The sequence below is a fragment of the Bos javanicus genome, chromosome 29 (genome assembly GCF_032452875.1).
Source record: "Bos javanicus breed banteng chromosome 29, ARS-OSU_banteng_1.0, whole genome shotgun sequence".
Classification (NCBI taxonomy): Eukaryota; Metazoa; Chordata; class Mammalia; order Artiodactyla; family Bovidae; genus Bos; species Bos javanicus.
In genome coordinates, this window is record NC_083896.1 from 27521440 (window position 1) to 27593528 (window position 72089).

Consider the following 72089-nt stretch of genomic DNA (forward strand, 5'->3'; position numbering starts at 1 on the left):
TAATTCAGACATGGCCTAAATAAAATTCCTTATGATTATACAGTGGAAGTGAGAAATAGATTTAAGGGACTAGATCTGATAGACAGAGTGCCTGATGAACTATGGATCGAGGTTCATGACATTGTACCAGAGACAGGGATCAAAACCACCCCCATGGATAGAAATGCAAAAAAGCAAAATTCCTGTCTGGGGAGGCCTTACAAATAGCTGTGAAAAGAGGAGAAGTCAAAATCAAAGGAGAAAAGGAAAGATATAAGCATCTGAATGCAGAGTTCCAAGGAATGGCAAGGAGAGATAAGAAAGTCTTCTTCAGTGATCAATGCAAAGAAATAGAGGAAAACAACAGAATGGGAAAGACTAGAGATATCTTCAAGAAAATTGGAGATAGCAAGGGAACATTTCATGCAAAGATGAGCTCGATAAAGGACAGAAATGGTATGGACCTAACAGAAGCAGAAGATATCAAGAAGAGATGGCAAGAATACACAAGAGAACTGTACAAAAAAGATCTTCATGACCCAGATAATCACGATGTTGTGATCACTCACCTAGAGCCAGACATCCTGGAATGTGAAGTCAAGTGGGCCTTAGAAAGCATCACTAAGAACAAAGCTAGTGGAGGTGATGGAATTCCAGTTGAGCTATTTCAAATCCTGGAAGATAATGCTGTGAAAATGCTGCACTCGATATGCCAGTAAATTTGGAAAACTCAGCAGTGGCCACAGGACTGGAAAAGGTCAGTTTCATTCCAATCCCAAAGAAAGGCAATGCCAAAGAATGCTCAAACTACAGCACAATTGCACTCATCTCACAAACTAGTAAAGTAATGCTCAAAATTCTCCAAGCCAGGCTTCAGCAATATGTGAACCGTGAACTTCCTGATGTTCAAGCTGGTTTTAGAAAAGGCAGAGGAACCAGAGATCAAATTTCCACCATCTGCTGTTCGTGGGAAAAGCAAAGGAGTTCCATAAAAACATCTACTTCTGCTTTATTGACTATGCCAAAGCCTTTGACTGTGTGGATCACAATAAACTGTGGAAAATTGGGGAAAAGATGGTAATACCAGACCACCTGACCTGCCTCTTAAGAAACCTATATGCAGGTCAAGAAGCAACAGTTAGAACTGGACATGGAACAACAGACTGGTTCCAAATAGGAAAAGGAGTATGTCAAGGCTGTATATTGTCACCCTGCTTATTTAGCTTATAGGCAGAGTACATCATGAGAAACACTGAGCTGGAGGAAGCATAAGCTGGAATCAAGATTGCTGAGAGAAATTTCAATAACCTCAGATATGCAGATGACACCACCCTTATGACAGAAAGTGAAGAGGAACTAAATATCCTCTTGATGATAGTGAAAGGGGAGAGTGAAAAAGTTGGCTTAAAGCTCAACATTCAGAAAACTAAGATCATGGCATCTGGTCCCATCACTTCATGGGAAATAAATGGGGAAACAGTGGAAACAGTGTCAGACTTTATTTTTGCGGGGCTCTGAAATCACTGCACATGGTGATTGCAGCCATGAAATTACAAGTTGCTTACTCCTTGGAAGAAAAGTTATGACCAACCTAGATAGCATATTCAAAAACAGAGACATTACTTTGCCAACAAAGGTTCATCTAGTCAAGGCTATGGTTTTCCCAGTGGTCATGTATGGATGTGAGAGTTGGACTGTGAAGAAAACTGAGCACCGAAAAATTGATGCTTTGGAATTGTGGTGTTGGAGAAGACTCTTGAGAGTCCCTTGGACTGCAAGGAGATCCAATCAGTCCATTCTAAAGGAGATCAGTCCTGGGTGTTCTTTAGAAGGAATGATGCTAAAGCTGAAACTCCAGTACTTTGGCCACCTCATGCGAAGAGTTGACTCATTGGAAAAGACTCTGATGCTGGGAGGGATTGGGGGCAGAAGGAGAAAGGGACAACAGAGGATGAGATGGCTGGATGGCATCACCGACTCCATGGACATGCGTTTGAGTGAACTCCGAGAGTTGGTGATTGACAGGGAGGCCTGGCGTGCTGCAGTTCATGGGGTCGCAGAGAGTTGGACACGACTGAGAGACTGAACTAAACTGAACTGAGCATGACCCCACCCATCAGAATAAGACCCAGTTTCCCCCTCAGTCAGTTTCTCCCATCAAGAAGCTTCCATAAGCCTCTTATCCTTATCCATCAGAGGGCATAGAGAATGAAAACCACAATCACAGAAAACTAATCAACTGATCCATGGACCACAGCTTTTCTAACTCAATGAAACTATGAGCTATGCCACGTCAGGCCACCCAAGATGCACAGGTCATGGTGGGTAATTTTGACAAAACATGGTCCACTGGAGAAGGTAATAGCAAACCACTTCACTATTTTTTCCTTGAGAATCCTATGAACAGTTTGAAAAGGCAAAGAGATAGGACACTGAAAGATGAACTTCTGAGGTTTGTAGGTGTCCAGTATGCTACTGGAGAATAATATGTTTCTCCAGAAAGCATGAAGAGATGGAGTCAAAGCAAAAATGCCACCCAGTTGTGGATGTGACTGGTATTGGAAGTAAAGTCCCATGCTGTAAAGAACAATATTGCATAGTAACTTGGAATATTAGGTCCATGAATCAAGATAAATTAGAAGTGGAAGATGTTTACTACTTGATTACCAAGAGCACACAGCCCTAGATCTCTTGCAGACTAAAGACTGATTTAAATTAACCTCTGTGACACCATGCTGTTCCTTCACTTTCAGCCAGAGAACTGTGCAGGAGCTGATCACATACCCTGTGACCCATCTCCCCCATCTGCTTTTTAAGAGTGCTTTGCTGAGCTCTTTTGGGGGAGTTATGGGCTTTTAAGGTCATGAATCAACTATCTTCTTGCATGATACTACAATAAAACTTTATCTGCTACGAACTCCTAACATTTCAGTTGACTTAGCCTCCCTGTGCACACGAACAGTCATTAACAGTCATTAGCACTCATTTCATTTTTAAGAAGATGACTTAAGCTGTTCTCATGGTTTTGTGTGTCCCTCAGTCATGTCTGACTCTTTGCTACCCCATGGACTATAGTCCACCAGGCTCCTCTGCCCATGGATTTTTCAGGCAAGGATACTGGAGTGGGTTGCCATTTCCTACTCCAGGGGATTGCCCTAAACCAGGGATCCAACCCAAGTCTTTTGCATCTCCTGTACTGGCAGGCAGATTCTTTACTACCACACCACCTAGAAGCCTTCTTTCATGATTATCAGAGGAATTTACAAGATATAGCTTAAATTTAGTCTCGCTTAAGTTCATGAAATAAGCTAGAATTAGTTTTACTTACTTACATGGATTAAATAGTTTTGGCTTTTCAGAAAATTCTCAAGTCCATTCTCCATTTTATATTTAAGTTTAACAATGTGGAATTACCTCTGATAACATTACTCTCATGCTTTAAAATTTTTTTGTGTCTATCCATTAACTTTAGAATACAACAAAATTTTTAATACATGTATAATAATTTGCATTCAGTTCAGTTCAGTCGCTCAGTCATGTTCGACTCTTTGTGACCCCATGAACGGCAGCATGCCAGGCCTCCCTGTCCATCACCAACTCCCGGAGTTCATTCAAACTCATGTCCATGGAGTCAGTGATGCCATCCAAACATCTCATCCTCTGTTGTCCCCTTCTCCTCTTGCCCCCAATCCCTCCCAGCATCAGAGTCTTTTCCAATGAGTCAACTCTTCGCATGAGGTAGCCAAAGTACTGGAGTTTCAGCTTTAGCATCATTCCTTCCAAAGAACACCCAGAACTGATCTCCTTTAGAATGGACTGATTGGATCTCCTTGCAGTCCAAGGGACTCTCAAGAGTCTTCTCCCAGCTATATCTAAATGTCCAGTCTCTATTTTCAACTTCAGTCCAAAATTACCAAGATATTTGTCCCTTTCCCCCTCCCCGAAAAAATGCTGTCAAAATTTGGTGTCTTTGGAGATACTATTCCAAGTCTTTGAAATGCAATTAATTTCTATTTCATCTGCTAAAATCCCTCTGCAAAAGTCTGACCTGATTCCCACAAGATGACTTAAATTATGCTTCCTTTGTTCTCTAACTTTAGATCATAAATGCCCTAATGTTACACAGGTTACATTATATTGTGTCCTCTAAGCTCCTTGGGCTCTGTGGCTATGTTTCTGACTTCTGTGTATATTTCATATGTGCTGGATTCACAAAAGGAATTCAGCATTTGAAGGGAGAAGAATTGCACCCACGTGATCAAATACTATAGATATTGACATGAATCAGTGTATTTCAAATTTTTCACATGGTTAAATTAAAGATTACAGACAGGGTAAAACTGAGTAGAATACTAAATACCACACAAACGTGATCATTTCAAATATATAATGAAATACCTTAAAGTTCACACAAGAACAAACCAAATTAATAAACATAGATGGTTAACCTATTCATTTTTTAATCTATCAATGTGGCAGCTTTATGATACTGTTTTACATCTATCAATTAACAAAATTTACATTTGTCAATTAACAAATTGATAGATTTTACATCTATCAATTAACAAATTTACATTTGTCAATTAACAAAATAATATTAAATAATTAAACTACATATTAACAAGCTACATATTAACTCTACTGCTTTTGGTAAGTAATGTTTATCAGTTCATATACAGGTAGACTTTATTGATTCATTCATTACATGCTTTTTTGAGTATCAATTCTATATTCTTCATAGTGACAGGAGCCAGGCTTATGAGTCAGATAAGACATTGATCCTGCCCCAAAGAAGTTTATTGCAATGACACACAAATACACAGGATTTTAAGAAAGTACCAAAGCCAACAAAGGCCTGTCTAGCCAAAGCTATGATTTTTCCAATAGTCATGTATGGATGTGAGAGTTGGACTATAAAGAAAGTTGAGTGCCAAAGAATTGATGCTTTTGAACTGTGTTAGAGAAGACTCTTGAGAGTCCCTTGGACTGGAAGGAGATCCAACCAGTCAATCCTAAAGGAATCAATCTTGAATATTCTAAAGCTGGAACTCCAATACTTCGGCCACCTGATGCAAAGAACTGACTCATTGGAAAAGACCCCGATGATGGGAAGAATTGAAGGTGGGAGGAGAAGGGGACGACAGAGGATGAGATGGTTGGAATGCATAACTGACTCAATGGACATGAGTTTGAGCAAGCTCTGGGAGTTGGTAATGGACAGGGAAGCCTGGCCTGCTGTAGTCCGTGGGGTCACAAAGAGTCAGATATGACTGAGCAACTGAACTGACTGAACTGAACTGAAGAGGAATATTTGTTGCAAAATGGAGAATATGTCAGGATAAATTTCCATTTCAGAAAGCAGCATTAAATGAAATGTTAAGCAGAGAAATAAGAATTAGCTCTGAAACCAAAATTGTTAAGGGATTAAGAGAGTAGAATTAGGAAAAGCACAGAGGTGTAGATATAGCAGCTCGATTTATTCAAGGACTAAACATATTGGCTTAAGACATTTTTGCATCCCCTGGAAATGCAATTTTATTATACAAATCAAGAAAAATATGTTCCTTTATAGTTGGCTCTTAAAAAACACAAGTTCAAACTGCCTATGTCCACTTATATGTGTGTGTGTGTGTGTGTGTGTGTTTTCCCTTCCAATAGATGGGGAAACAGTGGAAAGAGTGAAAGGCTTAATTTTGGGGGGGCTCCAAAATCACTGCAGATGGTGACTGCAGCCATGAAATTAAAAGATGCTTACTCCTTGGAAGGAAAGTTATGACAACCTAGACAGCATATTAAAAAGCAGAGACATTACTTTGCCAACAAAGGTCTGTCTAGTCAAGGCTATGGTTTTTCCAGTAGTCATGAATGGATGTGAGAGTTGGACCATAAAAAGCTGAGTGCCGAAGAATTGATGCCTTTGAACTGTGGTGTTGGAGAAGACTCTTGATGGTCCCTTGAACTGCAAGGAGATCCAACCAGTCCATCCTAAAGGAGATCAGTCCTAAGTGTTCATTGGAAGGACTGATGTTAAAGTTGAAACTCCAATATCTTGGCCACCTGTTGTGAAGACTTGACTCATTTGAAAAGACCCTGATGCTGGGAAAGATTGAAGGCAGAAGGAGAATGGGAAGACAGAGGATGAGATGGTTGAATGGCATCACCGATTCGATGGACACGAGTTTGAGTAAACTCCAAGAGTTGGTGATTGGCAGGGAGGCCTCGCATGCTGCAGTCCATGGGGTTGCAAAGAGTTGGACATGACTGAGCGACTGAACTGAACTGAACTGAATCACTTACTAAGGTACTATACGACCCGAGGCTGGTTTATGAGAATGGAAGACTGATTGTAAAGTCACACCTGGATTTTCAACTGCTTGTGAGTCAGTATTCCTAACCTTTGCCATTGTGCAAGGGTCAAGTGGAATGTTGAATCCATGTGGCAAAGACTATAGAGCAGGAAGGCTGGAAAGTTCCCAATGTTCAAATGTAACAAAATCCCTTAGAAGCACAAAACAGAAACCATCAGTCAGTCCATTGCATCTAGTCAAGAAGACATTTTAGTTTCATGTGTTGTATCAGAACTCCTCCACATTTTTCCCACTTCACTGTCAAGATGAATATAACTTGCCCTTGGAACTGATCTTCTCAGTCCAAGACTATCATCTGAGTGGTCACTTATATGAAGGCAAATGCTTAGATGCTTGAGGCTGTCAATGACAGACTCATAGCACCGTGGACTTATCTTCCTGTTGTTTTTATGGTTTTACATTTGATAAATCATTTTGTCAATTTCTCCCTCTTTTACTGAACCAGCACTATCCAATAGAATTTTTGGGAATAATCTGATGTACAATATTTGCCTTTTCCAACACAGTAAGCATTGGCTACATGTGACTATTGAGTACTTAAAATGTGTCAGTATAACAGAAAACAAATGGATTTTAAATTTGATGTACTTTAGTTACATTTTGAATGGCTCACAAGAATAGTGGCTACCACATTGGGGAGCTCAGAAGAGTACTCGACAGCAATCCTTATATATTTAATTTGCTCACCATTATAATCCTGACCCCAAGTTATTTATAATGTCTTCATAAAACTTTTTGTTCAGTTTCCCCATTGATAAAATGAGAATAATTCCAGTATATATAAAACAAATGAGGATAAAGCAGAAGAGTACTTAAAATGCTATTTTTTCAGTTTTTTATATAAATTTATTTATTTTAATTGGAGGCTAATTACTTTACAATATTGTATTGGTTTTGCCATACATCAACATGAATCCACCACAGGTGTACACGTGTTCCCCATCCTGAGCACCCCTCCCACCTACCTCCCCATACCATCCCTCTGGGTCATCCCAGTGTACCAGTCCCAAGCATCCTGTATCATACATCAAACCTGGACTGGTGATTCGTTTCACATATGATACACAAAGTAAGTGATATGGGCTTCCCAGTTAGCTCAGCTGGTGAAGAATAAGCCTGCAATGTAGGAGACCCCAGTTTGATTCCTTAGTCAGGGAGTCCTCTGTAAAACAGATAGCTACCCACTCCAGTATTCTTGAGCTTCCCTTGTGGCTCAGATGGTAAAGAATCCATCTTCAATGTGGGAGACCTGGGTTTGATCCCTGGTTTGGGAAGATCCTGTAGAGGTGAGCAAGGCAACCCACTCCAGTATTCTTTTTTTTTTAATTTGTTTATTTTAATTAGAGGCTAATTACTTTACAATATTGTATTGGTTTTGCTATACATCAACATGCATCTGCCATGGGTGTACACATGTTCCCAATCCTGAACCCCCTCCCACTTCCTTCCCCATACCATCGCTCTGGGTCATCCCAGTGCACCAGCCCCAAGCATCCTGTATCCTTCATTGAACCTGGACTGGAGATTCGTTTCTTATATGATATTATACATGTTTCAATGCCATTCTCCCAAATCATTCCCTGCCCCCCCACCACCGCCCCGAGTCCAAAAGACTGTTCTATACATCTGTGTCTCTTTTGCTGTCTTGCATACAGGGTTATCATTACCATCTTTCTAAATTCCATATATATGCATTAGTATACTGTATTGGTGTTTTTCTTTCTGGCTTACTTCACTCTGTATAATCAGCTCCAGTTTCACCCACCTCATTAGAACTGATTCAAATGTATTCTTTTTAAGGGCTGAGTAATACTCCCTTGTGTATATTTACCACAGGGAAATCAAAGAGGACACTAATAGATGGAGAAATATACCATGTTCATGGATTGGAAGAATCAATATAGTGAAAATGAGTATACTACCCAAAGCAATCTATAGATTCAATGCAATCCCTATCAAGCTACCAATGGTATTTTTTACAAAGCTAGAACAAATAATTTCACAATTTGTATGGAAATACAAAAAACCTCAAATAGCCAAAGCAATCTTGAGAAAAAAGAATGGAACTGGAGGAATCAACCTGCCTGACTTCAGGCTCTACCACAAAGCCACAGTCATCAAGACAGTATGGTACTGGCACAAAGACAGAAATATAGATCAATGGAACAAAATAGAAGCCCAGAGATAAACCCACGCACCTATGGAACCTCATCTTTGACAAAGGAGGCAAGAATATACAATGGAGAAAAGACAATCTCTTTAACAAGTGGTGCTGGGAAAACTGGTCAACCACTTGTAAAAGAATGAAACTAGAACACTTTCTAATACCATACACAAAAATAAACTCAAAATGGATTAAAGATCTAAACATAAGACCAGAAACTATAAAACTCTTAGAGGAGAACATAGGCAAAACACTCTCCGACATAAATCACAGCAGGATCCTCTATGACCCACCCCCAGAATATTGGAAATAGAAGCAAAAATAAATGGGATCTAATTAAAATTAAAAGCTTCTGCACAACAAAAGAAACTATAAGCAAGGTGAAAAGACAGTCCAGTATTCTTGCATGGAGAATCCCAATGGACAGAGAAGCCTGGTGGGCTACAGTTCATTGGTTAGCAAAGAGTTGGACAGGACTAAGTGACTAAGCACAGCACAAGCGCTATATAATTGCTATATATATACATGAAGATCTATTGTAGACACATTTAAAAGCATACAGTTTGCATTTTTGAGTGTTTGTCCCAACACCTACTATCGTGTGTTGTATGTCAGCTGAATGAATAAATTACCAGCTGCTTTAAAATATATGTAATACATCAAATGTAATTTTTTTTTATGAATGAACTCACCTACAAGTTACTATCCAGATAAACTTGGGAAAATTAACTAATCTTTCAGTGCCTCAGCTTCTTTATTTTTTAAGTATTTCACATTTTTTAGGTTTAATTATATCAAATTATAGCCTGATTCAACCTAATATTCAAGGTTTCCCTGGTGGCTCATATGGTAAAGAATCTGCCTGCGATGCAGGAGACTCAGGTTCAATCCCTGGGTCAGGAAGATCCCTTGCAGAAGGTAATGGCTGCCCACTCCAGTATTCTTACCTGGAGAATCCCATGGTCAGAAGAGTCTGTCAGGCTACAGTCCATGGGGTCGCAAAGAGTTGGACATGACTGAACAACTAACACTTCACTTTTCAACCTAATATTGTCTTCCACACTGAGCTATAGTGACAATTGAATGAGTTAGCAAGTAAAACAGGATTAATATTAAATGTAGTGCATAGTAAGTTCTCAGTAAATCCTGGCTATAAAAAATGGACTTATGTACATAAAAATAAAATATTTGAAAACTATATAAAGCAGCTAAAACTAATAAGACTGACATATTACTTACTCTGCTAACAAGACATTTACTACTAATAATTATATACAATTAAGTATTTCCCCAAACCTCAAGAAAGAGAAAAAGATTGAAATTATGGCTTCAAATATTTCAGAAGGTATATTCATATAGGAAGTTTTTTTCAAAGACTGTCTAGAGTGATGTTCACAGGCTTTAATTTCTAGCCCTTAAATTAATGACTGTCTACTGTCTCAGTACTGAGAATATTGTACACAAGAGAGCTAATGATATTATCAACAAAGTATGAGAAAAGAAAATTTTAATCGCTCCTATACTCCCATAGCTCATTCCTTGTTAAAGGAAATCTTGAGGGAGTTTCCAATAGCTTCCAACATGGTTTTTATATTATTGATACCTCTTATATATTGAAACCTTAGATAAAATCATGTCACTTTGGCAAGTGACTCTGGTAGAATTATGAGGAAACTACAATAAGGAGTCATGACTCTTGATTCATAGTATTTCTACGAACAACTTGAATCAAGATCTGAATTTAAACACCAAGTAAAAGAAAGCATAGGAATTTCTATCTTGAATATCACCATCAGGATTTCCTTTAGAGAGTACTTGCTCTAAAGCAGACATACAACCCAGTCTAAGGTTTCCAAGTAAAGGGTGAGTATCTGAAGTCCATCTGTTCCAGAATTTTTTAATCTCAGTATATTAAGGGAGTCTAACCTCTGCAAGGAGAAAGAAATGGAAACCCACTCCAGTGTTCTTGCCTGGAAAATCCCATGGACAGAGGAACCTGGGAGGCTACAGTCCATGGGGTCGGGAAGAATTGGACATGACCGAGTGACATCACTTTTACTTTTCACTTTCATGCCTTGGAGAAGGAAATGGCAACCCACTCAAGTGTTCTTGCCTGGAGAATCTCAGGGAAGGGAGAGCCTGGTGGGTTGCCATCTATGGGGTCACACAGAGTTATACACGACTGAAGCGACTTAGCAGCAGCAGCAGCAACCTCTGCAAACACCATTACAGAGATTTCCTAAAAATCGTTGCTATCTAAAAATGGTTATTCACTTCTTAATGTAACACCTCTGAAGTCAGAAAACTATCTTTTTCATAATTCAGCCCATATTATATTCAGACCTATTTAATGGTTAGACAGCCTTGCTATTGAAACAGGTATTTTACAGGCGGTAGCTCTGTCCTTTGAGGTAACATATAATAAATCTAATTTTAATTCATGTTATTAGTTGTGTAGGTATTTGGAGGAAATTATTTTGATCCAAATATTGTTGCCTTGGATAATTATGATTTGAAATTCTCCATCATAAATTATAGCCACCAGAACTAAGCACAATTCACCAGATGTATTTTTTTCTTGTGTGATTATCACTCCCTTAATTTTGGATATTATGTTCTTTTTAATGAAATCATTGGGAGTTTGATGTGTTTTCTCTTGATCCACATGTGTTGAACACAGATTCGTTAGGCCAGTGCGTCCCAATTTTGAATGTTTTTTGCAGACCAGGCTTATTCCTACTTATATCCTTCCAGATTCAGGTTTCTTTTGGAAGCTTTCATTGACCCCTACTCTGGGTTAGCACCATAGTCACCATGTTCTGGAGAATCTGTTCAATCATTTATCACATTGTCTAATCTGCCCCCTCCACTCTCTCTAGACTGTAAAATTCTGAAGAGTAGGGATTCTATCTTATTCATCTCTCTATCCTAAGTGTCCACAGCAAACTGTACTTCAGTTCAGTTCAGTTCAGTTCGGTCGCTCAGTCGTGTCCACTCTTCGCGACCCCGTGAATCGTAGCACGCCAGGCCTCCCTGTCCATCACCAACTCCCGGAGTTCACTCAGACCCACATCCATCGAGTCAGTGATGCCATCCAGCCATCTCATCCTCTGTTGCCCCCTTCTCCTCCTGCCCCCAATCCCTCCAGGCATCAGAGTCTTTTACAGACTGTTAAATTCTTTATAATATCAAAGGCTATCAGATCCACAGGTTAATAGTATCTTCTAGAATCATTATCATTATAAAAGTGTCTGTTACTCTTCTCTACATTAACATCATCTACAAATTTCATAATGATTTCTTTTATGATATCATCAGAGTTATTAGCATATTTTTTAGTACAGGATTAAGTATATAGTACCATGGAATAATTCTCAAAATAATATCTTAAAGTGCAAGTTCCACTTTTTTAAAAAAAGTAAATTTGTATTTAAAAAGGTGAACAGTTTTACCTGCTGTTATCACTAAACTCTACAAAATAACTTTTTTAAAATTCACAATTTTGCAATGTCCTGACAACTAAAGACTAAGAGGACCTTACTTTGAAATGATAATATTCATAATCACAACTGAAATTTATGCCTATGGATGAAAAGTGTCAATAACAAGAGGGTGGCAGGAAATAAATGTTGGTATCATAATTATAAATTTTTCCAGCTCTTATGCTCATTGCATGTAGCATATGTTTTATGCATGTTTTGGTTTTGAGATAGTATTTCCAGAAGACATCAGTGTTAGCTCAAGTCCTTAATTACCACTTTTATTTCTTGTGGATATGTCAATTGTTTTTATCTGTACTATTAGGAAATTATAATCCATATTTATACTGAAAAACCAGTCATGGCTAACAAGTCACTTAAGTCTCTGAATTTATTAATAGCGTTTTCATCTATATAATGGGAATAATACACTCATAAGGTTGTTGGGCGGAGAAGGCAATGGCACCCCACTCCAGTACTCTTGCCTGGAGAATCCCATGGACAGAGGAGCCTGGTAGGTTGCAGTCCATGGGGTCGCTAGGAGTCAGACACGACTGAGCGACTTCACTTTCACTTTTCACTTTTATGCATTGGAGAAGGAAATGGCAACCCACTCCAGTGTTCTTGCCTGGAGAATCCCAGGGACGGGGGAGCCTGGTGGGCTGCCATCTATGGGGTCTCACAGAGTAGGACATGACTGAAGCGACTTAGCAGCAGCAGCAGCAAGGTTGTTGGGACACCATTTATAAAGCCCTTGGACAGCACATGGTATGCACTGAATAAATAATAACCATTTTTGACACACTGATAATCTCTGATGATACTTCTTGGGTCTCTTTCTTTTGAAGTCATCACGCTGTGCTGTGCGTGGAATCATCAGCTTTCTTCCAAACCTATATCCCAGAGATAGAAAGATGCAAATATTCTTTCTGCTTTTATCTCTTGTGCCTATGGGAGAGTGCTTTGGTTTGAAGGGGAGTTTGAAGGTGAGTACACACTGAGACCACACCCATGCTGTTGTTATAGCCCCAGGATCATGCAAAATCAACATGCTGTAGCCCTGGTTTCCCAGAACCTGAGCCCAGGATAATAACATGCTAAGTACTTAGCACATGGTGAGTATTCCATAAGAGATTTTAGGATGAATGAATTTAGGCTTTAGTATTTCACACTTCTGCATTCTCCTCATTAAGAAACTCATGTCTTTCCTGGATGTGGAGTTCAAGTTGAATGACAGACATTGTTAGCCATCCAGTTGCTTTCTTGAGCTCTTTATATGACTTTTTGAAAAGGTGACTGTAGTGAAGGTATTCACTGCAGAGGATCAGTTATTAATATACTACTGTCAGTACTTTATATTAATTTTTCTACTTACATTAATTACTGTGAATGGTTGCTCTGATATGACAAAGAGATAGAGATACAAGGGCAGATATGAGTAGCTAAAAGAAGAGATGGAAAGTGAGACAGAAAGGCCTTATTTTGTATTCTTGATCACATACTTATTATATGCCTAACTGTGGGAAAATATCCAACCACTATATTAGTTATCCAACATGTAAAATAGGCATAATATTTTCTCTGTAGAAGAGCTGAGAGTAATAAAAGCAAATCATGGAAATTTCTTATAATAAAGTTAACAGAAAATTTCTTTGGCTGTCTAGGGACTGGACAATATGGATACCTAATGGGAGAGTGCTTTGCTTTGATAGTATAGAACAAACAAAGGAACATTCTATCTTATATTCATTATTTACACATCATATGTTACTGAGATGCACTTTGACCACTAACGTAGATCAGGAACAGACAGATAACTGGAGCTATCTGCTTGAAAAGTCTTGGTTTTTATATTACACATCATTGTGTTATAAGACAATAAATATCCACTTCAATTCTTCGTTTCTTCCATAAAATTCCCAGAGGAAAATGGCAGCAGGAAATAACTCCTCAGTGACTGAGTTCATCCTTGCTGGGCTAACAGAGCATCCAGGACTCCAGCTGCCCCTTTTCCTCCTCTTCCTAGGAATCTATGTGGTCACGGTGGTGGGAAACCTGGTCACGATCACACTGACTGGGCTCAGTTCTTGCCTGCACACCCCCATGTACTATTTCCTCAGCAGCTTGTCCTTCATTGACCTCTGTCAGTCCACTGTCATTACCCCAAATGCTGGTGAACTTTGTGACAGAGAGGAATGCTATCTCCTACCCAGCATGTGTGACTCAACTCTTCTTCTTCCTTGTTTTTGTTATATCAGAATGTCATATGTTGGCTGTAATGGCATATGATCACTATGTTGCCATCTGTAACCCCTTGCTTTACAATGTCACCATGTCTTATCAGCTCTGTTCTTGCATGGTAGTCGGGGTTTATATCATGGGCTTAACTGGTGCCACAGCTCACACAGGCTGCATGCTAAGAGTGCTTTTCTGCAAGGCTAATGTGATCAACCATTACCTCTGTGATCTTTTTCCTCTACTGGAGCTCTCCTGTTCCAGTACTTACATCAATGAGGTGGTTGTTTTGTGTTTCAGTGCATTTAATATCTTCATCCCAATCCTGACCATCCTCAGCTCCTACATCTTCATCATCTCCAGCATCCTCCAAATCCACTCCAAGGAGGGCAGGCCCAAAGCCTTCAGCACATGCAGTTCCCACATCTCAGCTGTTGCTATTTTCTATGGATCTGCAGCTTTCATGTACCTGCAGCCATCATCAGTCAGCTCCATGGATCACGGGAAAGTGTCCTCTGTGTTTTACACCATTATTGTGCCCATGCTGAATGCCCTAATCTACAGCCTGAGGAATAAAGATGTCAAAATTGCCTTCAATAAAATCCTTGAAAAAAAAAGTTTACTGCGAAAATGAATATTTTACCTTGGCAAAAATTTATAATTTCTTGAGAAAGTTTGGTAAGGAAACAGTCCAGACCCAGGAATGTATGTCCACAAATAATGAGATCATTGCTTCTATTAATACTTGATTATGTGGGATGAAAGTGGCAGGGAGAGGACTGGACTCATAGTGGTATGATATGGAGAGCAGCGCTGTTTGAGAATGTGCCAGGGTCGACATGTCCATGAAGTTCTGTATTGCATCTAAACATTAAACAATATCCAAAGGCCTTCATGTGGATTATTTCATGTATGGAACATGGAGCTCTTTTAGTCAAGACTTATTCATCTTTTAAAATTATTGTTTTAAGATTAAATTTTTTATTTTTTGGCTGCACTGTGTGACTTGCAAGATCTTAGTTCCCCCAGTGAAGAACTAAACCTGGGTCTACTGCAGTGAAACTGCTGACTCCTAAACACTGGACTGCCAGGGAAATCCCAAGATTTATTTATCTTAATTCAAGGAATAAATCCATTTTATCTGTATCCTTTGACCTTCTCAATATCTTGTGTCCCTGGTGCTATTTACTAATAAGACAAATATCTCCAAAATATGGTCTTTAAAGTAAACAATGTTTAACCATTTGCAATATATAAAATTCAATCTTTAATTCTTAGTTTGTACACATAAATGTATTAGGAGGTACAAAAGCATATGATGGGTGATAAGACATAATTCTTATGTCATGGGACACACATATGTTCCACACTATTGTGGAAGAGATTGACAGTAATAAACAGCCCTGAAGAATTATGTGCATTTTTTATTTTATTTTATTTTTATTATTTTTTTTTTTACTTTACAATATTGTATTGGTTTTGCCATACATCAACATGCATCCACCACGGGTATACACGTGTTCCCCATCCTGAACCCCCCGCCCACCTCCCTCCCCATACCATCCCTCTGGGTCATCCCAGTGCACCAGCCCCAAGCTTCCTGTATCCTGCATCGAACCTGCACTGGCGACTCATTTCTTATATGATATTATTCATGTTTTAATGCCATTCTCCCAAATCATCCCCCCCTACCTCTCCCACAGAGTCCAAAAGACTGTTCTATACATTTGTGTCTCTTTTGCTGTCTCACATACAGGGTTGTCATTACCATTTTTATAAATTCCATATATAATACACACTGAGGAAACCAGAACTGAAAGAGACGTGTACCCCAATGTTCATCACAGCACTGTTTATAATAGCCAGGACATGGAAGCAACCTAGATGTCCATCAGCAGATGAATGATAAGAATTATGTGTATTTTGACTTATATCTTTATGCAGGATTCCTTACTCCACTGTTCTGAGATAATTCTACCATCTCCATTTCCCTGACAATCCTGTACCCATTTTCTCTTGTCTCTAAAAAAATCTTATTTTTTTTGCCATTCATATTATAGAATCTTAGATTTAGAAGTGACATTCTTTTATTATTACAACCATATAGATAGTTCACTCACAAAGTTTAAAATTGAAAAAATATTTTCTGATTAATCGCCAAAATTTGGAAAACTCAGCAGTAGCCACAGGACTCGAAAAGGTCAGTTTTCATTCCAATCCCAAAGAAAGGCAATGCCAAAGAATGCTCAAACTACCACACAATTGCAATCATCTCACATGCTAGTAAAGTAATACTCAAAATTCTCCAAGCCAGGCTTCAGCAATACATAAATTGTGAACTTCCAGATATTCAGTCTGGTTTTAGAAAAGGGAGAGGAACCAGAGATCAAATTGCCAACATCTGCTGGATTGTGGGAAAAGCAAGAGAGTTCCAGAAAAACATCTATTTCTGCTTTATTGACTATGGCAAAGCCTTTGATTGTATGGATCACAATAAATTGTGGAAAATTCTGAAAGCGATGGGAATACTAGACCACCTGACCTGCTTCTTGAGAAACCTATATGCAGGTCAGGAAACAACAGTTAGAACTGGACATGGGACAACAGACTGGTTCCAAACAGGAAAAGGAATACGTCAAGGCTGTATATTGTCACCCTGCTCATTTAACTTCTATGCAGAGTACATTATGAGAAACGCTGGGCTGGAGGAAGCATAAGCTGGAATCAAGATTCCTGGGAGAAATATCAATAACCTCAGATATGCAGATGACACCACCCTTATGGCAGAAAGTGAAGAGGGGCTAAAGAGCCTCTTGATGAAAGTCAAAGAGGATAGTGAAAAAGTTGGCTTAAAGCTCAACATTCAGAAAATGAAGATCATGGCATCTGATCCCATCACTTCATGGGAAATAGATGGGGAAACAGTGGAAGCAGTGATAGACTTTATTTTTGGGGGCTCCAAAATCACTGCAGATGGTGATTGCAGCCATGAAATTAAAAGACACTTACTCCTTGGAGGGCTTCCCTTGTAGCTCAGCTGGTAAAGAATCTGCCTGCAATGTGGGAGACCTGGGTTCAATCCCTGGGTTGGGAAGACCCTTTGGAGAAGGGAAAGGCTACTCACTCCAGTATTCTGGCCTGGAGAATGCTATGAACTGTAAAGTTCATGGGGTCTCAAAGAGTCAGACATAACTGAGCGACTTTCACTTATTACTCCTTGGAAGGAAAGCTATGACCAACCTAGATAACATATTAAAAAACAGAGACATTACTTTGCCAACAAAGGTCCGTCTAGTCAAGGCTATGATTTTTCCAGTGGTCATGTATGGATGTGTGAGTTGGAATGTGAAGAAAGCTGAGTGCCGAAGAATTGATGCTTTTTAATTATGGTGTTGGATAAGACTCTTGAGAGTCCCTTGGACTGCAAGGAGATCCAACCAGTCCATTCTAAAGGAGATTAGTCCTTGGTGTTCTTTGGAAGGACTGATGCTGAAGCTCAAACTCAATACTTTGGCCACCTCATGCAAAGAATTGGAAAAGACTCTGATGCTGGGAGGGATTGGGGGCAGGAGGAGAAGGGGACAACAGAGGATGAAATTGCTGGATGGCATCACTGACTCTACGGACATGAGCTTGAGTGAACTCCTGGAGTTGGTGATGGACAGGGAGGCCTGACGTGCTGTGATTCATGGGGTCGCAAAGAGTCAGACACGACTGAGCGACTGAACTGAACTGATGATCAGCTTGGAACAATCTCATACAGAGTTTGTCTTTCATTAATTCTCATATAAATATATATTAATTTCTAAAAAATATACAGTTCCTCATGTACAATTAGAATTTTCAATATGTCACAGGAGTGGATATCAGAAAATTACTTATATTCTGTTTTAGTCACAATTAGGTGTGACTGTGCATCATACATACAGAAGTACACGCATACCGTGGTCTGTAAGTCTGAATGTGAATCAGGACAGGTTCAGTGGCTTACTGGGGACATAAGCTGCTTTTCAATTGTGACTCTGCTACAACATCTAGCTTCCACCCACTTTTTGGTCTCAGAGAGTAGTTCCAGATTCATCCTTCATCTCTACCCCTCAGCCATCAGAACTAAAGATAGGGAAGGAGAGAGAATGTCCCCTAACTTGAAGACAACTGCCTGGAAGTGACAGACATCACCTCCTCCTATTTCCCTTTTGGCGACCCAGTCATATGGTCCAAGGTGGCAATAAGTGGGGCTAAGAAAAACCATGGTATCTATATAGCTACCTACCCAACTATGAATCAGGGCATTTATTATTGAGGAAGAAAGGGAGAATTGGGAATAACTAACAGTGTCTTCCACTCTTTTCAGTATTTGAATTTAGCCCTAGACAGCTGTGTATTGTTCTCTCTAGAGTTAATATTTGAATTTGGCTCTGTATCCAAAATAATAATAATGTGAAATGTGATTAAAATGATATACATAACATGTAAAATATATTAATATTTCATAACTATTAGTGTTTTCCCGAAAGCTATTTGTCCCACTGAGTGGGATATTTTCTGCAACATCTCAACAATGTGGTTTATTCCTGTCACTTCATTCTTGCTGCTTTTTGGTCCTGACATAGCTTCTTGATTCCATTCTCCCTTTCCAGTTTTGCACACCTTTCAGTTATAAACACCTTTGAAGAACAAATGCAAGTTTTTAATTCTCCATTCATTTCTGACCACTCCACACGATTATCAAACACATTTCTGGCTCATCATACATATTATATAATGATGTCTTTTATGGTACTCCTTATCATTAAAGAATGCTTGTGGATATTCTATCAAAGTTATCAGAATGTTGAGAACACTTGCTTTGTGTTACATTGTACCATATTTATTGTCCTTAGATCTGATAATTATTGATGAGCAACAGTTTTCTATGTGTTTATGGATTATTCTATTCTAGATTTTACTCTTTTTTTGTAGCAATTTGCAAAAAAAAAAAAAAAAAACACCTTAAAAATCAGATTAAAATCTGATACCCAACAATAACTTAAAGCCTTTCAAAATTTGATTAGCCAATATACAGAAACAGCCTAAGGCATGTGGGATATATACACAATGGAATATTTTTGAGCCATGAGAAAGAAATCAATCCTGTCATTTTGGACAACATGGAATGACCCAGAGACATTAGGTTAAGTGAAATAAGTTAAACAAAGACAAATACTGTATAGTATCAGTTATATGTGAATCTGACAAATATGAACTCATAGAAACTGAAAGTAGAATGGTTTCTACCAGATGGTCAAGTAGGGTATAAGGAGATGCAAGTCAAAGAGTACACATTTTCAGTTGTAAGATAAATAGCTCTGGGGATCTAATATACAGAATAATGACTGAGGTTAATAATATTGTATTAGATGTTTCTTTTTTTTAATTCAATTCTTTTTTTTTTTTTTTACCACATGCCATGTGGATCTTAGTACCCTAACTAGGGATTGAACCTGAGACCCCTGAAGTGGAAGTGCAGAGTCTTAACCACTGGACTGCCAGGGAAGTCTATTTCATATGTTTCTAAGAAAGTAAATCTTAAATGTTTTTACCATAAAAAGGAAATGGTAACTGTGTGACATGATGGAGGTGTTAGCTAAAGCCATAGTGGAAACCAATTTGCAATATTAAACTGTATTAAATCAATTGTATATAGTGAGTAAACTCCGGGAGTTGGTGATGGACAGGGAGGCCTGGCATGCTGCTATTCATGGAATCGCAGAGTTGGACGTGACTGAGCAACTGAACTGAACTGAACTGAAGCTTGTACAATGTTATATGTCAATTATATCTCAAAGCTGAAAAAAGTAAATTTTATTAACAAATTTCATAGTATTTTTTCCTCAAAATGATATAACATTTAAAAACATTAAATACAATTTTTATTTCCTAGCAAATACAATTCAGAATTTATATAGAATTAAAATAATCTCAATAACACATGTATTTCTGTATTGTTTCTCAACATACTTCTTATAATATTAGAGGAAATTAGGTCATTATTTTTCCTTGATAGATTTGTTAGGACTCGATTATGGCACTAATCTAACAGATGCTTTCATTCAGTCCACAAGTTAAAATATTAAAAATATATTTTTTTTTATGGGTGTATCATGACAGCTAAATACAGTTAGCAGAGGAAATGAAAACAGAAGCTTTTAAAGCTCACATGTGAACATTGTTCTCTGATTATCTATTATTCTCATTGTGGAAAATCACATTAGAAAACTCTTTTAATGTATGTCTTTGTAATTTCCTGAAATGTTGAACTTTCAATTGATTTGACATGAAATTCACTGGAGCTGTGAAAAATCTATCACATCCTTGCTTGCAATGTATAATCTAACAAGAGCAATGAACCACATCCATGGGACCATATTAATCACTTGAGATCCAATGGAGAAAAGACAGAAATTCTAATTGTTTATTTTCCCAATAGTTGATACTTGTGGGATGTTTCCAAAGGGAAGTAAGAATCATTAATTGTTCCACATGAGATTCTTGGCATCAACACCTAGAGTATAAAATCACCGTTAATATCAACCATCTTTGCTAAGGATCATCAGCTCCAACAGAGGTCAGGACCAGTGATTCAAAATCACAAAAACAGAGACTTTTAGACTATGACCCTCAGCACCAAGAAATCCTGCAAGGTTAGTACTCAGAACTACCCACCACCACCATCAGAATAATTTTTACCTTCAGAGTTTGAGGGAGACACACTTACCTTTGAAGTTTTGGGGAGGAGGTGGTGGTGGTAGTGGTTAGTCACTAAGTCATGTCCAACTCTTTGTGACCCATGGGCTGCAGCATGCCAGATTCCTCTGTCCATGGGATTTCCTAGGCAAGAATACTGGAGTGGGTTGCCATTTCCTTATCCAGGGGAACTTCCTCACCCAGGGACTGAAACTGAGTCTCCTGCATTGCAGGTCGATTCTTTATCAACTGAGCCACCAGAGAAAGTGTGGGGAGGAGGATTTATCCCAGTCTTGAATTTAAAAATTTTAGGTCTTCTACAACAGCAACCCCTGTCCCCCAGCCCCCAGGTTCACTGACAGATGTGGGTAGTTATTTTTCTGTCTCTATCTGTCTTCAGTCTAATAGTCACACTCCCTGAGCAATAAAGTTTCCCTTATCATACCTGTCTCCACTGGATAAAATTATGGCCAACATTTCTTTATTTAGTCACTTCAGCTCAGGCATTGTGAGAGCCTTGTTCACTTGTGTGGTATGGTGGTGGTTTAGTCACTTGGTCATGTCTGACTCTTGTGACCCCATGGACTGTAGCCTGCCAGACTCCTCTGTCCATGGGATTCTCCAGGCAAGAATACTGGAGTGGGTTGCCACTTCCTTCTCCAGGGAGTCTATGTTAACTCCTCACTAAACTTCTTTCAATAATTTTATTAAAATATCATATTTATTGATAATTTCTGTATGTGAGGCATGATCCCAAACACTACCTAGTACAGAAGAATAACCATAAAAAACAATAATTAATACAGATTTAGGTATGCATTATATGTAACATGTGGTTGTTGTCTAGTTGCTCAGTTGTGTCCGACTCTTTGTAATTCCGTGGACTGTAGCCTGCCAGGCTCTTCTGTCCTTGGGATTTCCCAGGCAAGAATACTGAAGTGGGTTGGCATTTCCATCTCCTGGGAGTATTCCCAACCAGAAATTGAACCCGTGTTCTGGCATTGTCAGGCAAAATTTTTACCAGATAAAAAATGCATTTCTGGACACATAGAAAATGGTCTTATTAACTGGAGCTTCCATTATTTAAGTCCTTAATTGAAGTTTATTGACTGTTAGTTCACAAGATAAAGGGGATAGAGAGAAAAAATCTAAAGGAATCTGATGAGTCAAGAATGACAGTGCACCATGCTTTTTTGTGAAATAATTAAATCATGTGACAGCTATTGGGACATTAAAAAAAAGCTTATTGTCAGATGACATATATCTGTAAATAACAAAGAAATTGACTTGACTTTATTTAGAGACCATGGAAAATACTGTCAATTGATAAATAATATTAATAATTTAGAAAGCTAATAGCAAATAAAATAATTAAAATTTCCATTTTTACCATATGTGCTAATATATGTAGAAAGGAGCAATAATTTTAAATTCTGGTCATGATTTAGAAATGAAAATATTGGTCAAATGAAAGATATAACAGAGACAAACTCAATAGGTGGAAAAAACATTAATATTTCTTACAAAGATCCAGTGACTGCACTAAGCTCCCTGTGGGAATCATTTAACTTAATTTTCACATGAAATGCACATTGGTGTTTTTGGTTTTTTAGAGTGTTGGAGAGTACATGTAATTAACACAATATCACATGGGGAGTGAAACTTCTGTTAATTAATTATAGAAAGTTTACACCATTATTACTTAAATCTTTTGCAAATTTATATGACTATGAATAACATACACATCTAGAATATGGGAGGAAAGAAAAGGTCCTCAGAAATAAAAATAACAATGTTCATTCTGACTGATTTTAAAAACGCATAAATGGATGTTTTCTCTTAAAAAGTGAGGAAGTCTTTGAATTCTAAGTATTGTGAAGTTTGTATGTCCATCTCTGGTTCAACCAGAATCATCATTTGTCTCCAAGAAGCAGGAGAGACTCAAGAGATTTCTGCTTTATGTATGTTGTCTGATGAGCGATCAAATAATGATCTCCACCATTATATCTACTACTGTGGGCAGGAATCCCTTAGAAGAAATGGAGTAGCCATCATAGTCAACAAAAGAGTCTGAAATGCAGTACTTGGATGCATAGCAAAAACAAAAGAATGATTTCTGTTCATTTCCAAGGCAAACCACTCAATATCATGGTAATCCAGAGTCTATGTTCCGACCAGTAATGCTGAGGAAGCTGAACGATTCTATGAAGACCTACAAGACCTTCTAGAACTAACACCCCCCAAAAATGTTCTTTTCATTATAGGGGACTGGAATGCAAAAGTAGGAAGTCAGGAAACACCTGGAGTAGCAGGCAAATTTGGCCTTGGAGTACAGAATGAAGCAGGGCAAAGGCTAATAGAGTTTTGCCAAAAGCATGCACTGGTCATACCAAACACCCTCTTCCAGCAACACAAGAGAAGACTCTACACATGGACATCACCAGATGGTCAACACAGAAATCAGATTGATTATATTCTTTGCAACCAAGATGGAGAAACTCCACACAGTCAGCAAAAACAAGACCGGGAGCTGACTGTGGCTCAGACCATGAACTCCTCATTGCCAAATTCAGACTTAAATTGAAAAAAGTGGAGAAAACTACTAGACCATTCAGTTCAGTTCAGTTCAGTTGCTCAGTCATGTCCAACTCTTTGTGACCCCATGAATCGCAGTATGCCAGGCCTCCCTGTCCATTACCAACTCCTGGAGTTCACCCAAACTCATATGCATCAAGTCGGTGATGCCATTCAACCATCTCATCCTCTGTCGTCCCCTTCTCCTCCTGCCCCCAATCCCTCCCAGCATCAGAGTCTTTTTCAATGAGTCAACTCTTCGCATGAGGTGGCCAAAGTACTGGAGTTTCAGCTTTAGGATCAGTCCTTCCAATGAACACCCAGAACTGGTCGCCTTTAGGATGGACTGGTTGGATCTCCTTGCAGTTCAAGGGACTCTCAGGAGTCTTCTCCAACACCACAGTTCAAAAGCATCAATTCTTTGGCACTCAGCTTTCTTCACAGTCCAACTCTCACTTCCATATATGACCACTGGAAAAACCATAGCCTTGACTAGATGGACTTTTGTTGGCAAAGTAATATATCTGATTTTTAATATGCTGTCTAGGTTGCTCATAACTTTCGTTCCAAGTATGACCTAAATCAAATCCCTTATGATTATACAGTAGAAGTGAGAAATAGATTTAATGGACTAGATCTGATAGACAGAGTGCCAAATGAACTATGGACAGAGGTTTGTGACATTGTACAGGAGACAGGGATCAAGACAATCCCAAGAAGAAGAAATGCAAAAAGGCAAAGTGGCTGCCTGAGGAGGACTTTAAAATAACTGTGAAAAGAAGAGAAGTGAAAAGCAAAGGAGAAAAGGAAAGATATAAGCATCTGAATGCAGAGTTCCAAAGAATAGCAAGAAGAGATGAGAAAGCTTTCCTCAGTAATTAATGCAAAGAAATAGAGGAAAATGATAGAATGGGAAAGACTAGAGATCTCTTCAAGAAAATTGGAGATACCAAGGGAACATTTCATGCAAAGATGGGCTCAATAAAGGACAGAAGTTGTATGGACCTAACAGAAGCAGAAGATATTAAGAAGAGGTGGCAAGAATACATAGAAGAACTGTATAAAGAAAATCTTCATGACCCAGATAATCATGATGGTGTGATCACTCATCTAGAGCCAGACATCCTGGAATATGAAGTCAAGTGGGCCATAGGAAGCATCACTACGAAGAAAGCTAATGGAGGTGATGGAATTACAGTTGAGCTACTTCAAATCCTAAAAGATGATTATGTGGAAGTGCTGCACTCAGTATGTCAGTGAATTTGGAAAACTCAGCAGTGGCCACAGGACTGGAAAAGGTCAGTTTTCATTCCAATCCCAAATAAAGGCAATGCCAAAGAATGCTCAAACTACTGCACAATTGCACTCATCTCACACTCTAGTACAGTAATGCTCAAAATCCTCCAAGCCAGGCTCCAGCAATACGTGAACCATGAACTTCCAGATGTTCAAGTTCGTGTTAGAAAATGCAGAGGAGCCAGAGATCAAATTGCCAATATCTGTTGGAGCACCGAAAAAGCAAGAGAGTTCCAGAAAAACATCTATTTCTGTTTTATAGACTATGCTAAAGCCTTTGACTGTGTGGATCAAAATAAACTTGGATAATTCTGAAAGAGATGGGAATACCAGACCACCTGACCTGCCTCTTGAGAAACTTACATGCAGGTCAGGAAGCAACAGTTAGAAGTGGACATGGAACAACAGACTGGTTCCAAATAGGAAAAGGAGTACGTCAAGGCTGTATATTGTTACCCCGTTTATTTATCTTATATGCAGTGTACATCATGAGAAACGCTGGGCTGGAGGAAACACAAGCTGGAATCAAGATTGCCAGGAGAAATATCAATAACCTCAGATATGCAGATGACACCACCCTTCTGGCAGAAAGTGAGGAAGAACTAAAGAGCCTCTTGATGAAAGTGAAAGAGGAAAGTGAAAAAGTTGTCTTAAAGCTCAACATTCAGAAAACTAAGATCACGGTATCTGGTTCCATCACTTCATGGCAAATAGATGGGGAAACAATGGACAGTGGCTGACTTTATTTTTTCTGGGCTCCAAAATCACTGCAGATGGTGACTGCAGCCATGAAATTAAAAGACACTTACTCCTTGGAAGCAAAGTTATGACAAACCTAGATAGCTTATTAAAAAACAGAGATATTACTTTGTCCACAAAGGTCCATCTAGTCAAGGCTGTGGTTTTTCCAGTAGTCAGATATGGATGTGAGAGTTGGACTACAAAGAAAGCTGAGCACTAAAGAGCTGATGCTTTTGAACTGTGTTTTTGGAGAAGACTCTTGAGATTCCCTTGGACTGCAAGGAGATCTAACCAGTCCATCCTAAAAGAGATTAGTCCTTCATGTACATTGGAAGTTCTGATGTTGAAGATGAAACTCCAGTACTTTGACCACCTGATGTGAAAAGCTGACTCGTTGGAAAAGACCCTGATGCTGGGAAAGATTGAGGGCATGAGGAGAAGGGAAAACTAAAGGATGAAATGGTTGGATGACATCACTGACTCAATGGATATGAGTTTGGGTGAACTCCGGGGGTTGGTGATGGACAGGGAAGCCTGCCGTACTGTGGTTCATGGGGTCACAAAGAGTTGGACATGACTGAGCAACAGAACTGAAGTGAACTGAACAGAATCCGTCCCTCCCCCTCATAACATACACTCACATGACCATGTCTGCTCACACATGTACACTCATTTTCTCATTTTAAACTTAAAACCTTGGAGAGGATAATGGACCCTGGAAATCACTCCTAGGTGACTGATTTCCTCCTTGCTGGGTTCACAGAACAGTCACAACCCCAGCTGACTCTTTTCCTTTTTCTTCTTAGGAATCTATGGGTCATAATGGTGGGGAACCTGAGCATGATCACATTCTTTGGGCTCAGTTCTCACCTGCACACCCCCATGTACTATTTCTTCATCAACTTGTCTTTATTGATCTCTCTCATTCCACTATCATTACCCCCAAAATTCTGATGAACCTTGTGATAGAGAAGAATATCATCTTTTACCCTGAATGTGTGGTTCAGCTCTATTTCTTCCTGATTTTTGCTTTTGCAGAGTGTCACGTGTTGGCTGTAATGGCATATGACTGCCATGGTGCCATCTGCAAACCCTTGCTTTAGAATGTCACATTGTCTTATCACTTCTACCTCTGCCTTACAATGGGAGTTTATATTTAAGAATAATTGAATCCACAATCCACACAGGATTTTTGTTGAGACTCCTTTTCTGTAAGAACCATGTGTTTAACCATTATTTCTGTGATCTTTTCCCAGTCTTGGAGCTCTCCTGTTCCAGCGTCTATGTCAATGAATTATCGGTTACATTCTTCAGTTTATTTAACATCTTGACTCCTGCCTCAGCTATTCTTGCCTCATATATCTTCATCATCTCCAGCATCCTCCACATTTGTTCCACTGAGGGCAGGACCAAAGCCTTCAGCACCTGCAGTTCCCACATCTCAGCTGTTACTGTCTTCTATGTATCTGTAGCATCCATATACCTGCAGCCATCATCTGTGAGCTCCATGGACCAAGGGAAAGTGTCCTCTATGTTTTATTCCATCATTGTTCCCATGCTAAACCATCTGATCTATAGTCTGCAAAATAGGGATATCAAATTTGCCCTGAAAAAAACAGTAGACAGTAGAAAGTGTAGATGAGTAGAAACAACATAATGATAACATATCAGTTACTTGGTTTTCCTAAGATATGTTATGTATTATGATTACTTTTTATGAAAAATCAATCATACTTGCCTATATAACACACTTCCAAGATTTTATCCAGGGCACTTCTTGAACCTATATTGCAATATTTATATATAAAATCATAAGCTGTGATTATGAATAAATTTAAAAAGCTCCTGAAGATAAAGGAGTCTTAGTTTTTTATTTTTAATGATGATCCATACAGGAGGAAGATGAAGATTTTGAAATTAATCATAGTAATCTATATAGTTTATTTTATGAATGATAAAACACAAAGTCCAGCATTTAAATGGATAACTTTATTTGATATTCACAGTATTATATAAGCAAGTGATCATACTGTTTTTGTTAGGAGGAGGATGAAATTGAATGGCATTTAGTTTGAGTAAATGCCATGGTCCCAAACATGATCTACACATCAAGCAAACTCAGTTCCCTATAAGACTGAGTTTCTTTCCTCCAGATCTCTTCCATACTTTTTCCTCTTTATTTCTTCTGATATCATTAAAATAATAAAAAACATTCAAACTTGACTTCATCAAAGCAAAAGATTCATTACAGTCTCAGAGACTTGGGGCTTCCCAGGTGACACTAGTGGTAAAGAATCTGCCTTTAAATGCAGGAGACACAAGAGATGCAGCCTCAATCCCTGGGTTGGAAAGATCCCCTGGAGTAGGTAATGGTAACCCACTCCAGTATTCTTGCTTGGAAAATTCCATGGAGAGAGGAGCCTGACAGGATACAGTCATGGGTCCCCAGAGAGCTGGACATGACTGAGCAACTGAGCACACGTTAGAGACCTAATTGTTATACTTGATATAATAAAGCAATATATAGCAACAATTTTTATAAAACATCCTTAACATTATTGTCTTATCTTTAGATGTGGAATAGCTATTTATGAAAGCAGATGCTCATGAAAGCCAACATTCCAGCTAAGCTGTATTACTGTCATATGGTTCATGCTCTTTCCTCCCATAGCTTACAAATAATCACCATTTAATGTCAATTGTGTCTTTGAAATATCTTTTCTCCTATCCTGTTTTATTGTATTTCTGCTTCTAAGCATCTAACATCGTATATTTATAAATTTTCATGATATTCTAAGTACTCAGTTTTCTTCTGTCTCTTTCCTTCAAATCATCTTATTATTTGCCAGCTTGATGTTCTTTGCCTAGTGTGCCGTCTTATCTGATATAACAAGTACAGATGCAATGATAGAATTAAAACAATGGCTATGACCTCTTAATAATGTTTTTATAATTGTAAAATCATTTATTAAAGACCTGGTTAAATACTTCCCATTTCTGAACTCTTTCTCTGTTGGTTTAATCCTGAGATTCAACTGTACAAGCCTAGCTGATGATCACAGCCATATGATCTAGCAGCGTCCTGTGAATTGTTGTTGTTCAGAGCTAAGTCATGTCTGACTCTTTGTGACCCCATGGACTGCAGCATGCCAGGCTTCCCTGTCCTTCACTATCTCCCTGAATTTGCTCAAATTCATGTCCATTGAGTCGGTAATGCCATCCAACCATCTCATCCTCTATCGTCCCCTTCTCCTCCCACCTTCAATCTTGCCCAGCATCAGGGTCTTTTCCAATGAGTAGGTTCTTCACAGCAGGTGGCCAGAGTATTGGAGCTTCAGCTTCAGCATCAGTCCTTCCAATGAGCAGTTCTCTCAGCAGCAGCCACAAAAGTCAGGGTTCCAGACAAAGGTATGATATCCCTTCCAGGAAATACTTGGAAGCTGGAGTTAGGGACAGGGAGAGTGCAGACCTGCTGCCCTGTTACCTATATCCCAAAGAGTATTTCAATAAGCCCTCAATGTGTGTCTCCTTAGATGCCTATTCCTCTTGCCTATGCTTAAAAATAAGCAAAAGGACCTCTTTCACAAGAAGCCCAGGTACTTTTCTAAAAGTCATGTGCCTTAAGCTGAGCTCTGGGGTCGGTTAGCCTATCTGTTTATAAGTTTTAAGAACTGTGTCTCAGGGACTTCCCTGGTGGCCCAATGGTTCACGATCTGTCTTCCAATGCAGGGGACATGGGTTGAATCTTTCCTCTGGGAACTAAGAGTCCCACATGCCATGGGGCAACAAAGCCCACATGTTGCAACTAGAGAGACCTGTGCACCGAAACTGCTGAACTTGCATGCCACAATGAAGACTCAGCAGTCAAAAAAAAAAAAAAAAGATGTTTTTTAAAGAACTGGCTCTCGATTCATTATAGCATTGTGGGTCTCATGATCACAAACCATGCTGACTTTACAGATAACTGTTTTGTGGGTTTTCTGTCTTGGTTTCAGGTCTTACCATTTGGGGTGCCAGATGGGGTTCAAGCTGTTAGCTCCTCAAGCAGAAACTCAAGGTTCTGAGGTATGCTGACTGTGGGTTGCTGCAGCAAGCTGTGGTTTATGACAAGATTGTGTCTCAGCCTCTCATATCCACTTCAGTGTGGCCTTTTCTTGTTTCCCCAATGGATAAGAATTAATCAGCTAGTTTTCCTTCCCCTAAAAAGCACCACACAGGAAATAACTTTATATATAGCTGTAGATTCACTGTATCCATGGGTGAAGGTGAGTTCTCTATGTTACTACTTTGAAACAGATCACCCATGTGCATTTTTCTTTTAGTAAACTACCCATTAATCAAACAACAGCTAGTAATTTTTTTACAATGAGGTTTGATATATGGAAATTTTTTGTGTTTTCAAGCATTTATGCACACTTAAAGCTTAAAAAGTGTTACGAAAGGTAAAAACGTGAATGTGTGTGTGTTAGTTGCTCAGTCATGTCCAACTCTTTATGAACCCATGGACTGTAGCCCACTAGGCTCTTCTGTCCATGGAATTTTCCAGGCAAGAATACTGGAGTGGGTTGCCATTTCCTTCTCCAGGGGATGTTCCTGACCCAGGGATTGAACCTGGGTTTCCTGCTTTGCAGGAGATTCTTTACTGTCTGAGTCATCAGGGAAGGCCTAACACACATATACAAATTTTAAAAGTACTAAGAAAGATAAAAATGTAAAGCCTCCTTAGGAATTTTCTCGAAGAAGGCAATGGCACCCCACTCCAGTACTCTTGCCTGGAAAATCCTATGGATGGAGGAGCCTGGTAGGCTGCAGTCCATGGGGTCGCTGAGAGTCGGACACGACTGAGAGACTTCACTTTTCACTTTAGGGATTTTCTATGGATCTCTATCTGAGAACTAGTGGAAGATGTGGTATTAAAATATTAGAATAGATGTCAGAGTATTTCCAAAACACAAAAAATAGAAATCAAGGACTTGTAGAAAGAAACTTACTACAAATGAGAAAAAATTTAATGAATACTAGGATTTGTTAAACATTATTTTGGAGGGAGATGTTTTCAGATGTTTTAGTAATTGGAAACAGCATGACTAGGTAAATGCATTCTAAAGTAGGCACTCTGATGGACTTGGATAATGTTCCCATGCAGAATTTGCTCTCATTAACTCAGATTCAACCTTATATTAATTTCTTTAAAAAATTTTTAAAAAGAAAAAAAAAACTGTTCCTGGTGTACAATTAGCATGCTCTAGCATCTTTAGTTTGCATTTCACAGGACTGGGTTTTAGACAATTCTTCTTTATTTTCAAATTTAATTGCAATTAGGCTTAGTTGCAATTAGGTTTCAGTGTGTATCATACACACCCCCCCCACACACACGCACCATGGTGCCTTAAAGATCTTCAGGACTGGTTCAGTGGCTCACTGCGGCATATAAACTTCTTTTAAATTGTGATCTGCTACAACATCTAGTTTCCATCCATCTCTTGGTCACAGACAGCAGCTCCAGATCGATCTTGCATCTTCATCCCTCAGCCATCAGAAGAAAAGATGTGGAAGGAGAGGAAACGTCCCCTAACTTGAAGACCACCACTTGAAGAGACAGACTTTACCTCCTCCTATTTCCCTTTGGTGCAATTTGGCCAGGCGATCAAACTCGGCTGGAAGAGAGGTTAAGAAAATACCAAGGTGTCTAGATAGCCACATGTCCAACTAAAATTCAGGGCATTTATTATTGAGGAAAAATGGGAGAATGAAAATTAGGAATAACTAACAATCTCCTCCACTCTTTCAATATTTACATTTAGTCTTAGACATCTGTATGTTGTTTCATCTAGAGTCAACATTTGAATTTACCGGTTCATCTGAGGAGAATGGCAATATGAAATTGATGAAAACAAAATGTTTAGGGCATAAATAAAACATACTACTATTTTCATAACTGTTAGTAGCTGATACAAAGCTCTTAAGTTGTTCCAGGTAGTTTCTGTAAGATTTCAACATTGCTGGGTTCATCCCTATAACCTTGGCAAGCTGCTTTTCCATCCTGAAATAACTTCTTGACTCCATTCTTCTTTTTCAGATTTATACACCTTTCAATTCTACACATCTTTCAAAACCAAATACCAGTATTTAATTCTCCATGCATTTCTGATCACTCTATTTTCAGGCACACTTCCAGTTCCTCATGGATACTAAAATAATCCAAATATATATTTTTTTGTTTTCTGAGTATATCACAATATCTAACCACAATTAGTATTATACATGATAAAAAAAAAGTTCATGTCTTACATATAAAGTTTATTTCCCTCAGTTTTCTACTTTTCACCTACTAGGAAATCACTTTATTGATAGTTTGACATGAAATTCACTGACACTTTAACAAAATGTGTCACATCCTTCTTTACAATACAGAATCCAACAAGAGCACTGACACAGCCATGTGATGCTGTTAAACACATGAGAGCCAAAGAGGGGAAAGCAAAATTCTAATTGCTTCTTTTCCCAAGAGTTGATACTTGTGAGATATGAACCTAGTGGGAGTTCACTCTCATTTTTCCTAATTAGACTCTGAATCAATATCCAGAGTATAAAATTGCCATTCATATCAACCAATCTTTACCAAGAGCCATTACTTTCATCAGAGGTCAGGACATATCATTACCATGGAGGCTATTAGGCTATGACACCTCAACACCTAACAGCCCTGCAAGGTTAGTATTCAGAACTATCCACCAGCATCATCAGATTTTCTTTTTCCCTTCAGAGAAATTGGGGAGAAACACATAGGTCTGAAATTTCGGGGAACAAGGAGTGTGTGTCTGAATCCCAGTCCTGACTTTTATGATTTCAAATCATCTGCTGTGGCTCTGTGCTAAGTGCTAAGTCACTTCAGTTGTGTCCAGCTCTTTGTAACCTCATGGACTGTAGCCCGCCAGGCTCCTCTGCCCATGGTGATTCTCCAGACAAGAATACTGCAGTGGGTGGCTATGCCCTTCTCCAGGGGACCTTCCTAACCCAGGGATAGAACCTGCATCTCTTACATCTACTTGCATTGGCAGGCAGGTTCTTTACTACTAGCACCACCTGGAAGCCCTCTGTGGCTGCCCCCAAGTGCAATTACAAATGCAGCTAGCTTTTTTTTTTTTTTTAATCACTATCTGTCCTCACTCTAATATTCACACTACATTATGAGCAAGGAGAGGTGGTTGGATGGCATCACTGACTCAAAGGACATGAGTTTGAGCAAGCTCTGGAATATGGTGAAGGACAGGGAAGCCTGGCTTGCTGCAGTCCACGGGGCCGCATAGAATCAGACACAACTGAGCAACTGAACAACACCAAATGAGCAAGGACTACTTTATGAGCAAGGATACTTAGCTGTACCTGGCTGAATAAAATTATGACCAATACTTTCTTCTCTACTCACTTCAGTGGAGGTAGTGTGAGAATTTTGTTCATTTATGGGGAGTCTATGTTAATGTATTGCTGAGCATCTTTCAAATGATTTTATTAAAAACTCATGTTTATTGATACTTGCTGTATGTAAGGCACCATGCCAAACATTGTATTGAGTAAACACTGTAGTGCAGAAGAAAAATCAGTAAATAATCCATAATAATTGATACAGGTTTATTTATGTACTAAATATAACATAAGAAATATATTTATGGGCACATAGAAAATTTTCTTATCAACTGGGTCTCCCACGGTTAAAGTCCCTAGCTAAAGGGTCTTTAAAATCAAGTACATTTTATAAGATAAAGGGAATAGAGTGAGAAGAGCTAAAGAAATTTGTTGAGTCAAAAATGAGAGCCTATTATGCTCTTTTGTGAAATAATTAAATCATGTCATACCTGTTGAAGCATTAAAAAGAAAACTTTTCTTGTCAGATGATGTGAATCTTGGAATGGCAAAGAATTTGTCTTGACTTTATTTGAAAACCATGGAAAATATTCATAATTTAAGAAGTTAATATTCAGTAAAAAAATTTCAAGCTCTATATTACCATATGTGTTAATGCAGAAAGGAGCAACAAGAAGATGTGCTAAAGAAAAGAAAACTTAAAACTCTGGCCATGATTAAAGAATAAAAATGTTGGTCAAATAAAGCATCTTATAGAGAGAAGCTGAATAGATTAACAATAAAATAACATTGACATTTTCTTAACAAGAGCCAGGGACAGGGCTAAGCTCCTTGTAAGAATCATTTTACTTAATTTTCACATAAAACAGATTTTTGCTTTTTCAGAGTTGGAGAGCACACCTGATTATCTCAAGATCATGTGGCAAGTATGGGATTCAGGGAGGTTTCAATGCACTAATTCTAACTTAGTATCAGGGATTATGTGTGTGTGTTTAGTCACTAAGTCATGTCCAACTCTTTGCGACCTCATAGACAATAGCCCGCCAGACTCCTCTGTCCATGGGATTCTCCAGGCAAGAATATTGGAGTGGGTTGCCATTTCCTACTTTAGGGGATCTTCCCAACACAGGGATCAAACCCAAGTCTCCTGTGTGTCCTGTATCACAAGCAGAGTCTTATAAAAATTATAAAACCATGAAACAGTGAAACTGAGATGTTAAAGATTAAACGTCAAGCATCAAGCATTTCTTGTTATTAACAATGCCTGCTAAGTAAGTAGTTATTCAGAATGAAATCAACATTTTGATTGTAAGATCTGAATATTTTGATGGTTGGAGTGTTTTATTGTGAAATGAAATATTTCTCCAACAGTTTCAAGCAGTTATTTTTCTCCACTCTATTGATGACATATAAAACAAGCCCAATAACTCTTAAATAAAGCAATATGTTGAACTATGAGATACCTGTCAGGTGTCATATGAGTTTTTATTTTTCTAGAAAAATATCCTCAGTTATTTCATCCATTCTAATATGGAAAATTTTTTATCATAGTTCTGAAATTTTCCAATTTTTTTCTCTCACATAAAGTATTGCATCTTGAACTGAACAGATTAATCCAACAATTGAGTTTTAACTAAGATTATGATTTTCCATTTTATAGAATCTAATCATTATCTGTACAAATGTAAACTGAAAGTAAGTTGATCTTTAAACAAAAAACACATCCCAAAGTTAACCAATACTAAATTTAAATTAAAATTTCTATTTGTATTTTGTTTGTGTTCTACTAATCCACATCTCTATCATCTTTGAATTCCATAAAGAACATCTGCAAAATACAGGATAATATTAATAAAAAAGACCAAAATAAATGAGACATAATATTTGTCCTCAAAAATGGATCTCATATTTAGGGGGAATATAAATAGTTTTCTCACCTCTTCCATCAACCTTGAAGTGCAAATTGCATGCAATAAACTTTGCACACTGATCCCCTGGTCACAGTGGTGGAATACATAACCTATACTGAGGTCATTATATTCTGACCCCCAAGATTATCAAAATTAGAATAAAGGAGGAAGGTTCCTGAGTCTGGAAAAGCTGCTGAGGTATAAGGATGATGTCTGCCACACAGTTATGTATCTGCCTCTGGGATCAAAGTCCAGGGAGAAGGAAGTTGGGACATTAAAGCTGTAGACATCAGGTGAAATGATAGTTTCCCATTCCTTCAAATATTTTGGGTTATGATTCTAGTAAGGAAAATAGCTGAAATTAATACAATTGTTTTTCATAGATTTATGAATCCTCTGTTAATTTATTAGAGAAAGCACACACTATTCTTACATATTCTGAGTGAAATAAAAATACCATGCCATTTTACATGAATATCATTAAGACATATGTACAGATTATGGGAATAAAGAAAAAGTCTTCAGAGGTCTCAGTAGTAATGTTCACCCTGATTTTAACAATCTACAATCAGTATTTTCTCTTAAAATCTTATGAAGTATCTTAATTATAAATTTCATGAAGAAGTTTGATTTTTTTTTTTTTCTGGTTCAACTACGATCATTGTCTCAGAGAAGCAGGAGAGAATTAGGAGACCTCTGCATCATGAGTCTCTTTTGATGAGACATCAAATAATGACCTTCCCAAATTACTCTCCCCAGCACCCACTCACATGTACACACAGACACTCACACACATGCACACATGGGCATAAAATCTCATTTTCTCTTTCAACTTAGAACTGATTGAGAACATAATGGACCCTGGAAATCATTCCTCAGTGACTGAGTTCATCCTCGCTGGACTCACAGAACAGCCACAACTCCAGCTGCCCCTTTTCCTCCTCTTCCTAGGAATCTATGTGGTCACGATGGTGGGGAACCTGGGCATGATCACACTGACTGGGCTCAGTTCTCACCTGCACACCCCCATGTACTATTTCCTCACCAACTTGTCCTTTATTGATCTCTGTCAGTCGACTGTCATTACCCCCAAAATGCTGGTGAGCTTCATGACAGAGAAGAATTTTATCTCCTATCCTGAATGCATGACTCAACTTTATTTCTTCATCATTTTTGCTATTTCAGAAAGTCACATGCTGGCTGTGATGGCATATGACCGCTATGTTGCCATCTGCAACCCCTTGCTTTACAACATCACCATGTCTTATTACATCTGCTTCTGCCTCACAGTGGGAGTTTATATTTTGGGCATCACTGGATCCACAATCCATACAGGATTTATGTTGAGACTCTTTTTCTGCAACACCAATATTATTAACCATTATTTCTGTGATCTCTTTCCACTCCTGGAGCTATCCTGTTCCAGCATCTATGTCAATGAATTATTGGTTATATTCTTAAGTGCATTTAACATTTTGATTCCTGCCTTAGTTATTCTTTCTTCCTACATCTTCATCCTCTCCAGCATCCTCCAAATCCACTCCAAGGAGGGCAGGTCCAAAGCCTTCAGCACCTGCAGCTCTCACATCTCAGCTGTTGCTATTTTCTATGGATCTACTGCATTCATGTACCTGCAGCCATCATCAGTCAGCTCCATGGACCAAGGGAAAGTGTCCTCTGTGTTTTATACCATCATTGTGCCCATGCTAAACCCCCTGATCTATAGCCTACGGAATAGGGATGTCAAATTTGCGCTGAAAAAAATTCTAGACTGTGCAAAACATGTAGGAACAGAGCCAATATCATGATCCATATCAGTCATGTAGACTGCTGAGGAATACCAATTCTTAATTATATAGAATATATTTAATAGAGAAACCTCTGTCCTTAATTTATCCTTTTGTAATAGGTATTAGTAACTTGTTTTCCAGTTAATATATTATTTGGACTCTGAGAGGTAAATACTTTGGAGATCAGGTCAGAACTAATAAGTAATAGAGGAGAGTATTTTAAATTAATAAAAATTCTAAGATGTTGCAGCTAATGTTCCCCAGCTATGAATCCATCAGGAGACCCATTCAAATTTGTATGTCTCTGTTGTTGTTCAGTCACTCAGTCATGTCTGACTCTTTGTAACCCCAAGGACCACAGCACACCAAGCTTACCTGTCCTTCACCAACTCCTGGAGTTAGTTCAAACTCATGTCCATAGAGTCAGCGATACCATCCGACTGTTGACCATCTCGTCCTCTGTCGTCCCCTTTTCCTCCTTACTTCAATCTTTCCCAGCATCAGGGTCTTTTCCAATGAGTTGGCTATTTGCCTCATGTGGCCAAAATATGTCTCCCTGAGTTTACTCCTGTTTTATTTTCATATTATGTTTCATTACATTAAATATTAGACCACCTTAGTATGAAGTTTAAAATTTCACCAGGTCTATAACTGTGATTTTGTAATATTTTTTGTTTACTTTTTTTTAAATTTAAATTTATTTATTTTAATTGGATGGGTTTTGTAATTTTTATATTCTAGTTTAAATTTCATTGAGTGGTAAAATGTTTTCTAAACTCAACATTCAAAAAACTAAGATCTTGGCATCTGGTGCCATTGCTTCATGGCAGTTAGATGGGGAACAAGTGGAAACAGTGACAGATTTTATTTCTTGGGCACCAAAATCCCGCAGTGACTTTAGCCACAAAATTAATAGATGCTTGCTCCTTGGAAGAAAAGCTATGACCAACCTAGACAGCAGCATATTAAAAAGCAGAGACATCACTTTGCTGACAGAGGTCCATATAGCCAAACTAGTTTTTCCAGTGGTCATGTTTCAATGTGAGAGTTGGACCATCAAGAAGGCTGAGCACTGAAGAATTGATGCTTTCAAATTGTGGTGCTGGAGCAGACTTTTGAGAGTCTCTTGGACAGCAAGGAGATCAAACCAGTCAATCCTAAAAGAAATCAGTCCTGAATATTCATTGGAAGGACTGGTGCTGAAGCTGAAGCTCCAATACTTTGGTCTCCTGTTGTGAAGATCTGACTCACTGGAAAAGATCCAGATGCTGGGAAAGATTGAGGGTAAGAGGAAAAGGGGGTGGCAGAGGATCAAATGGTTAGATAATACTACTAACTCAAGGGACATGAGTGAGCAAACTCCAGGAGATAGTGTAGGACAGGGAAGCCTATCATGCTATAGTCCATGGGGTCACAAAGAAATGGACACCACTTAGGGACTGAACAGGTTTTTCTCTGTTAACTCAGGTGGTAAACAATTTGCCTACAGTGCAAGAGACCCTGGTTTGATTCTGGGTCTGGAAGATCCTCTGGAGAAGGGATAGGCTACATACTACAGTATTCTTGGGCTTCCCTGGTGGCTCAGCTGGTAAAGAATCTGCCTGAAATGCGGGAGACCTAGGTTTGATCCCTGGATTGGGAAGATCCCCTGGAGAAGGGAAAGGCTACTTGCTCCAGTATTCTGGCCTGGAGAATTTCATGGAGTGTATAGTCCATGGGGTCGTGAAGAGTCGGACTTTCACTGAGAGATTTTCACTTTACTTTGACTTAGGGACTGAACATCAACAGACCTCATTAAGTGGTAAAAATGCCTTATAAGTAATTTTTCTAAATAATGGCTTAGAGAAAGAAGGAGGAAGGATGGAAAAGAGGTTGAAAATGAAGAAAGAGAAGAATGGAGGTGTTGGGCTGCAACCCCACAGGCCTACAGGCCTGTTCTTTCCCAGCTTGAAGATCAAAGAAAGAGCTCAAAGTTAGTATTAAAGACATCAATGGTTCAATGGATTTTACACTTCTGAAGCAAGATCCTGAAGGGACACCCCACCATGTGCAGCTCATGGATGGGCAGGGCATGGTGACTGTCTTCACTCTGGGGAGAGAGGGCTGGAGTGGGGGAGATTACAGGTTATAGGGGAATTGACCTCAGATAGCCTCATTAGTTACCACAGAAACCAGCAGAGGGACACATCTCTCACTGCCCCTAGGCAAAAAGAAACAACTAATAGCTGGGGCCTGGGGCGAGGACACCAGAAGGTCAGTCATGTGAGTAAGGAGTAGGTGTGGTCAGGCAGGGGATGTACAGAGAACAAGAGAACAACCAAATTGAGTGGCTGATTGTAAGGAAAGAAAAGAAATGAGAAGATAAAAGAAAAAAAAAAAGAAATTTCAAATTTCTTTCCCTGAAACATGCCACTACATGGCATGTATTTTGCCTCTTTTTTAAATATTTTGTGAGAAAACCTGTAAGAATTGTGTTGTTATTTCTTAAATGTAAAGATCAATGAAAGCATTTGAAAATGTACTATAGTTTACATTATGAACCACCATACAAATAATGTTATAAAGATTCTTCATGGGTGCATGCTCACTTGCTTCTGTCATGTTGGACTCTGACACCCTTTCAACTGTAGCCTGCCAGGCTTCTCTGTTCATGGAATTCTATAAGCAAGAATACTGGAATGGGTTGCTATGCCTTCCTTCAGGAATATTCCAGACACAGGGATCAAACCCATGTCTCTTATGTCTCCTGCATTGGCAGGCAGATTCTTTACCATTAGAGCCACCTTACTGTTGTTGCCTGGAACAACAGGCAACTCAGGTACTGTTGCCTGGAACAACAGGCAACTCAGGTACTGTTGCCTGGAAAATCCATGGATGGAGGAGCCTGGTGGGCTGCAGTCCATGGGGTTGCAAAGAGTCGGACATGACTGAGCGACTTCACTTTCACTTTTCCCTTTCACGTGTTGGAGAAGGAAATGGCAACCCACTCCAGTGTTCTTGCCTGGAGAATCCCAGGGACGAGGGAGCCTGGTGGGCTGCCATCTATGGGGTCGCACAGAGTCGACATGACTTTGAAGTGACTTAGCAGCATTGTTGTTGCTCAGTTGCTAAGTCGTCAGAAGACTCTTTGTGACCCAAAGGACTGCAGTATAACAGACTTCCCTGTCCTTTACTATCTCCCAGAGTTTGCTCAAACTCATGCCATCCAGCCATCTAATCATATGTTGCCCTCTTTTCATGTGACACCTGGGAAGCCCCAAATCTGCCTTTAAAAAGAATGTGTTTCATTTAATGTTCCTGCAAGCTATGAAAATATAGAAAGTGAAAGTGAAGTTGCTCAGTCGTGTGAAGTTGCTCACTCTTTGCGACCCCATGGACTGTAGCCTACCAGGCTCCCCTGTCCATGGGATTTTCCAGGCAAGAATACTGGAGTGGGTTGCCATTTCCTTCTCCAGGGCATCTTCCCCCCCAGGGATTGAAACCGGGTCTCCCACGTTGTAGGCAGACACTTTACTGTCTGAGCCACCAGGGAAGTCTATTCAAATTTATAAATCTTGATGAGATTGTCCTTATCCTTGCTGATTTTTTATTAGATTTTTTTGTCTTATAATTAACATTATTAATTCATTTCATTCTATTTTTACTATATTGAGATTTTATCAAGACTATATCAAAATACAGTTTTGTCAAGATTACATCAAGAACGTATATACTCATTCTAAAAATAAAGTCCTCCTATCAAAAGTTTTGAAAATTGCATATGCTGTGCACTGGTGAAACAAACACCTCAGTAATGATATGAAATATTTTTATCATTCTAAAAGGTTCTCTCAAGGCCTTTACCAGATATTCTCCCACACTCCACTGCAGTCTGGAAATGACCTCATTTCTACTCTGTAGATTATTAGTTCTACTTTTCTAGATTTCTAGACTCCCATATAAATGGAATTATACAGTAGGTACTCTTTTATGTTTGGCTCATTTTAGACAACTTGCCATTTTTAAGATTAGTCCATATTTCTGCTCGCATTTGTGATTTACTACTTTTATTAATAAATGTATTCCACCCTGTGCATACAAGTACATATCACAATTCATTTACCTATTCATTAGTTAAATATTTGGGCTGTTTCCATTGGGTTGTTAGAACCAAGTCTTCTATGCTCATTTTTGTACAAGTTTTAGTGTATACATATGTGTACATTTCTCTTGGGTAAATTACCAAGGAGTAGAGGTGCTAGGTTATAACATAAGTGTATACCTGACTTTCTAAAATTGCTGTACAGTTTTCCAAAGTGGTAGCTCTATATCCTCTCTAGAAGGTTCATATTGCCTCAAAGTTTTGCAATTGTAGGTTTTTGTTTGTCTGTTATTTACTTATGTATTTAATGCTAATTCAGTATAGGTATATGGTGGTTTGTCCCTATTGTTTACCTTTAGCTTTCATATCCTAATGAGTACTTATTTTATTGTTTTTTATGAACTTATTAACTATTCCTTTATCGTCTTCTATAATATATCTGTTCAGACAGTTTTTCTATTTTTCATTGGCTTGATAATCTTCATGTTATTGTCTTATCTGTATTGTTTACACATTTTCAATAACATTCCATGGTGGCTTGTTTTAATTTTCTAATGATGTCTTTTATTTTTTTTTATTTTTTCTTTTTACTAAGTAAAATTAATTTTTAATTTCCATAAAGAAAAGAAATCACAAGGAAGTACAAATTTTGAAGTATCTCTTCATAGGACAATGTGTAATCATTTTCTGTAGAGAGAATAAAAATATAATTCTGTTTTTCTTCCAGCAATGTTGATTGAATTTTCTTTTTACTGTCTTTATATTGCTAATAGTTTAGAACATTTTCTTTTGTCTTTTTCTTTTTTTTGAATTTAAATTTATTTATTTTAATTAGAGTCTTTTAAAGAATAGTTTTTAAGTTGGACAAAACAGAGTTTGTCAAAGTTATATGGTTAATCTGTGTTCTAAGAATTATCAAGCTACTCCAATATTTTTTATTTTCTTTAGTAACTTTTCCCCAGAAGTTGAATAGTTTAGCCTTCATGTTTATTTGTAAAATTCATTTCAAGTTCACCTTTTTTTCCCCCCTAAGTTCATCTTTATTTAGCCATTAAGTAGACATTTCAGATTTTCTGTTTCTTCTTTTCTTATTTTTAATCAAGTGAAATTCTTTTTAAATTTTACTTTGAGGCATGTAATCATAAAATAATCTATATACTATCAGAATAGGAGACTGCATATATGATTTTATATCCCTTAATTTGATGACTTTTTATAGCCTCTTACTTAAAGAAAAACAAAAGAGATGAATATTTTAAACATTATAATTGATGTTTGTATTTTGAGGTGTGTAATTACCACTTACTTTCTAATTAATACCATATTGTAACAACTATAACTAAACAATTATTATTATTGTTACTACTATTTTTCAGGGTGCTGTATACTGTGCTTAGTTGCTTAGTCATATCTCACTCTTTGCAACCCTATGGCCTGTAGCTTTCCAGGATCCTCTGTCCACAGGGATTCTCCAGGCAAGAATACTGGAGTGGATTGCCATGCCCTCCTCCAGGGGATCTTCCTGACCAGGGATCAAACCTGGGTCTCCCACATTGCAGGCAGATTCTTCACCATCTGAGCCATCAGAGAAGCCCTTCAGGTGCTATATCTCTGCTAAATAGATAATGAGGTTGCTGGTCCAAGTTTACCAGCAGTAAATGGTGGATCAGGAGATGTACAAAAGCACTTGGACTTTAAGCATATTCACTGAAGCATCATTTATACCTAGTCCCTCAAGCAAAATATCTCCAAAATGGTGAATAGTGTGTCAATTCAGGTACCACATTTGCATGAGTCTTTTGAATAAAGATATTAAATATAATTTTTATTTCCTAATAAATAAAACTATTTAATATTATAAAACTAAAATAGTCTTTAGAACACATGTATCTGTATCTTGTTCTTCAACATATCTTTTACAATTATTGGGGAAATTATTAGTCATCATCCTTCGATTTTAGATCTGTTAGGAATTTCTCACAGGGTTATGGCAATAGCTATAAGATGCTTTTAGTTAGTCCCAAGTTAAAATATCCAAGTACTTTTGTTTTAGTAATGTATCATCATATATTGGCACCCCACTCCACTACTCTTGCCTGGAAAATCCCATGGATGGAGGAGACTGGTGGGCTGTAGTCCATGGGGTTGCTACCAGTCTGACATGACTGTGACTTCACTTTCACTTTTCACTTTCATGCATTGGAGAAGGAAATGGCAGCCCACTCCAGTGTTCTTGCCTGGAGAATCCCAGGGATGGCGGAGCCTCGTGGGCTGCCGTCTATGGGGTCGCACAGAGTCGGACACGATTGAAGTGACTTAGCAGCAGCAGCAGCAGCAGCATATATAAATACAGTTAGTATTATATATGAAAACAGAAATTTCAAATCTTACATATAAAGTTTGTTTCCCTCAATTTTCTATTTTCCCCTTGTGAAAAACCACTTTAAGACATTACTTTAGTGTATGTCTTTATAATTTCATGAAATTTTGAACTTTTAATTAGTTTGACATGAAATTTAGTGGGCTCTAACAAGATCTATTACTTCCTTGTTTACGATAAATAACCTAACAAGAAAAAATAACCAAAGCTATGTGACACTGTTCAACACTTGAGAGCCAATAGGGAAAGAGGGAAATTCTAATTATTTGTTTTCCCAGGAGCCACAGTTGTGGGGTAAGATTCTAGTGGGAGATAATTAATCATTGTTTGTTCCTCATCATCACTTAGCATTGATACCCAGAGTATAAAATCCTCATCTATCAACTAACTTTTGCAGAGGGCCATCAGCTTCATCAGAGATCGATTAGTGACACAAAATTATTATCACAGACGCTTTTAGGCATGACCCTCAACACCAAAGAGTCCTGCAAGGTTGGTACTCATAACTATCCGCTGGCATCATCAGAATCATTTTTGCCTTCAGATAAGTATAGGAGAAAATCGCAATTGAGAATTTTTAAGGAGGAAGTGTCTTAAACCCAGTCCTAACTTTTTAAATGTTAGATCTCTAGCTCCCTCCTTGTGCACTAACAGATACAGGTAGCTATTTTTTCTATCTCTTCCTGTCCTCACTCGAATAGTCAACTCCCAAACAAGTAATATTTTACCACCTACCTTTCCCCTGTTGAAGAAATTCAACACACTTTGTTTACTCACTTCAACTCTGGCACGTCTGAGAGCTTCATTCACTTTTGTGGAGTCTATGTTAACTTTTCACAAAATTTTCAATCATTTTATTAAAATATCATATTTATCAGTACTTTCTGCATGGAAGGCACTGTTTTGAGTTACTCATCAGGTACAGAAGAAAAACTAGTAAATAACTAAATTAATAGAGATTAAAGTACATGCTAAATGTGACATAAGAAATGTATTCTTGGACACATAGAAAATGTTCTTATTAACTGTGTCTTGCACTTTTTAAGGACCTTGATTACAGTGCCTTTACTATTAAATAGGTTTCACAGGATAAGGGGGTAGACTGAGAAAAGCTAAAGGAATTTGATGAATTAAAAATGAGAGCCTACTATGCTTTTTTGTGAAATAAATTATGATAGCTGTTCCAACATTAATAAGAAAATATTTCTTTAGCTGTCAGACATTATAAATCTTTGAATGACAAAGAAATTGATGTGAACTTATTTAGTCACTATGGAAATTATTGATAGTTTAGGAAGCTAATATTCAGTAAAAATCTTCAAATATGTATTACCATATGTGTTAATGTAAAAGAGGCAAGCAGAAGGTGTGCTAAGGAGAAGAAAATTTAAAACATTGGCCATCATTCAGGAATGAAAATGTTGGTTAAACAAAAGATATATTGGAAAGAAACAATATATCAAAAGTAAAATAACAATATTTTCTTACTAAGATCCACTTAATTTTCACATGAAAGAGATATTAGTATTTTTGTTTTTTCAGAGAACTGGACAGTAGATGTAATTAACCCAAGGTCATAGGGCAAGTATGGAATTGATATGAAGTTTTAATCCATTACTATCTTAGTATCAGAACCTATAATAATTATAAATTCATTAAACATTGAAATTGGAAGAGATGTAATAGACTATTTAATCCTACCAGCCATCAAGTCCTTATGTCATTAACAATATATCTGCTAAGTAACTAGTTATTCAGGCTGAAAGCAAAACTTTGACTAAGACTTAGTTATGTCTGAGAGTTGGAATACTCATTTCAGTCTGAACCCAAATATTTCACCTGTAATTTCAAGCAGTTAGTTTTACTTCAGTCTCTTGATGGTATATACAATGACACCAATATGTCTTAAGTAAAGCAATATTTTGGGCCATGAGTTAACTGTCCTATGCTACATGAATTTTTGCTTCACTCCAAAACTATCTTCAGTTTTTTTCAGACATTCTAAAATGACAGATTTCTAGATCATTTTTCTGAAACTGTCTAGTTTTTCTGTTACATTAAGTATTGTATGTCAGATTGAACATAGTAATCCAACTACTGTTTCAGTTTTAAGTAAGAATATAAATTTCCATTTCCTAGAATCTGCTCATCTTCTTTGCAAATGTAAACTAAACATATATTGGTCTCTTAAAAAAAATCACACAATTGACCAATATTACCCAAAATTGCATTTAAACTAAAATTCTTAATTGTATTTTGCATGCACTCTACTTACCTACATCTCTACCATCTTTGAATTCTATACAGAGCACACGCAAAATACATGATTGCACACACACACACACACACACACACACACAGACCAGCATAGAATCTTCTGTTTGCCTTTAAAAACCTTTCTTATATTTTTGGAATATGAATATTTTTCTCACCTCTACCATTGCCATGAAGTTCAAATTGCATTGATCAATCTGACTATACTGCCACCCTGGTCACAGTGATGGAATACCTGCCCTACTTTTAGGAACCTGTCCTGGTTCCTGAGATTATCTAGGGCTTCCCAGATATTGCTAGTGGTAAATAACCAGCTTGCTAATGCAGGTAGACATAAGAGAGTAGAGGGTTTGATCCCTGGGTTGGGAAGATCCCCTGCAGGAAGGCAGACAACCCACTCCAGTATTCTTGCCTGTAGAATCCCATGGACAGAGGAACCTGGTGGGCTATGGTCCAGAGGGTTGCAAAGACACGATTGAAGCAACTTAGCTTGCACACACACATGCAAAAGATTATCTAAATTAGAACAAGAGAAGATGACTTCTGGAGTTTGAAAAGCTATTGAGATATAAGCATGATGTCTGCCAATAAATTATGTTTCTGCTCTCTGGAGTCATGGTCTGGGGAGAAGGAAGCTACCATATTAAACAGCAACCCTCAGGTGGTAGTGTTCCAGTGCTTCAGATATTTTGAAGTGGGATTCTAGTAAGGAAAGCAGCTGAGACTAATACAATTAAAAGTAATAAAGTTACTTTTCAAAGATTTATGAATCTTCTGTATTAACTACAGGAGACGTGTACTCCTATCACTTATTGTGAGTGAAATGAATATTATGCCATTTGACATGCATATGTTAATATACACATATAGAATATGGAAGGAAAGAAAAGTACTTAGAAATGGAAGTGTGTGCTTAGTGCTTAGTCACTCAGTTGTGTCCGACTCTTTGTGATCCCATGAGCTGTAGCTTCCAGGCTCCTCAGTCCATGGGATTCTACAGACCAGAATACTGGAGTGGTTGCCATTCCCTTCTCCAGATCATCCCAACCCAGGAATTGAACACACATCTCATGCATTGCAGGCAGACTCACTTGAGCTACCACAGAAGCCCATTCTGATGATTTTCAAAATTCAGAAATTGGGGTTGCCTCTGATAAAGTTATGAAGTGCTTGAATTATAAAGTTTGTAGAGTTTATATTTCCTTCTCTGATTCAACCAGGATCATTTTATTTTTGTCCCAGAGAAACAAGAGAGACTTGAGAAATCCCAGAAGAGATTGTGAATCTCTTCTGAGAAGGGATCAAATAGTGATCTCCATAGAATTACTCTCCCCTATAACACATACACATGTGCATACACATGCATGAACATACCCACACTAAAGTATGGTGATTTTCTTTTATAAACTTAGAACGGACTGAGAAGATAATGGATCCTGGAAATCACTCCTTAGTGACTGAGTTCATCCTTTCTGGTCTCACAGAACAGCCACACCTCCAGCTGCTCTTTTTCTTCCTCTTCCTAGGAATCTATGTGGTCACAGCGGTGGGGAACTTGGGCATGATCACACTGATTGGGCTCAGTTCTCACCTGCACACCCCAATGTATTACTTCCTCATCAACCTGTCCTTTATCGACTTCTGTCATTCCACTGTCATAACCCCCAAAATGCTGGTGAGTTTTGTGACAGAGAAGAATATTATCTCTTACACTGAATGCATGACTCAGCTCTATTTCTTCATCATTTTTATCATTGCAGAGGGTTACATGTTGGCTGTAATGGCATTTGACCGCTATGTTGCCATCTGTAACCCCTTGCTTTATAATGTCATCATGTCTTACCACATCTGCTTCCGCCTCACAGTGGGAGTTTATATTTTGGGCTTCATCGGGTCTACAATCCATACAGGCTTTATGTTGAGAGTCTTTTTCTGCAAGAACAAGATGGTTAACCATTATTTCTGTGATCTTTTTCCACTCTTGGAGCTATCTTGTTCTAGCACCTACATCAACAAATTATTGGTTCTAGTCTTGAGTGCATTTAACATTGTGATACCTTCCTTAACCATCCTTGCTTCCTACATCTTCATTCTCTCCAGCATCCTCCAAATCCACTCCATTGAGGGCAGGTCCAAAGCCTTCAGCACATGTAGCTCTCACATTTCAGCTGTTGCTGTTTTTTCTGGATCTGCAACATTTACATACCTACAGCCATCATCTGTGAGCTCCATGGATCAAGGAAAAGTGTCCTCTGTGTTTTATACCTGCATTGTACCTATGCTGAATCCTCTGATTTACAGTCTGCGTAACAAGGATGTCAAACTTGCCCTGAAAAAATTCTGGAGATTGAAAAATGTGTATGAATAGAATCACTATCATGATGACACAGAAGTCCTTTTGCTCCCTGACATATAATATGTATTGAGTTTATTGATTTGGGAAACTTAGTGACATATAAAAAATATATATCCAAAATTCTACCTCAGTCCTCTTCTTCAACATATATTAAAGTCATTATATATAAAATCAGAAACTGTGATTATGAATAATATTCTAAAAACCCTTGAGGGTTAAAGGAGTCTTAGTTTTATTTGCAATGATAATGCCAAGAACAAGAACAACATAGAGGAGGGGATGAAGATTTTGAAAATAATCCTAGTAACTATGTTATCAAAATTTTATTAAATATTATGCAATATTTCAAGCATTTGAAATGGATAACTTTATTTATATTCACAGCCTATATCAGAGTAAACCCTAGTCGAATTTAGTTTGATTATTTGCCCACAGTCCTAAATATAACAAGTGGTAAAGCCTAGCTTGTTTGTTTCCAAGACCTATGATTTTTCTCAAGATGATTCTTTGGCCCCATGTAATTGTGGGAGGCAGTGCTAGTAGTAAAGAACCCATTTACCAATGCATGAGACAAGTGTTTGATGCCGGGGCTGGGAAGATTCCCTGAAGGCAGAAATGGCAACCCATTCCACTATTCTTGTCTGAAAAAATCCCATGGACAGAAGAGCCTGGTTAGATACAGTCCATGGTGTGCGCAAAGAGTCAGACATGACTGAATATGCATGAACTAAGGTTTCCCTAGGAATTTTCTTCTACACATCAAGCAACTTCAGTTCCCTATAAGACTGTGTTGCTTTCCTCTAGATCTCATTAATGCTATTTTTACTTTTATTTCATCTAGTATCATAAAAATAATCAAGATATATCTAACCTACCTAATCAAAACAAGAACAAAGGAGACTTACTATAGTCTCATATTAGAGACTTAAATTACTATATTTGATAGAAAAAAGTTTTTATAAAAGCAACCTCAACAACCTTGACATCTTACTGCAATGCTATAGCTACTTACAGAGCAACTGCTGATATGCTAATTTTTATCACTGTGGTATGATTAAGGCTGTTTTGCCCCATAATTTACAAATAATTGCTATTTCATGTTGGTTTGTGTTTGAAATTTCTCTTCTCTGCCACTTGAAATATTGCTTTTCTGCTTCTGGACATTTGTCTTGTAACTATGAATTCACATGATATTTTAGATGCTCAATTGTCTTCAGTCTTTTCCCAAATAAACCATCTTACTCATTAAGATCATGCTCTTTGGATAGTGTGTGGCCTTATTCATCTGAGGCTCCAATGGTATGAGAACCATGAACTTACCAGATGTTCAAGCTGAATTTAGAGTTCAAGCTGAACTTAGAAAAGTCAAACAGATCAAATTGCCAACATCCGTTGGATCATCGAAATAGCAAGAGTTCCAAAAAAAATCTCCTTTTACTTTATTGACTATGCCAAAGCCTTTGACTCTGTGGATCACAAAACCTGGAAAATTCTTAAAGAGATGGGAATACCAGGCCACCTGACCTGCTTCCTGAGAAATCTATATGCAGGTCGAGAAGCAACAGTTAGAACTGGACATGGAACAATAGACTGGTTACAAATCAGGAAAGGAGTACGGCAAGGATGTATATTGTCACTGTGCTTATTTAGGGCTTCTCTTGTGGCTTAGCTGGTAAAGAATCCATTTGCAATGTGGGAGACCCGGGTTGAATCCTTTGGTTGGGAAGATTCCCTGGAGAAGGGAATAGCTACCAACTTTAGTATGGACTTCCTGGTGGCTCAGCCAGTAAAGCATCTGCCTTCACTGTGGGAGCCTGGGTTCAATCCCTAGGTCAGGAAGATCTCCTGGAGAAGGAAATCGCAACCCACTCCAGTATTCTTGCCTGAAAAATCCCATGGATGGAGGAGCCTGGTAGAGTACAGTCCATGGGGTCGCAAAAAGTTGGACACAACTTCATTTTCAATTGCACTTTCTTCCTTACTGCTTATTTAACTTACATGTGGAGTACATCATGCGAAATGCTGGGCTGGATAAAGCAAAAGCTGGAATTGAGATTGTCAGGAGAAATATCAGTAGCTTCAGATATGCAGATGATACCACCCTTACAGGCAGAAAGTGAAGAAGAACTAAAGATCCTCTTGATGAAGGTGAAAGAGAAGAGTGAAAAAGTTGGCTTAAAACTCAACATTCAGAAAACTAAGATCATGGCATCGAGTTCCATCACTTCATGGCAAATAGATGCTGAAACAATGGAAACAGTGACAGACTTTATTTTCTTGGGCTCCAAAACCACTGCAGATGGTGATTGCACCCATGAAATTAAGAGACACTTGCTCCTTGGAAGAAAAGTTATGGCCAACCTAGATAGCATATTAAAAAGCAGAGACATTACTATACTAACAAAGGTCCATCTAGTCAGAGCTATGGTTTTTCTAGTAGTCATGTATGGATGTGAGAGTTGGAATGTAAAGAAAGCTGAGCACCAAAGAATTGATGCTTTTGAACTGTGGTGTTGGAGAAGACTCAGGAGAGTCCCTTGGAATGCAAGAAGATTCAACTAGTCCATCCTAAAGAAATCAGTCCTGAATATTTATTGGAAGGACTGATGCTGAAGTTGAGGATGAGATGGTTGGATGGCATCACTGACTCAATGGACATGAGTTTGAGTAAAGTCTGGGAGTTGGTGATGGACAGGGAGGCTTGGCCTACTGCAGTCTATGGAGTCACACAGAGTCAGACATAATTGAGAGATTGAATTGAACTGAACTGAACCCTTGTATTCCATTACCCATTCATTTATCAATGTCAGACATTCATTTTCCAAGTGCTCTTGTATTATTTGACTTAAGTCTCATCAGTAACATAAAAGAAGGAAAACAGCTACAATTAAAACTCCTATCCTCCAAAAAAAAAAAAAAAGATTTATAAAAGCACTCATCTCAGGCATGATTCTTACTCTGTTAGATTGTTTCAGCTTGTACAATCTTGATTCCATAAACTGGAAGTACAAGCTTAAGAATTGATGCTTTTAAACTGTGGTATTGGAGAAGACTCTTCAGAGTCCCCTGGACTGCAAGGAGATCAAATCAGTCAGTCCTAAAAGAAATTGACCCTGAATATTCATTGGAGGGACTGACGCTGAAACTGAATCTCCAGTACTTTGGCCACCTGACTCATTAGAATAGACCCTAATTCCAGGAAAGATTGAAGCCTGAAGGAGAAGTGGATGGCAGAGGATGAGATGGTTGGATGGCATCATTGACTCAATGGACATGAATTTGAGCAAGCTCTGAGAGATGGTGAAGGACAGGGAAGCCTGGTGTGCTTCAGTTCATAGGGTCACAAAGAGTCATACATGACTGAGTGACTGAACAAAAACAACATATGTATTCACCTAAATCAGAAAATGTATCCTGTCAGAACCGAAAGAATGGCTTCTATGGGTATCTGAATATTTTTCAGGACGTAGAGTCATAGGAAAATATGCTTATACTTTTGTTTACATTCTTTCTGTGTCTGACCTTTCATTATTGTTGTTGTTCAATCACTCAGTCGTGTTTGACACTTTGTGACCTCAGGAACTGCAGCACTCCATCTCCCAGAGCTTACTCAAAGTCATGTTCACTGAGTCAGTGATGGCCATCCAACCATCTCATCCTCTGTTGTCCCTTCCTTTTTCTACTGCCTTCAATCTTTCCCAGCATCATGGTCTTTTCCAGTGATTCAGCTCTTCGCATCAGGAGGCCAAACTATTGGAGCTTCAGCTTCAGCATCCCACAATGAGGTACCATGTCATGCCAGTCAGAATGGCTGCTATCAAAAAGTCTACAAACAATAAATGCTGGAGAGGGTGCAGAGAAAAGGGAACCCTCTTACACTGCTGGTGGGAATGCAAACTAGTACAGTCACTATAGAGAATAGTGTGGCATGATCCTCTACATAGAAAACCCTAAAGACACCACCAGAAAATTACTAGAGCTACTCAATGAATATAGTAAAGTTGCAGGATATAAAATTAGCACACAGAAATCCCTTGCATTCCTATACACTAACAATGAGAAAACAGAAAAAGTTAAAAAACTGGAAATAGAGCTGCCATACAACCCAGCAATCCCACCACTGGGCATACATACCGAGGAAACCAGAATTGAAAGAGACACATGTACCCCAACATTCATCGCAGCACTGTTTACAATAGCCAGGACATGGAAGCAACCTAGATGTCCATTTGCAGATGAATGGAGAAAAAAGCTGTGGTACATATACACAATGGAATATTACTCAGATATTAAAAAGAATGCATTTGAATCAGTTCTAATGAGGTGTATGAAACTGAAGCCTATTACACAGAGTGAAGTAAGTCAGAAAGTAAAACACCAATACAGTATATTAACGCATATATATGGAATTTAGAAAGATGGTAACTATGATCCTATATGCGAGATAGCAAAAGAGACATGGATATAAATATTAGACTTTTGGACTCTGCAGGAGAAGGCGAGGGTGGGATGATATGAGAGAATAGCATTAAAACATATATATTACCATAGGTGAAATAGATCGCCAGTCCAGGTTTAATGCATGAGACAGGGCACTAAAGGCCTGTACGCTGGGATGACCATGAGGGATGGGATGGGGAGGGAGGAAGGAGGGGAGTTCAGGATGGGGGACAAATTTATATCTATGGCTGATTCATGTCAATGTATGGCAAAAACCACTACAATATTGTAAAGTAATTAGCCTCCAATTAAAATAAATGAATTAGTTTAAAAAAAAGCCATAAGATAACCATGCTTTTATGGGTATAACAGTTATTCAGTTAATATATAACAGCTAATTTATGCCCAGATTAGGCACTTAAATGGTTTAATCAAATAAAACTTTGATACACACACACACACACAAAAGCATCACACTGGTTGACTAGTATTGAATTAACTCTAAAATTACTTATTTTATTTTGCATTTACTTTACTCACCCACATCTCTACCATCTTTGAATTCTATTAAGAGCACATGCAAAATATATGATTATATTTTAAAAAGGTTGGCATAGCAGACACCTAGTGTTTGTGTTCAAAAGCATTTTATGATTTGGAGAACAGAATCATTTTCTCACCTCCACCATTTAAATAATGAAGTCAAATTGCATAGATCAATCTTGGTACCCTGATGCCCTGATCACAGTGGTGGAGTACCTGACTTGTATTTAGACCATTGTACTCTCACCTCTAAGATTATCCAAATTAGAAAAAGTCTTTTTCTAATGGTTCCTGGAGGGGGAAAACCTACTGAGGTATAAGCATGATGTCTGCCAAGCAGTTACATTTCTGTCCTCTGGGTTCAAAGTCCAGGGAGAAGAAAGCTGGAATATTAAATCATCAGATCTCAGCTGAAATGATACTGGTTGTCACATTTCAGATATTTTCAGCTGAGATGTTGCTAAAGAAGATAGCCTCAACTGATATAGCTACTTTCCACTGACTTGTGAATCATCTCTGCATTAATTATAGAAAGCATACAAGACTACTACTTATTATAAATGGAAGGAAAATACTATGCCATTCATCATGCATATTAATTTATGAACATAGAAACTTGGAGGAAAGAAGAGTACTCATAAATAATACTAGAAATGTTCATGCTGATGGATTTTAAAAATACATAAATTGTTTATCTTAAACTTTATGAAATTTCTTAATTATAAAGTTCTTGAAGTTTATAATTTCTATTCTAGTTCAACCAGATTCATTGTTTGTCCTAGAGTAGTAGGAGATGCTTGAACTTTCCCTGCATTATGTATTTCCTCTGATGAAGGATAAAGAATGATTACAGATTTACTCTCTGTCTCTCTCTCTTTCATACACACATGCACACATGTGCATAAACCTCTCTTCCTCTCTCTCACACACACATGCATAAATCTCTCTCTCTCACACATACAAACACACACATAAGTACACTCATTTTCTGCTTTTTTAATTAGAACCTGCTGAGATGAAAATGGATTCTGGAAATCACTCCTCAGTGACTGAGTTCATCCTTGCTGGGATCACAGAACAGGCACAACTCCAGCTGCCCCTTTTCCTCCTCTTCCTAGGAATGTATGTGGTCATGGTGATGGGGAACCAGGGGATGATCACGCTGATTGGGATCAGTTTTCACCTGCACACCCCCATGTACTATTTCTTCAGAAATTTGTCCTTTATTGATCTCTATCAGTCCACTGTCAATACCCCTAAAATGCTGGTAGGCTTTGTGACAGAGAAAAATATCATCTCCTACCCTGAGTGAATGACTCAGCTCTACTTCTTTCTTCTTTTTTTTATTTCAGAGAGTTGTATGTTGACTGAAATGGTATATGACTGCTATGCTGCATCTGTAAGTGCTTGCTTTATAATGCCATCATGTCTTATTATAGGTTCTTCCAGCTCACAGCAGCAGTTTACATCTTTTGCATCATTCAATTGACATTCCATACTTGCCTTATGTTGAGACTTTATTTCTGCAAGGCCAATGTGATTAACCATTATTTCTGTGATGTTTTTCCACTCATGGAGCTATCCTGTTCTAGCATCTATTTCAAAGAATCGTTGGCTCTAGTCTGCAGCTCTTTAAAAATCCTGATTCCTGCCTTAACTATTCTTATCTCCTATATCTTCAACCTCTACAAAATCTTCCACATCCACTCCACGGAGGCCAGGTCCAAAGCCTTCAGCACCTGCAGTTCTACATCTTGGCTGTTGCTGTTTTCTATGGATCTGCAGCATTCATGTACCTGCAGCCTTCATCTGTGAGCCCCATGGACCAAGGGAAAGTGTCCTCTGTGTTTTATACCTGCATTGTGCCCATGCTGAATCCTCGGACCTACAGTCTGTGGAATAAGGATGTCAAATTGGCCCTGAAGAAAATTCTGGACAGTGGAAAATGTAGATGAATAGACTCAACGTTGGTGTCATATCAAAAATACCTTTTCTGAGATATGTAATGTTTTCACTTTGTTGTTCAAATTTTTGAAATTCAGGATCATTTTCCCATACAATACATTCCCCAAATTCCCTCCAGGCTAATTCCTTTGAGTTTGTGTTATATTGACTATATAAGGAGAAATATCAAGAATACAGTCACAGACTCTTGAGAATTAAAGAAGTTCCAGTGTACTATAAAAAGAATACAAACAACAAGAATCACTATGATGATCATCATAATGTAATAACATATTACTATTGAGATAGTATAAAATATCAAACTCTGTGCCCAACACTTTATATTAGACAACTTTCTTTAATATTTATGATATTCTTTCAAGGCAAGCCCTAGTATTGTTTTTGTTTGAAAGATGAATAAATTGAAGCTTGTTTAATTTGAGTAAATAGCCATAGTCTCAAACATAATAAAGACAGAGACTAGAATGTCTGGCTCCAAGAACTGTGATTATACCCAAAGTAATCTATTGGCCCCAGGTTATTGTGGGTAAGTGTAAGGCCTTCCAGGTAATTTCTTTCTACACATTAAGTTTCTATCTCCTGTGAGATTGTATTGCTTTTCACTAGATCTCTCCAATGTGATTTTTGCTTTTATTTCATTTGATTTAATGAAAATAATCAAAATATTTCAAACTTGTGTTGATCAAGCAAAAAGATCAAATGCAGAGTGACTGCAGAAACTTATAGTAAGACTAATCAAAGAGATTCAAATTATCATGTTTAATGCCAACAATTTTACACAAGTAGCCCAACACATTATTATCTCTAGGGGCTTCCCTGGTAGCTCAATGGTAAAGAATACAGCTGCCAATGCAGGAGACGTGAGTTCAGTCCTTGGGTGGGGAAGATTCCCTGGAGAAGGAAATGGCAACCCCTCCAGTATTCTTGCCTGGGAAATCTCACAGAGAGAGGAGTCTTGTGGGATACAGTCTACAGGGTTGCAAAGCGTCCATCCAACACAATCTTGCCATTAAACTACAACAATAAATTTACGTTAACAACTACTCCTATTATACAGAGTGAAGTAAGCCAGAAGGAAAAACACCAATAAAGTATACTAACGCATATATATGGAATTTAGAAAGATGGTAACGATAACCCTGTATACGAGACAGCAAAAGAGACACTGATGTATAGAACAGTCTTATGGACTCTGTGGGAGAGGGAGAGGGTGGGAAGATTTGGGAGAATGGCATTGAAACGTGAAATGTCATGTATGAAACGAGATGCCAGTCCAGGTTCAATGCATGATGCTGGATGCTTGGGGCTGGTGCACTGGGACGACCCAGAGGGATGGTATGGGGAGGGAGGAGGGAGGAGGGTTCAGGATGGGGAACACATGTATACTAATTAAATAAAAATTGAAAAAAAAAACAAAAATATATAACATTCTACTAAAAAAAAAAAAAAAAAAAAACAACTACTCATAATAATCCCAAATTATGTAAGTTGTATTACTTTCATGAGGTTCACACCCTTTTGCCACATAAATTATAAACAATTGCCATTTCTTGTCAGTTTTATCTTGGAAACATCACTTCTCTCCCCTCATATTGCTCCTTTTTAACTTCTGGCCATTAACATCTGGTAGCTATAAATTCACATGAAACTCTAGATACTCAGTTGTCTTCTGCCTCTTCTCAGTTCAAAGCGTCTTACTCATTACTGACAGATCAAAGTTCTTTGGGTAGTGTGCTGCCTTATTCACCTGTAGTGTCCAAATATATGGCTATATATATATGTATATATATAACATAATTTTATTTACCACCCATGTAGTTCATTATCCACTCATTCATCAATGTCAAACATTCATTTTCAATTATTTCATATTATTTGACTTAATTTTCATATTATTTGTCTTATTATTTTCATATTATTTGACTTAATTTACATCAGTACTATAAAAGAAGGTTAAAATGGTTACAATTACAACTTCTATCTTAGGCATGATTCCCAGTCTGTTATATATAGTCAGAATATGTATATATATATATATATATATATATATGTATATATAAATCAGCTAAATCATACATAAACCCTTTCAGAACTGAAAGAATGGCTCTATAGGTATCTTCATATGTTTAATTTCTGAATAATTATAGAAATGATCTGTTTACTTCTTGTTTACATTCTTTCTATATCTGACCATTACCAAACTCCAACTCTCTCTCTCACTTCTTTTATTTGGCACACTGAAGCAACTTCAGTTGTAGTCTGTTCACTTACAAGGTGGCATTCCCGACACAGTATTTTTCTCCAAACATGTCAGAATCCTGCAGCCACAGAAAATCCAAAGCTAAAAGATTTTTGATGCATGGGCATGGTGGATTTTCCTTGAATCTGAAAGAACTCCAGTGGGAGGTATTCAAAACAAAAGGTCCTCTAGAACCTTGTTCCTCAGAGTGGTCTACAGATGAGAAATAGTGGCAAAAATCTGAGAAATTTTATTTAAAATGTATAGTCTCAAACCATACACGAGACTTACTATCAGAATCTGCTTTTGATCAAGATCCTTAGGTTATTTCCATGCACATTAAAAGTTGAGAAGTTTTTGATAAATATTGATATCTGACCTCACACCCTAAAATTTTGACTTGATTGGCATAGAGTTCACCCTCAGTATTGAAATTAAAAAAAAAAAAGATAAAAAACTCCCCTGATAATTTTTTAATGAGTTTAAATGAGTATAAAATTGAGAAACACTAGGTTCCCTTGTGGCTCAGATGGTAAAGAATCCGCCTGTAATGCAGGAGACCTGGGTTTGATCTCTGGGTTGGGAAGATCCCATGGAGAAGGGAAAGGCTACCCACTCCAGTATTCTGGCCTGTAAGAATTCTATGAACCCATAGTCCATGGGGTCGCAAAGAATTGGATACAACTGAGTGACTTTCATTTTCAATGTAACACAAGTATAAACTGGTAAAAGTAACTGACTCTTCTTATATTTAACTATAAGATCTCTCCTGACTTGAGTGTGCAATTATCTTGATACAATCATTTCTAAGTATGGTTCCAATTTTCCTATTTTAGAACAAAAAGTGAAAATATAATATATAAGAATAGAAGTAACATGAAACATAAGTGCCTAATAAAATATTTTATATATGTAACTTAGCAACTAGAATCATTAATAGTGAGCACCTAAAAAAGTAAAAAATTAAGTTAATATTCTGAATTCTTACCCCATAACTTTAAATCCAATAGCATATAGATTGGACTTTGAATTAATATGTATATTTTGTATTTACATATAAAATTGATTAAATACATTTTTGTACAAGGATAAATGATTTACCTCATCATATTAAGATTTGTTGCCATGTTAATATTAAGATAACTTGTCAGAATGTTGCCCAATCCTTTAAAACCTTTTATTCACAGAGTGGACTGGGAATTAGTAGCTCTGGCTAGGAGATTGTATGAGATGCAGAATCTCAAAACCTCAAATGCTCCTCAGAACTGCTGGATGAAGATCTGATTTTGAAAAAATATCCAGGTGAATCTGTGAAGAAATCTTAATCACTAATTGATGAGTTTAGGATTGACAGAGAATCCCTCTTGAAGTGAAAAATTAGACAACTGTGGACATGTCAACTGCAACTGCTTCTTTTCTCAAGAGCTTGCCTCTTGAGAAATGGAAATCCTTGGAGAGTATTTGAACTGGCAACCCACTCCAGTACTCTTGCCTGGGAAATTCCACGGACGGAGAAGCCTGGTGGGCTACAATGAGGTCTCAAAGGGTCGGACACGACTGAGTGACTTCACTTTCTTTCTTCTATAGTTCCTTTTGGAGAAGGAAATGGCAACCCACTCCGGTGTTCTTGCCCGGAGAACCTCCTAGACAGAGGGGCCTGGTGGGCTGCAATCTGTGGGGTTGCAAAGAGTCGGACACGACTGAGCAACTAACATACATAACATATTTATTGCCTGGCATATATGAAATCCAGGACACACCTTCATAGCACAGTGATCACAACCACTCAGGGGAGAACTGAGAAAGGTGCAGATGTTTGCTACCTTAAAGCTGAAGAAACATACACTAAGACAGAGTTAGAGATGCTGACCTGTGATGCAGATTGGTTTCAAAAGGGGCTCTGAGACCTGGGCTGTGCTGGCCCTCTCGACACTAAAGACAGCAGAAAGCTGGGTACCTATCATTCCTGACACCAATACAGAGCTATCTTCTGAGTCAAAGGAAGCATGTTGCAAATTAAATTTGGTGTTGAGATTTCCAGCAAGAAGAAAGGTGAGTATATTCATCTCACATCGGTGACTTGAGACTATTAAGTCTGGAAATACTAATGTGAAAATTCAGGCAAATATTCCTCATATATTCATGCATGGAATTATGTATAAAATCCCATTTATATCCTGAACACTATGCAATTACTTGTTACACAGAGGAGAATAAGTCTGATTCGGTGTATCATCTGACTTACAGCATATCTCAAGTCTAAAAATGTGCTGTTTAGAAATGACAGTTTTCTGAACTTTAAGTAGGAAGGTTAAAACAATTACAAGGTGTTGGAGAATGTTTTCATGATGATTTCTAACTTAAATAAGATTGAAAAGAAAAGAGAACTTATTTAGCATACAACAGAGAAAACAGAGTTGGTAGGATTATTTCATGTGAAAAAAAAAAACATATAAAAAGACAGACAGCTGCTACCTGCTTCTCCTTTAGCCTTCAATATTCCCCAGCATCAGGGTCTTTTTCAATCAGTCAGCTTTTCACATCAGGTGGCGAAAGCATTGGGGCTTCAGCCTCACCAACAACACTGTCCAATGGATATTCAGGATTGATTTTTATGGCACACATAGAAAATGGTAAAAAATGATATGGCATCATGGGGTAGACAGATGAGGCAGTTTGTGGCTGAAGGTGAAGAATTAAGAGACTTAATGTCACTGAATGTCACTCTAAATCCCATATATAGATGCCATCTGTATATGTTTATCTATATTTATATGTACACATACATATGTACATATATGGATCTGCATATTTTATGTATGTATGTATTATACTATGACTCACTCATCTATTCATCCATTGCTGAACATAAATTTGAATTATTTCCAATTTTAATTGTTATGCATACAGCTGCCATGCACGTTTTAATGTTGATAAACATGGCTAAATATTTTAATAGAAAATATATTTATTATATTTGAAAATGAGGCTTTATAAATATTGGATTTAGATGTACTGTGCTTCCATAAATAGACCCAGAGTTAAGTGATTATATAGGTCAAAAGGATGCCTAAATAGTGAATCATTTATATGGAACACTCTACTCCAAATGAAAAAAAAAAGAAAAGAATTCCCTCCAATGACCATGTTTTTCTCTTTCCCTTCCAGAGACTATGCAGATGGAAATGGCAGCAGAAAATCACTCTCATCCTCGCTGGGCTCACAGAACAGCCATGAATCCACCTGCCCCTTTTCCTTCTCTTCCTGGTAATCTATGTGGTCACAGTGGTGGGGAATCTGGGCATGATCACACTGATTGGGCTCAGTTCTCACCTGCACACCCCCATGTACTATTTCCTCACCAACTTGTCTTTTATTGACCTCTGTCAGTCCACTGTCATTACCCCCAGAACGCTGGGGAATTTTATGACAGAGAAGAACATCATCTCCTACCCTGAATGCATGACTCAGCTCTTTTTCTTTCTTCTTTTTATTATTGCAGATGGTTACCTGTTGGCTGCAATGACATATGACCGCTATGTTGCCATCTGTAGCCCCTTGCTGTATAATATTACCATGTCCCATCAGGCCTGTTTCTCCCTTATTTTTGAGTGTATATGATGAGATTGGTATGTGCATTCTCTCACACAGGCTGCATGCTTAGGGTTCATTTCTGCAAATCAGATGTGACCAACCATTATTTCTGTGATCTTCTGCCCCTCCTAAAGCTCTCCTGCTCTAGTACCTATGTCAACAGATTACTGGTTCTGTGCTTTGGTGCACTTAACATCTTTGCCCCCATCCTGACCATCCTCAGCTCCTACATCTTCATCATTTCCAGCATCCTCCATATTCATTCCATGGAGGGCAGGTCCAAAGCCTTCAGCACATGCAGGTCCCACATCTCAGCTGTCACTATTTTGTATGGATCTACAGCATTTATGTACCTGCGGCCAACATCTGTGAGCTCCATAGACAAAGGGAAAGTTTCCTCTGTGTTTTATACTATTGTTGTGCCCATGCTGAATCCCTCGATCTACAGCCTCAGGAATAAAGATATCAATGTTGCCGTGAAGAAAATGCTTAAGAGAATATTTTTGTGACCAGACAATAACTAATTAAAAGGTATATAACTCCATTGCTAACACTAGCAAGGGGGCACTCCCCATCCCCCTTCTGATGTCTGTGTCAGAAGTTTTCTCTCTTTTATACTTTAATAAAACTTTATTGCCCAAAAGCTCTGAGCAATCAAGCCTCATCTCTGGCCCCAGATTGAGTTCTCCTCTGGAGACCAAGTATCCTGGTGTCTTTCATGGTTCAGCAACAATCTTTCAGTTCTCTTACTTCAAAATCCTTACCAGAGCCTAAAATCTTAGTTAAGAACTCCTTCATGCTTTGCAACACTGCTCAAACCAGTATGCCTCTTACAATGCCATTTATTGTTTTGGGTATGTAGTTACCTGCTTATTTTGCACAATGCTCTGAACTGTAATGTTCATAAAGGTTACCCCCAGACATGTATTTTATTGCCATATCTGCAGGACCTAAGATAGTTTCTGGCACTAGAAAGACCTGAATAATTTTCTTATTTCATTTTAAAAAATATTTAGTTTCATGGGGTCGCAAAGAGTCGGGCACGACTGAGTGAATGAAATGAACTGAACTGATAGGAAATCATATATATCCCATAAAGTCTTTATCCATTCAGTTCAGTTCAGTCGCTCAGTCGTGTCCAACTCTTTGCAACCCTATGAATCGCAGCATGCCAGGCCTCCCTGTCCATCACCAATTCCCGGAGTTCACTCAGACTCACGTCCATTGAGTCAGTGATGCCATGCAGCCATGAGTCAACTCTTCTCATGAGGTGGCCAAAGTACCAGAGTTTCAGCTTCAGCATCATTCCCTCCAAAGAAATCACAGGGCTAATCTACAGAATGGACTGGCTGGATCTCCTTGCAGTCCAAGGGACTCTCAAGAGTCTTCTCCAACACCACAGTTAAAAAGCATCAATTCTTCGGCACTCAGCCTTCTTCACAGTCCAACTCTCACATCCATACATGACCACAGGAAAAACCATAGCCTTGACTAGATGAACCTTTGTTGGCAAAGTAATGTCACTGCTTTTGAATATGCTATCTAGGTTGGTCATAACTTTCCTTCCAAGGAGTAAGCATCTTTTAATTTCATGGCTGCAGTCACCATCTGCAGTGATTTTGGAGCCCAGAAAAATAAAGTCTGACACTGTTTCCCCATCTATTTCCCATGAAGTGATGGGACCGGATGCCATGATCTTCATTTTCTGAATGTTGAGCTTTATACCAACTTTTTCACTCTCCTTTTTCACTTTCATCAAGAGGCTTTTGAGTTCCTCTTCACTTTCTGCCATAAGGGTGGTGTCATCTGCATATCTGAGGTTATTGATATTTCTCCCAGCAATCCTGATTCCAGCTTGTGTTTCTTCCAGTCCAGAGTTTCTCATGATGTACTCTGCATATAAGTTAGATAAGCAGGGTGATAATATACAGCCTTGACGAACTCCTTTTCCTATTTGGAACCAATCTGTTGTTTCATGTCCAGCTCTAACTGTTGCTTCCTGACCTGCATACAGATATCTCAAAAGGCAGGTCAGGTGGTCTGGTATTCCCATCTCTTGAAGAATTTTCCACAGTTTCTTGTGATCCACACAGTCAAAGGCTTTGGCATAGTCAATAAAGCAGAAATAGATGCTTTTCTGGAACTCTCTTGCTTTTTCCATGTTGGCCTACCAAATGCTTAATGCTTTGCATAGATCTGTCTTAGTACACTTATGCCCTGTTCACAGTGGTGGAGTACATGATTTGCATTTTGTCCATTATACTCTCACCCCTAAGATTATTCAAATTAGAATAAGAAAGAATGGTTCCGGGAGTGGGAAAACCTATTGAGGTACAAACATAGTGTGTGCCAAGCAGTTACATCTCTGCCCTGTGTGGTCAAAGTCCAGGGAGAAGGAAGTTGGGACATGAAAACATCAGATCTCAGGTGAAATGATACTGGTCTTCAGATATTTTCAGTTGAGATATTATTAAAAAAGATAGCCCTGACTAATATAACTACTTTCCACAGACTTGTGAATCCTCTATGCATTAATTATAGAAAGCATGCACTGCTATTACTTATTATAAATGAAAGGAAAATTCTATGCCATTCAACATGCATGATATTAATATAAAAACATAGAAACTTGGAGAAAAGATGAGTACTCAGAAATAATACTAGAAGTATTCCTTTGGACTGGCTTTAAAAATTCATAAATTGTTACTTCTCTTAAACTTCATGAAGTAACTTAATTATAACGTTCTTGAAGTTTATAATTTCTGTCCTAGTTCAATCAGAATAATTGTTTGCCTACAGTAGCAGGATATACTGGAAATTTCACTTCATTATATATGTCCTCTGATGTGATATTAAGAATGATCTCTGCAGAATTACTCTCTGCCTCTCATATAGACAAGCACACACACACACATACATATGTGCATAAATCTTTCTCTCTCTCTCTCTCACACACACACACACACACACACAAGTACACTCGTTTTCTGTTTTTTAAACTTAAAACCTGCTGAGAAGAAAATGGACTCTGAAAATCACTCCTCACTGACTGAGTTCATCCTCACTGGGCTCACAGAACAACCACAATTCCAGCTGCCCATTTTTCCTTCTCTTCCTAAGAATCTATATGGTCATCGTGATGGGGAACCAGGGCATGGTCACACTGATTGGGCTCAGTTCTCACCTGCACACCCCCGTGTACTATTTCCTCAGCAATTTGTACTTTATTGATCTCTGTCAGTCCACTGTCATTACCCCCAAATGCTGGTGAGCTCTGTGAGAGAAAAAAATATCATCTCCTACCCTGAATGCATGACTCAGCTCTACTTCTTTCTTCTTTTTATTATTGCAAAGAGTTATGTTTGCTGAAATGACATATGACCACTATGTTGCCATCTGTAACCCCTTGCTTTATAATGCCATCATGTCTTATTATAGGTGCTTCCAGGTCAGAGCAGCAGTTTACATCTTGTGAATCATTTAATCAACATTCCATACTTGCCTTATGCTGAGACTCTATTTTTTCAAGGCCAATGTGATTAACCATTATTTCTGTGATATTTTTCTGCTCTTGGAGCCATCATGTCCTAGCATTTATTTCAATGAATTATTGGCTCTAGTCTGAAGTTTTTTCAATGTCCTGATTCCTGCCTTACCTACTCTTACCTCCTATGTCTTCATCCTCCACAAAATCTTCCACATACACTCCACAAAGGGCAAGTCCAAAGCCTTCCAGCACTTGCAGTTCCCACGTCTCAGCTGTTGCTGTTTTCTATGGATCTGCAGCATTCATGTACCTGCAGCCATCATCTGTGAGCCCCATGGACCAAGGGAAAGTGTCCTCTGTGTTTTATACCTGCACTGTGCCCATGATGAATCCTGTGATCTACAGTTTGTGGAATAAGGATGTCAAATTGACCCTGAGGAAAATTCTGGACAGTGGAAAATGTAGATGAATAGACTCAATGTCATGGTGTTATATACGTATATAATGTATATATACGTTATATATGTTGGCTGGGATACATAATCTTTCAGTTTTACTGTTCAAAGTTTTGGAAATTAAGGATAATTTTCCCATACAATACTTTTCCCAAGTTGCCTCCAGGCTAATTCCTTTGAGTTTGTGTTATATTAACTATTTATGGAGAAATATCAAGGGTAAAGTCAAAGATTTTAGAATTAAAGAAGCTCCAGTGAGGTACAAAGAAATACAAATGACAACAAGAATAACTATAATGATCATCATAAAATAATAACATATTATTATTGAGATAGTATAAAATATCAAACACTGTGCCCAGTGCTTTATATTAGATAACTTTTATATTTATGGTGTTCTTTCTAGGTAAGCCTTTGTATTTTTTCCATTTGAAAGATGAATAAATTGAAGTTAGTTTACACAGAGGAAATTCACACAGTCCCAAACCTAATAAAGACAGAGGCTAGAATGTCTGACTTCAGGAACTGTGATTTTACTCAAAGTTATATATTGCCCCCAGGTAATTGTGTGTAAGTGTAAGGCCTTTCCAGTAATTTTCTTCTACACATTAAGCTTCTACCTTTCCTTGAGATTCTATTCCTTTCCGTTAGATATCTCCAATGCTATTTTCACTTTCATTTCATTTGATATAATGAAAATAAAAATATTTCAAAGCTGTGTTGATCAAACAAAAAGACCAAATGGAAGTACAAAATGCTGGAGGAGTAGGTGGATGTAGAGCACATCTCTCTTCACAGATGCAAGAGGAATACACCTTCAGACACAGAAGTGCATGCAGAACACCATCTGAGAGTGGACAGGAGGTCCTGACCAGAGGAAAAGAATATATAGAATCACAAAAAGCTCGGTAGGATGAAGGCACTAGGGGGAAAAATAGGAGTGTTAGTAAGACTGGACCTTCCCTTGTGGGTGGGGGAACTGAAGCTGGGGTCCGATCCCCACTTTGGGGCAATTGTCTGAGTCAGAAGGGAAACATTTAAGGCTGAGAGTGAAACAGCTGATCTGTGGCAGCCTAAATAGAATGAGAATCAGACAGTCCTTGCTGGACACATACATACATACATGCCCCAGACAGAGATGCAGGTTGCCTAGAAGGCGCAGTGGCTGGGAGGTGAAGTTTAGGGATTGTGGAACAATCCCAGGGCGAGGGCTGCTCTTTACTGTGGAAAGACTGATCGAGGGGATGTGAGGGAGGAGACTGTGGTGGGAAATACATGTGGAGGAGAGCTGGGGAGCCATGGAAGCAAGGTGATACTGCTGAGTAACACGTAGAGGGTAGAGCCATCACCATAGCCTCTCTCCCCCAACAGGCCAGCATCGGCAGCTGAACAATAGCAAGGCTGGCACATCAAACTCCTGATGCACTGAATTACAGAACAGGAACACACCCAAGGTGCTCCTTTAAGTGACTGATGAGGCAAACTAGACAGTAGGGCTCCACCCAGGGTGCCCCTTTAAATGCCTGATGTGCTGATCTACAGTGTAGGACCCCAGTCAGGAGGGACCCTCTAAGTGCCTGACACACCAAACAGCAGAGAAGGAATCCACCGAAGGGAGCCCTCTAAGAACCTGCATAAGCGGAGCTGTGGAGAAAGACTGGCCAAAGAGGCCTTCTGATTGCCAGCTATAAGAGGCTGGAAAAAAGACTTTGATATGGCCATAACTCCTGCAGTGGAGGCAGTGCATATCCCTGCAAACTTGGCACTGCCAGGGTCCCTGCAAGACAAGCAGCTGTGCCACCTTCACGTTCAAATCTCACTGGGGCAGAGCTGCTGCAGGCCAAAAAGTCTTGTGTCTATGCACGCAGGGTCATTTTGGTAATGTCTGACTCCTTATGACCCTGTAGACTGTGGCCTGCCAGGCTTCTCTGGCAGGGAGGAAGTTTCTCCGGGTAAGAATACTGGAGTGCATTGGCCAATATTGATTGTCATATCCTTCTAGAGCACTATATTCCCTGCTGCCCTAGCCACTGACTCCCCTGAGTACCTGGTGTTGTCATAACCCCTGTGACCCAAACAGCTGCACTACCTCCGCACCAGGCCCTCACAGGGGCAAGCTCACATCCTCCAGGGCAGACTCAGGTGCAAATCTGGGAGATCAACCCACTTACAGAGGTGGAAATAAAGCCACAATTGGAAGCCAGGGGGCAGTGTGGCTAAGAAAGATGACCCAAAACCTTCCAGCCAGCTGTACAAGCTGCAGATTAAATCCACACGATCAACTAAGCAAACTCTGTGTCTATGGAATATACAAAAGGTCATTGAGAGCTCCCACAAAAGAAAATGCACTAGTTCTGATAACTGTGGATATTTGAGGCAAGAACACACAGGTTTAGGACCAGTTTAGAAGCTGAGCTGCCCTCAAAGAAGGTCCAAAGATCAGGCCAATGTTAGAGGGCATTCTAGGGAGGTAAGGTGGACTGTGATTCCCAGCCAGGCAAAGGACTCTAACAGCAGTTACTCAACAAAATATTTATTAGTCTTATGTTTTGAATTGTTCTGTAGATTGTTTTGAATTTTTCCTCCCATTTTCTCCCCCTGTGTTCAGTTAAGTTCAGTTCAGTTACTCAGTCGTGTCTGACTCTTAGCGACCCCATGGACTGCAGCCTACCAGGCTCCTCCATCCATGGGATTTTCCAGGCAAGAGTACTGGAGTGGGTTGCTATTGCCTTCTCCAAGCAGTTAACATTTAATGTATATAGATCTTCTTCATCTACCTCCATTTAACTTTGCATATCTGGTCTTTCTTTCTTCTTTCTTTCCTTTCCTCTCAACATATTTGTTACTTTTGTTTTCATTGTTTTATTTCCAACTCTGCAACTTGCTTTAGTTTCTTTTTTTTTCTCTAATTTTATTTTATTTTTAAACTTTACATAATTGTATTAGTTTTGCCAAATATCAAAATGAATCCACCACAGGTATGCATGTGCTCCCCATCCCGAACCCTCCTCCCTCCTCCCTCCCCATACCATCCCTCTGGGCCGTCCCAGTGCACCAGCCCCAAGCATCCAGCATCATGCATCGAACCTGGACTGGCAACTCGTTTCCTACATGATATTTTACATGTTTCATTGCCATTCTCCCAAATCTTCCCACCCTCTCCCTCTCCCACAGAGTCCATAAGACTGTTCTATACATCAGTGTCTCTTTTGCTGTCTCGTACACCGGGTTATTGTTACCATCTTTCTAAATTCCATATATATGCGTTAGTATACTGTATTTATGTTTTTCCTTCTGGCTTACTTCACTCTGTATAATAGGCTCCAGTTTCATCCACCTCATTAGAACTGATTCAAATGTATTCTTTTTAATGGCTGAGTAATACTCCATTGTGTATATGTACCACAGCTTTCTTATCCATTCATCTGCTGATGGACATCTAGGTTGCTTCCATGTCTTGGCTATTATAAACAGTGCTGCGATGAACATTGGGGTATTTTGTCTTCCAGTTTATGCTTAAGTTAGTTTTATTCTTAACTGGTAAATATAATTTTCTGTTTCCTTTGTTCACTGGGTCAACCTACTGTACTTTATTTTTGTTGGACTCTTTTTACTTTGCTCATGGGTGTATATGTATATGTGTATCAGTTCAGTTCAGTTCAGTTCAGTTCACTACTCAGTCGTGTCCAACTCTTTGCGACCCCATGAACCACAGCACGGCAGGCCTCCCTGTCCATCACCAGCACTCAGTCCACCCAAACCCATGTCCATTGAGTTGGTGATACCATCCAACCATCTTATCCTCTGTCGTCCCCTTCTCCTCCTGCCCTCAATCTTTCCCAGCATCAGGGTCTTTTCCAGTGAGTCAGCTCTTCACATGAGGTGGCCAAAGTAGTGGAGCTTCAGCTTCAACATCAGCCCTTCTAAAGAACACCCAGGACTGATCTCCTTTAGAATGGACTGGTTGGATCTCCTTGTAGTCCAAGGGACTCTCAAGAGTCTTCTCCAACACCACAGTTCAAAAGCATTCTTTGGTGCTCAGCTTTTTTTATACTCCAACTCTCACATCTACACACGACCACTAGAAAAACTGTAGCCTTGACTAGATGGACCTTTGTTGACAAAGTAATGTCTCTGCTTTTTAATATGCTGTCTAGATTGGTCATAACTTTCCTTCCAAGGGGTAAGCATCTTTAATTTCATGGCTGCAATCACCATCTGCAGTGATTTTGGAGCCCAGAAAAATAGAGTCAGCCTCTGTTTCCACTTTTTTCCCATCTATTTGCCATGAAGTGATGGGACCAGAAGCCATGATCTTAGTTTTCTGAATGTTTAATTTTAAGCCAACTTTTTCACTCTCCTCTTTCACTTTCATTAAGAAGCTCTTTAGTTCTTTGCTTTCTGCCATAAGGGTGGTGCCATCTGCATATCTGAGGTTATTGATATTTCTCCTGGCAATCTTGATCCAAGCTTGTGTATCCTCCAGCCCAGCATTTCTCATGATGTACTCTGCATATAAGTTAAGTAAGCACATGCAATATTTTAAGTATTATTTGCCTGATTTTGTAACTGCCATTTTACTTGGGTTCATCTTTGGTTTCTCATTTATGAAGTTTTCTTTAATCTAACTTAATGCCACAACAAACCCCTTGTGGAATCTTCATTCCTGACCAGAGACCAAACCTTGAGCCTTTGTGGTAGCTTTGGTTCCAACATCCTAGAATACCAGAGAATTAACCCTAGGGAGTATGAAATAGTGAGAACTCACACAAAGGAAACCACTTGAATACAAGACATGGTATCACCCAACCACCAGTAGCACCCTGAGCAGAATGCCTCATCTAAACAAGAAACAAAAGAAAAATACAGCCCAATCATCAGCAGATAGGATTACCATCTCACTCAGACTTGTACATCAGAGGAAAAACAAACAAACAAAAACTCACCAAGCAAATCTCAACAAGCTTACAGAAACCACTGGACAAATCTTCGGAGGGCAGAAAGGAAAAGGAAAAAAGAATTCTACCTAGAAGCCCGGGAAAAGGACACCTCAAAAAAAAATGTTATATAAATAATGAAAAGGCAGAGAAATACTACACAAATGAAGGGACAAAGTAGAAACACAGAAGCCCTAACAAATGAGGAGGAAATAGTCAACTACTTGAAAAAAAAAAAAAATCAGAATAATGATAGTAAAGATTATTTTTTAAAAATTGCAAATAAAATGGAGAAAATGCAATAAAAATTAACAAAGACCTAGAACAACTAAAGAATAAACACACAGAGACAAACAACACAGTTACTGATTAAAAATACTCTAGAAGGAATCAATAGCAGAATATCTGTAGAAGAAGAATGAATCAGTGAGCTGGAAGATTAAATGGTGGAAATAATTTCTGAAGATTAGAATAAAGTAAAAAGAATGAAAAGAACTGAGAATAGTCTCAAGAACCTCTGGGACAATATCAAACACACCAACATTCGAATTATAAAGGTCCCAGAATAAGAAGAGGAAAAGAAAGGGTACGAGAAAACTTTTTGAAAAGATTATAGTTGAAAATTTGCCCAAAATGAAAAAGGCAACAATCAAGTCCAAGAGGCACAAAGAGTCCCATACATGATAAATCCAAGGAGAAACATGTCAAGACACATACAAATCAAACTAACAAAGACTAAACACAAAGAAATAATATTAAAAGCAGACAGGGAAAAGCAACAAGTAACATACAAGGATGTCCCATACTTTTAACAGCTGGTCTTTTAGTCAAAACTTTACAGGCCAGAAGGGAATGGCAGGATATATTTAAAGTACTGAAAGGGAAAAATCTACAACCAAGATTACTGTACACAGCAAGTATCTCATTCAAAACTGATGGAGAAATCAAATTTTTTTTTCTTTCTTTCTTTCTTTCTTTTTTTTTTTACTTTACAATATTGTATTGGTTTTTCAGACAAACAAAATTTAAGAGAATTCAGTACTACTAAACAAGCTTTACAAGAAATGTTAAAGGGAATTATATAGTCAAGGAATACAAGAGAGGAAAAGATCTACAAAATCAACCCCAAACAATTCAGAAAATAGCAATATGAGCATCAGTCAGTTCAGTTCAGTCACTCAGTCGTGTCCGACTCTTTGCGACCCCATGAATTGCAGCACGCCAGACCTCCCTGCCTATCTCCAACTCCCGGAGTTCACTCAAACTGATGTCCATCGAGTCGGTGATGCCATCCAGCCATCTCATCCTCTGTCATCCCCTTCTCCTCCCGCCCCCAATCCCTCCCAGCATCAGAGTCTTTTCCAACGAGTCAACTCTTCACATGAGGTGGCCAAAGTATTGGAGCTTCAGCTTCAGCATCAGTCCTTCCAATGAACACCCAGGACTGATCTCCTTTAGAATGGACAGGTTGGATCTCCTTGCAGGCCAAGGGACTCTGAAGAGTCTTCTCCAGCACCACAGTTCAAAAGCATCAATTCTTCGGCACTCAGCTTTCTTCACAGTCCAACTCTCACATCCATACATGACCACTGGAAAAACCATAGCCTTGACTAGACGGACCTTTGTTGGCAAATTAATGTCTCTGGTTTTGAATATGCTATCTAGGTTGGTCATAACCCTCCTTCCAAGGAGTAAGCATCTTTTAATTTCATGGCTGCAGTCACCATCTGCAGTGATTTTGGAGCCCCCCAAAATAAAGTCTGACACTGTTTCCACTGTTTCCCCATCTATTTCCAATGAATTGATGGGACCAGATGCCATGATCTTAGTTTTCTAAATGTTGAGCTTTAAGCCAACTTTTTCACTCTCTGCTTTCACTTTCATCAAGAGGCTTTTTAGTTCCTCTTCACTTTCTGCCATAAGGGTGGTGTCATCTGCTTATCTGAGGTTACTGATATTTCTCTCCGCAATCTTGATTCCAGCTTGTGTTTCTTCCAGTCCAGCGTTTCTCATGATGTACTCTGCATATAAGTTAAATAAGCAGGGTGACAATATACAGCCTTGACGTACTTTTCCTATTTGGAACCAGTCTGTTATTCTATGTCCAGTTCTAACTGTTGCTTCCTGACCTGCATATAGGTTTGTCAAGAGGCAGGTCAGGTGGTCTGGTATTCCCATCTCTTTCAGAATTTTCCACAGTTTATTGTGATCCACACAGTTAAAGGCTTTGGCATAGTAAATAATATATCAATAATTATTTTAAAGGTAATTGGATTAAATGCTCCAACCACAAGACACAGACTGGCTGTATAGATACAAAAACAAGAACCATATTTATGCTGTCTACAAGAGACCCACTTCAGACCTAAAGACACATATAAACTGAAAGTAAGAGAATGTGAAAACATATTCCATGCAAATGGGAAGTAAAGGAAAGCTGGAGTAGCAATCCTCATATCAGACAAAATAGACTTTAAAATAAAGAAGATTGCAAGAGATAAGGAAGGACACTGCATAATGATCAAGGGATAAATCCAAGAGGAAGACATAGCAATTGTAAATATCTATGCACTCAATACAGGAGAACCTCAATACATAGGACAAACACTAACAGATATAAGGGGAGAAACTGGCAGTGATAGAAAAATGTTTGGAGCCCTTGACACCCCACTCACACCAATGGACCAATCATCAAAACAGAAAATTAATAA

The 72089-nt window shown here is 38.4% G+C and overlaps 3 protein-coding genes and 4 pseudogenes across 3 annotated transcripts; all 7 read left to right on the forward strand.

The window, feature by feature from the left end:
* The first annotated feature begins 13919 nt into the window (after window positions 1–13919).
* On the forward strand, window positions 13920–15160 carry LOC133241146 (olfactory receptor 8G50-like). Its single transcript, XM_061406268.1, is given in 2 exon segments — window positions 13920–14155; window positions 14157–15160. Coding segments are annotated over 2 exon segments (939 nt in total). The 3' UTR covers window positions 14860–15160.
* An 11095-nt stretch (window positions 15161–26255) lies between these two features.
* On the forward strand, window positions 26256–27204 carry LOC133240961 (putative olfactory receptor 8G3; annotated as a pseudogene).
* Window positions 27205–35467: 8263 nt separating this feature from the next.
* On the forward strand, window positions 35468–36645 carry LOC133240962 (putative olfactory receptor 8G3). Its single transcript, XM_061405938.1, has one exon. It carries the CDS (start codon window positions 35692–35694, stop codon window positions 36643–36645), a length of 954 nt encoding a protein of 317 aa, XP_061261922.1. The 5' UTR covers window positions 35468–35691.
* Window positions 36646–46767: 10122 nt separating this feature from the next.
* LOC133240964 (putative olfactory receptor 8G3) lies at window positions 46768–47730 on the forward strand. Its single transcript, XM_061405939.1, has one exon. It carries the CDS (start codon window positions 46792–46794, stop codon window positions 47728–47730), a length of 939 nt encoding a protein of 312 aa, XP_061261923.1. The 5' UTR covers window positions 46768–46791.
* A 5990-nt stretch (window positions 47731–53720) lies between these two features.
* LOC133240965 (putative olfactory receptor 8G3) lies at window positions 53721–54656 on the forward strand (annotated as a pseudogene).
* Window positions 54657–60048: 5392 nt separating this feature from the next.
* Window positions 60049–61008, forward strand: LOC133241799 (olfactory receptor 8G1-like; annotated as a pseudogene).
* A 2489-nt stretch (window positions 61009–63497) lies between these two features.
* On the forward strand, window positions 63498–64455 carry LOC133240966 (putative olfactory receptor 8G3; annotated as a pseudogene).
* The last annotated feature ends 7634 nt before the right edge of the window (window positions 64456–72089 follow it).

Coding starts and splice junctions, on each gene's coding strand:
- LOC133240962 (XM_061405938.1), top strand. CDS start 35,692: ATGGACCCTGGAAATCATTCCTCAGTGACTGAGTTCATCCTCGCTGGA.
- LOC133240964 (XM_061405939.1), top strand. CDS start 46,792: ATGGATCCTGGAAATCACTCCTTAGTGACTGAGTTCATCCTTTCTGGT.